General features: G+C 39.3%; 1 protein-coding gene and 1 pseudogene across 1 annotated transcript; both read right to left on the bottom strand.

Annotated features, from left to right (window-relative positions):
* Window positions 1–6,626: 6,626 nt before the first annotated feature.
* LOC139718356 (uncharacterized) lies at window positions 6,627–10,275 on the bottom strand (annotated as a pseudogene).
* A 10,744-nt stretch (window positions 10,276–21,019) lies between these two features.
* Window positions 21,020–66,733, bottom strand: LOC139718385 (melanotransferrin-like). The gene is made up of 13 exons (XM_071629854.1): window positions 66,486–66,733; window positions 62,290–62,426; window positions 46,942–47,062; window positions 43,499–43,714; window positions 43,029–43,152; window positions 33,422–33,602; window positions 33,106–33,189; window positions 30,464–30,623; window positions 29,959–30,123; window positions 28,891–29,178; window positions 26,722–26,884; window positions 22,367–22,634; window positions 21,020–21,782 (listed from the first exon to the last, which is right to left on the bottom strand). The coding sequence occupies exons 1-13, from the start codon at window positions 66,550–66,552 to the stop codon at window positions 21,504–21,506; spliced, it is 2,253 nt and encodes a 750-aa protein (XP_071485955.1). The 5' UTR covers window positions 66,553–66,733; the 3' UTR covers window positions 21,020–21,503.
* Between the last annotated feature and the right edge of the window lie 5,356 nt (window positions 66,734–72,089).

The raw sequence follows: 72,089 nt of genomic DNA, 5'->3' as shown, positions 1-72,089 counted from the left end.
ATCATTCATAACATTCAAGTATACTTTCACATCACCTCTAATATCATCAAATCTGCAAAACCTATGACGTAAATAATGAAGGCATTACACACTTTTTGAAGTCATCCAAGGCTTGTTTTCTTGATAAAAGAAATGTAACTGAGCTGTTCACACAAATTTGTAGTTATGGTAAAACCCATTCATGCATATCAAAAAGCAGAGATGTACAAATGCATGTTCAGGCAGCAAATTCACATGTACAATAACAAAACAAAACAAAAAATCCAGCGGTCTCTTTTTTCATCACAAATGTAACTCTTGTGAATACTCCAATCAACAGTTATGTGTTACACTCAACTCGTTTGCATTCATGTATTTTAGTAAATGTGTAAAAAAAAAACCAATACTGAAAGAAAGGAAAAAGTAGGTACATGAGCCCTTGAAGATTGCCATAGACTGCAACATAAAACCCTGTTCAATTTTGGAGATTTATTCAGTGGGATGTAAGAAGTAGCCCCCAAAGATAACAATTTACTTTTTTGCCTGTTTATTTGAAGCTCTCCATGTTTTGCTTTTGCAATTCTGACAAATGGTGTGCTCAGGTACATTGTAAAAGCATGTGCAAGAAAAAGTTACACAGTAATAAGACATTTTGAACTTTTCCTTTTCACTCTTCATCACAAATGTTTTCTGTCACATATAGGATCCTTATCCCTCAAAAAATCTTTTGACGCTTCTAAAAATAAGTAAATAAAAATCTAGGTTAGAAAACAGGTGACGAGTCTCACAGTAACAGTTCACGTATACATAGGTATGATGCAGAAAAAGAAAAGATCTGATACTGTATACGCCATATATTTTGTGCACAGATATTTTCATGATTTTGGACTAAGTGGGCAAATTTGTGAGAGCCTAATTTTGACATTTTATGATGTTTTCTTTACTATAAATAGACATATGTTGAAGAGAAATTGGTTGCACATCTCATGAATACTACAGCAATAGAAAAAGTATAACCTTGTGCTTTTTACTCTTTATCCCAAATGTTTTCTGTCAAACATCAAACCTGCACAAATTACCACGTATACAGTAGTTGAATGGGTGAAACAAAATTAATTATAAAACAATGTTTCTTGCAGAAATATGTTACAACTCAATTCTAGTCTGAGAAGGGAGGTGAAGCTTTAGTGTCCACTAATTGTTATAAATGGCATGTCTCATGCAGTTCTAGAATGGGTGAATCAATCATTATCTTCCTTCTGATAACATTCCAGACAGATTGTGATCGAGTGTTCTCTGCAGGTCGTGCTACCACACTGTTGGCACTGGGTACGCATCTTCGCCATGTTTTTCTTCCTTTGTGCCCTTCACCATGGGATTCGTTCAGACACATTCTGCAGCGATGGTGCTCTCCTACTGCTGGATGTGGAACTTCAACCTCTGGTCGCTGTTCTGGCTCCCCCAGCATGGTGCGGATTTTCTTAGTGATAGGGATGGCTAGACCTCTTCTTGGACGTTGAGTGATGTAGGGGAGTGTGAGGGCTTCTGCCAGACTCCGGCCAAACTCGAACGAGTCTGTTTTCCTCGGATCAGTGCCTTCGTTCATGGCCATGATGGTAGCAGCGTTGATCCTGCATATGTCGAGGCAGTAGTAGAAAGCTAACATTGTCCATCGATTGGATTTCACTTTGCACACGAAGGACTCTGCTCGTTGATCAACGATGTCGGTCCCGCCCTTGGTGACATCGTACAACTTGTAGATAGTAGGCTTTCGCTTCCCATCATCCTTGGTGATGGCGAGGATTGGTTTCATTGTGGTGAGGAGGAGAACGTTCCTCGCTCCTGAACTCTTCGTCTTCACAATATACGAGTGGAGACTCACATGTTTGTTCCTATCACTCCAGTACACGTGGTACGAGAGTTCTGGACGTCCGTCTGTCTTCTTGATGTCTGCAGGGATTCCCCTCCGATTTGCTTGAAGAGTTCCAACGACTGTCACTCCTTTCTCAAACAGCCATTCAGCCAGTGGGATTGATGTGTAGAATCGATCGATAGACAGGTTTCGTCCTCTCGGGTCTCCGTGTCTTCCTAACTGCTCCAAATTCTACTGCCGCGCAAGCCGTTTGCTCCACTGTCTGGGAGGGGAGGGGGATACGCTCATGTGGGAGTTCCCTTGCTTCACTATCGCCCACCCTAGTGGTGGATTCCCCTCCTGTACCACCCTGGGGGGTAATTCATTTCCCACCAGCTACATTTATGGAGGCATGTACTACACATACCTTGTCATCGAACACTCTCCATGCCACCTGTATACGTGGCCTCGCAGAGAGGGGGACCACATAGTCAACCTCTTCTTCGAAGTGTGACCAGTCGTCATGTGCTTTAGCACAATGACCACATCCCCTGCATGGTAGGTCTTCCAGATTAACCCCATGCCTATACCCCTCACAATATGGAGAGTCAGTAACTCTCCGTGATAACGCATCTGCGTTACCATGACGCCTACCTTGACAGTGCTCAATGTCCATGTCGTACTGGCTCAGTTCTTTAAGCCAACGAGCCAACTGGCCTTGTGGGTAGCAAAAGTTGAGCAGCCATCTCAGGCTACTGTGGTCTGTTTGGACTGCAAATTCCCTACCAAGTAGGTAATGGCGATACTGTCACGTGAATTTCACAACAGCTAGCAATTCCCACCTTGTGACACAGTACTGCCGCTGTTCCGGGGAGAGTGCGCTACTTCCATACGCGATCACCTTTTCCTCCCCATCCTGCAACTGTATGAGCTCTGCTCCCACTACATCATTTGATGCGTCCATGTCCAAAATGAACCGGTCATGTGAATTGGGCATGGATAAAACAGGTGGTTCTTTCAACCGCTGCTTCAGGAGCTCAAAAGCTTCCTGGTGTTCAGCCTCCCACTGAAATTCCCTCTGTCCAGTGATGCGGTACAATGGCACTGCAATTGCTGCCAAGTCCTTAATGAAGAAGCAGTGATAGTTCACCAGTCCCAAGAACTGTTCCACCTGTTTAGTGTTATGAGGTACTGGCCATGCCCTAACTGCCTCGATGTGTTCTTCACAAAGCTCAATTTGGTTTGCTCTTACATCCCTGCCCAGGAATTCCACTTTCTCCTGGAAGAGGATGCATTTCTTGGGTTTCAACTTTAACTCATAACTTGCGAACCGGTTCAGGACCTGTTTTGCATTCTGTAAGTGATCCTTTCAGGATGTCATCCCTTCCTTTTCCTGAAGTGTTCAGCCTGTCAGCTTTATGAAAGCGTTCCCTCAAATACTTTTTAGCTTGTTCCTGATCGCCGCCTGGACAGTCTTCTTGTTTCTCTCTGTTAATACGAGCCCTGCCTGCTTTGCTACTGCCTCGGCTATTTTTTGATAAGCCACGGTATTTCTCTTCTCTCATCCAATATACCCCGAACTAACATATCCTGCCACTGACTGATGAGAAATCTTTGGAGATTGAGGGTTCAGTTGAGATTTTCTCCAGGCTGCGACATACTAATGTAGTACTCTCGCGATTCGAGACGATATAAAATGAAATAACGTGGTGTAAAATCAAAATAAGTATGTGATGAGGCCTCAGTAGTGCAATAATAGGCTGTTAATCCCGCGAACAATAGACGATGAATGCCACAATTCACATGTAACGTAACGTATGGGGCCTGCACCTACACACGTACACAAGCGAGTTGGTACAAAGCATGATGCGAAAACGGTCACTGTGTGTACACACATATTTTGTACACATCTTCGGAGGAGTGTGTGCGATGAACCGATTGAAAAGTGCGGGGAGAAATTCTAGATGTCCGGTACACCACGAATTCCGCTACCCAGTGTGTTTCTACTGAGAATCGTCCCTCTCGTCACCATGCATCGACCACCTCAGAAGGTGGATGACGGAGCACCTCGCATCAGCGCGCATCGACCACTACCCAATCTGTTTCTACTGAGGAAAAATTCGAGGTGTCACCACGCATCGGCTGGTATCACCATGCATCGGCTGGCATCACCACGCATCGGCTGGCATCACCTCGAATTTTTGTCACTCAGTAGAAACACTCTCTTAGTAATCATGATAAAGCAAAATAATTTCGTGCTGTTTAGCGTGAATACATTGTAATAGCAGTCCGCCATATTGATTCTTTGAATGTTGATGTTGAGTACTTTCATTTAATAGCAAATTGAGTGGAGGGGATTTCATTTTCACACATCTTCATTTAGACTTACACTAGAAAGTCATCTTCTCTCTTAGATATGTTTAATTGCAATTCAATAAAAGCTCCAATTTACGTGATCAGGGCACTTAGTACATAAAGCTACAAGTATGATGGTACTAGTATACATGATATCAAGCATTATCCCAAAAAGGATAGAAAAAATTTATGATAGGAAGAGAGATTTGGAAGGCCTCATAGTGCAATCAAACACAGAGCATAATTTTCAACCAAATTCTAAATCAGATGTGTACATGTATAAAAGAAAGAAAAAAAGAAGGAAAGAAAAAATACCATTTTATTTGTCTCTGCAAATGTCTCCAGTGCTCGCTTCCTCATCTCAACACCATCCTGATTTCATTTGTCCTGTTTTGTATCTCTTGGGATTTTTTTTTTTCTGGTAATGCCTTAAGTTCTTTCACAAGCTTGAACTTATCTCTCACACCTCTTTTTGTCACATTTAAGCTGTGCTTTTGCTGATTTTTTTGAAACTGTCTCCCATGAATTGACCCTTTCTTTGGATCGTTCTCTATGTTTGAATGAATTTTCAAGTTTGACTTCTCTGCATAGCAGAAGAACCATTTCGTCTGTCCAAAACAAAGGTCTGTTGCATTGAAAAAAGAGAAAGAACATACACACATACTTTAGAAATACACATAGTCACAAATAGTTGAGTGTACATATGCATAAATACACTTGTATAATGCAATGTCTAGAATAAAAATCCATTACCTCTTACAGGAGGGCTACACATTACCAAGGCACAGTTGTTTGCACATGTTGTAACAAATTTGCCTCCTTGTTATTACGGAGTATTTCATCAACTCAATTGGGATATCAGCAAAAGTATATAGCTGGCAGGCACCTAAGCTTATGAAAGTCTGTATAAATGTACATACTTTAGTGTGAACACAAAATATAACACTGTTAAGGCAGCCATGATTTGCATTTGATCTGTTTACTTTGTAAACTTGTATACACAAATTTAATTGATCAGCAAAGCTCTTTCTTTGCGAAAGCAAAGACAAAAAGAAATCATATGAACGTACCTAACTTTTAGTAGAGTAGTATTTGACCGTGTGTCAAAACAGGCCGTAACAACTAAAGCATGACTTAACAAAGCAAAAAAATAAATTCTGTCAAATGCTTACTTCCATTATGTACAACATATCAAACTTATCCATGAATACAACCAATAACAGAAATGGTAGAGTTAGAGAGAGAGAGTGTGTAAGCAAGAGATATAGAGAGGGGGAAACTAAGGTTAGAAACAGCTACAGAAAAGAAATAAATGGTCATCATACATAGTTACATGCCTGCATAAAAACAAAAGAACACATTGTAAATGTTACTCCTTCTTTGGCAGGGCATGATTTTACTCGGCACTGTTGTCCAAGTCCACTGGTACCTTGACTGAGTACGTGATGGCTGAGTACAGCTGACAGATGACATGTCAGTTGAATAATAGTGTATGCTTTTCTTCTCGACGGCACTGGTAGGAATAGTGGTAGGCGCGGTCAGGGTCACGAGTGTAGGTTCATAGTCGGTGTCTCTGTTGCTTGCTGACTGGCTGGCCATGTTTTGTAGGAGGAAAGCCAATAGCTTTCCACTTGGGTGGGATGGAGGTGTAGTCCCAAACTCCTGGTTGGGGTGAGGGTGATGGGGTGAGGGAGATTACAGGGCTGGTGGGGGCAGTCCCTTGGGTAGATGGGATCTTCCAACTTGCTAAAAATGGCCAGAAAAGAGGAACGGCCCCTCAAACAACATCCCGTTTGTGAGCTGCGTCCTCTGCCTCGCCGGAAAAACCGAGGGCCTCGAGGGCTAGGTCCTGGCGTCAGCGGGTGGTGAAGAGTGCAGGACTGCTTCCACAGATAATCCGAAATGGACATCAGAAGGGAGTCCAAAAGCTGGTGGTCCTCAGGGGAAACCTGTAGGTCGTCCGCCTGAACTGCAAGGTTGGTCAATGCCCCGGCATAGGCAGCCAGGTGCATAGTAGACCTTGTCAGGACCGCCATGTGAGTCCACCGCGTATCCTCTTCGAGGAAGGCGTGACAGCGGAGAGGATTAACCCTGCCCACATAATCCCCTCCAGGAGCTCTCCAGGAGCTCTGGGGAAAGGGTCTCGGATGAGAGGTAGCAGGCCATGTCCCCAGGCTGGAAAGCTCGTCGCAGGCTGTGCAAACATGTTCGGTTCGTATGGAAGCGAACAGAAATGAGGAAGTGTCATGGCGGGTGACGGGTTTCGTGTGTACGACCCCGTGTGTACGACCCGGGGACACAGGCGGTGTATGGTAGGCCATTTGTGAATCTCACCTGTCTCACCACCCCCGCAACAGATACTCTCCTCTTCTTTGGACTGGCGCGAACTGTACTATGCGACATAATCTCTGGTTTTGTATACAATGAAACAACCTCCCTGTCAGGTGTAAAGGCTGCACACTTCCTTATGACCTATAAATCCCATCCAAAGGATGTTACATCCCAACAGAATGGGATGTTCAGACTGAGCAGCATGACAGACATCATCGACAAGAAAACTGCCCCCAAACTCTGACCTTCAATGCAGATTGGAACTTCTACATACCCTTCAACAGGGACTTCAACTCCGCCTACTCCTACTACATTTACAAACAATCCATCAAGCTGCTGCAAGCCAATGTCCAAATTTCGAATTTGAGAATAAAATACGGAAGAGGGTATGATGGAAGTCTCCGCCCCAGTGTCATACACACATCCAAGTTCAACATCCTTGAACCGAACCCTACCTCCAGGACTCTGAGATATCAACTTCTGAGCCAACACACTTCCCCTGGAATCATCTACATTACCTACTCTCTCACTCGGACTATTTACTTGAACATTTGAAGGACTCGGATGATTCAGATTAGGATTAACATAAGGATTCGGTGGATTTGAAGAAGATGCAACAACTGAGCAATCCCTACTAATATGCTCTCTACCCTTGCACTTGTAACACAGGACTGGTTCGGTACACCTGGGCCGAAGGTGCCCGCCCTTTGCACAATTGTAACATACCACGTCATTTGGTTGGACCTTTGGACTCTGATTGGATTGATTGGATTTCTGATTGGACTTCAAACTTTCAACAGAATCAGCCAACACTGCAACTTGTTTCATCAACTGATCAAGATGGCCCTTGACCTCTCCTAGCTCTTTATCATTAACAACGGATCCCTTGTTACAACTAACGGCTCCTACCATAGAGTCTTCCATTCTAACTTCCTTAATTCCAACCTTCCGGCCAAACTCATGATCTCTAAAAAGATCCAATGCCTCCGTGCGCATGTCCATAAGAGATTTACCTTTCGTTGCCAACTCTATTCTACGAAGCTCTCTTCTTACTCCTGCTTCCCTAGCCCCTCTTACAAAACCTTCCTTCAAAGAGGTGTCACGCAATGCGCGAAGAGCCTTCCTTTCCTCCTCAGAGGGTGCTACTTGCTCCATACGAGCATAGTATCTCGTAAGATTCCTGCTGAAATCGGCTAAAGATTCACCCTCTCTCTGCACACAAGAGTGAAAGTTTGCACTCAAAGACTGAAGAGACTCAATATATGATTCAAACTCCTTTAACCACTCCTTCAATGAAAGATCTCCAGGCAATTTAGGTAGACCACTGAATTTTTGCAATTTGACCTTAGGTAATTGTGGGGTCTGCTGTACAGTCAAACCTTCCAGGACACTAGTCAATGACTCCAACATCTGTGTCATCTCCGTCATCTTAATTATTATTATAAAACCTTAATCACACAATCTAATTTCAACAAACTCCAATTAATCAAGCCGCTCAAAGCAAATATTCAGTCTATACCAAACTAGAAATCCATAACCAAACAGAATTACTAATAAAACCTGCCTCAATTGTAAAGACACTCACCTGATCGCAATCTGATTACAAAAAACCTCAATTAATCGAACCGCTGAAGCAGATATCCAGTCTATACCAAACTAGAAGTCCATAACCTAACAGAATTACTAATAAAACTCGTAAAAATGCCACTTGCATTTGTCCAAGGATCTTCAAACACAATACACAGTCTTATCATTGCTGGATGCCACCGGATCTGTCTCACACTTTTTGAGACTGCAGCCCTTTTTTGCTCCTCCCAAAAAAAGTCTGGCAGGTGATCAGTCGGGAAAACATGATCCAATATCTGAATTCTTGCTGACAATTCTTTTGAAAGCTTTATATTAGCTCTTGGAAAGCTCCTGTCCATCCTGCTGAATCAGGTGTTTCAAGTGCTTTTTGGCTTTTGAAAGCTCTTTTTCCACTTTTCTTTTCTTTTGCGTGAAAGACTGTAACCTCTTTTTCAGCTCTGGCTTTGTCATGTACTTCTGGGGCTTGTTAAGAGAAGGTTGTGCGATGTCTTGTTTCTTGACTTTTCTTGCACCGCAGCCAAATCACTTCTGTAAATTCTACATACAGGGCACCTTCCCCCTTCTAACACTAACACAGGACAATCATTGTGGCGGATTGTTAGGGTGAAATCTTGCAGAGAAGGGTGATAATACACTGGCTGAGGTGACATTTCCTCTTCAGTGAGGTCTGAAAAGTCCTCATTTCCAGTAGACACATAGAATGTTGCAAACTTTCCCAAGAAACTGGGCAGTGTATCACAAGTCAAAACTGATGGATGGTGACACAACAGTTGACAACTCAATACATCTTTCCTGTACATTTTAACCCTCCATGTCCCATCCTGATTTATGATGGCAACCTTCCAAGAATCACCCTCTCCATCTCGTTCAACTGTGTGGACCTTCTCTTTTTCTGACCTCAATGCAAACCTTGTACTTCTGTGCAAGTTTGTTTGCCACTGTGTATAGTACGTGTGAAGTCTTCAGAGTTCTAGAAGTGTTTAGTGTAGAGTATTTATTCTGGTCACGCTGTGTTAATCTCGTGTTATGTTCATGGGTTCATTCAGCCACATGAGAACAACTCAAGTCATGATTATTGAAGCCAAATGCAAGAGTATGTCTTTACTCCTCATTAGTTCAGTTGCAGTTCACTGTTATGTGTACAACACATGTATCAGTGTACATGTGCAAAAATGATGAAAATCAGATAAGAAATAAGGGAGATATGACATTTTGAAATACACTAATTATTCATAATTGCTTCATTAGCATACAAAACAGATGTCACATGACTTTCCAGACAGGAACTGACCTGGGCATCCAGGGTATATCTAGCTTGCAAATAGATTTTGGTGGTTACACACAGCCATCTACAGTCAGTAGATGTTGAAAAGCTACAACTTGTGCTTAAACCTACAGCCATGTGTAAGCACATTGCATTTCATGAGTGGTACAAAAAAAGAATAATGCACTGCATATATCTCTTTATGCATAGTATAAACAAATGTTGATCAGCTACAATAGAATAGATGTCTGCATGAACACCACTGTCAACAAGTTACATACAAATGTTTACAAACGTAGTCTACAAACGTCTTAAAAATAAAAACACTTATGAATTTCCTGCAACTCCATTGAGACCCCACGACAATGTAGGTCTCTTAGGCCCATGGCAAAGACAGTGTGCAGACGTATGGTTGCTTGCTGTTAGAGTTTTCAAGCATCAATGGGCATTCATGCTTAGGATCATGCCTCATTTTTTTGGAATGGCCTTTAAGTATTGCTGGTCCAGCATTTAGATCCCCAGCCCTTCTTGGTTTTCTCATTTCAATGAAAAGCCTTTTATCTCTTAGGTAGACATTGTACCTCTGCTCAACAATGGAAGTTCACATACTTCCTAAGTCCCAGCCGACTCTATCATACCCATTTAAGTACCATATTTCCTCTGTCTTTCCAAAAACTGATGGTAACGATAAGTCTAAACATCTTTGGGCTTAGAACCCCAGAATTTTCTTTAACCCCTCTTCTGCGATTTGTACCTGTAGGTTGTCAGAGTCCTCATTGGAGGCAGACCTGTGTATACTGCAAGGGTTTTCCCCGGCTAGAGGGTACTGACTATAGAGTGACCACTCCTCCTTGTCCAAATCCAAGCTCTTGGCACAGTGCTCAAGCTGACACGATGATGAGTCCATGTTGTCCTGTTGCTCATGAAACAAAGCTACTTTTCCCCTTTTGTTGAGCTGGACCTGCCTGGTCATGTCATCTTTAATTTAAGCTCCATTTTAATAGAGTCTTCTGGTGCTCCTTTTCTTTCTCTCATCTTTTTATCTCTTGTGTTGACTTCATTCTGATCATCTCAGGCAAATTTGAACAATTCCTATACCTGCGTATGTGTTGTTGTTGCTTTTTTGTTACTGTTTTTGTTCTTCATCATATGGGGCGATTAGAGCCACTGGATGAACCCGTTCTGTACAGGAACCTGGTGGCCGGCACATTAAGTCTATGGGCATTTCAGAATTCAGTATCGAACGGATTAAAGGAGACTGCAACACTACCTCTTTTTCATAATCATGTGATTTATACCTAGTACGTATATCACTATTTTCATGAAAACATGCAAAACTTGCACTTGGTAACTAAAATTTTCATGTGCATACAATTGTAATGAAATTGATTGTCTTTGTTGAGGTAATATAGTCACTGTCATTTTATAGATTTTCCCCTCAATACCATGTATGAAATTAACTTGTTACAGAATTAAAAAAAAAAATGTCCTTTAGATTTTGCAGGAAAATAAAGATATGATGGAGGAGTAATGGTAGAGGAAGACAAATTGATGACAAAGAAGGACTGTTGGTAACATCAGCAATGCAGAAACCCTTTCACAGAATATCATAATCCAATGGGTTGGTACATGCTAAAACTATAATTTTATCTGTTGACTGATTTACTAACACATTGTACATACATTGTACAGTGCACTCCTGTAATAACAAACACGGTTATAAGGCAATTCTGGTTACAACGAAGTTATAATTTAGGCTGCAATGTTATCCATTCTCAGTATTTTTATTATTCATTTGTTCGGTTATAACGAAATTTCTCTATTTTGAAAGAAAACTGCTGGTCCCAAGGACTGCATTATAACAGGAGTTCACAGTAGTAGTTTTTGTTTCTCATGAATTGGCTAGAACTTTATTACTAACTTTTGCAATTGAATATGACCAAAGATTTCAGGAAGAAAATTTCTGATGTAAAGTAAAATAGGATGAAAATTGCATACAATATGTTCAAAATCATATCAAATATCACTCAGCTGGCAATGAAAGGAAAGCTGCTATAACAGCTTGGCATTACTTGTGTGAAATTTGTTATTGTATCAGAATGTATATTTGATGTACTATATGTATCCATTTATTTATATAAATATGTATGTATATTACATAGTTTTTATCTCTTCAGATCCATGATGTACTGTAGTTGATCTTTCTGAAAGAGAAGGAAGGGTAAAGTGATCTTTATATAGTAGGAACAAAAATATATATTTTAGCCACTGCAGCTGAAATAGCAAAACAGGCAGTCAAGCAATTTGAAACAACAGGGAATATTGCACGAATATGTTTGTCTTGTCAAGGTAACAAGAAAGAAAGGAAATGAACAAATAACAACATAAAAAGCTAGAAACACTCTGCATTCAGCATCTTTCTTGTCCAAGCACTGAGTGTCATTCAAAGAACTCCGAGTCATTGGAAATTCATTGAAAAACACACTGGTGTAGTGCAACCAAAAATTTAAAGATCTTTCTGTCCTGTGGTAATGAGCTACATGTACTACACATGTACAATATCAATCAAATTTACCCGTTGAGGACGGTTTGATTTTGCTACAACACGCTTTTTCCATAGACACTTGCCCGAGTATACTCGGGACTCGTCCTCAACGGGTTAAGAATGGTGGTCTGTATAGGTTTAAAGATTGAATAAACACAGTTCATGAATGCAGTGAAATACAGTGGGGATGAATTACTTCCTTTTTTTCTTTCACATGTGAAACTTTATCTCAGGTCCAGTTTTAATGAAACTTGTGTATTCAGTTATTCTGTTGTTGACAGATATTACTTTATTAAAGCTGGTGTGAGCATGGTGTAGAGTTGGACTTTAATAGCAGCCTGACTTGTACTGCTTAATGTGTACACTACCCTAATATGTTTGATCAATCACAATATTATGTAAATAAAGCATTTGGTGATGTGTTGTAAAATGTTTGTATGCCAATGACATGATGGGTTAAATGGTATAAGTATTCATTTGAAATAAAATAAGCTTGCGTGAGCCAAGATATGGTGTACGTCTCCTGTCATACCTAGATTGTACTCCTTGATCCTTGAGTCTGTTGGATTGTGTGCTGTCCCCAAATGTTAAAGGGATCGTATAGTTTTGGTTGAGACCTAATGTCAGGTTTCTAACATTTTTTGGTGAGATAATGAGAAACCTCTTATGAATTATGAAAGAGCATGTAATTCCATGAGGAATTCAACATTCATTTGATGAAAATCGGTTTTGAAATGGCTGAGATATCCAAAACAGAGTGATTCTTAAAAAGTGTGGGACCCTACTTTATTACGATCGCTTTGTTTTACTTTGTTTTTTGATGTTTCAGTCATTCCAAACCCGATTTTCATCAAATAAACTTTGAATTCCTCTTAAAATGGTATGCTCTGTACTATTTCATAAGTGTTTTCTTGGTATCTCGCAAAAAGTTAAAAGCCCAATTCTCATCTCCACCAATACTGTACTCTCCCTTTAATTCTTGTTTGCTTTTCTCTGTACAAGCATGATCCATGTATAAACAAGTTTTATTTTCCTTTAAACTCATCACATTTTTCAAATTGTACATCATCCCTACAAATATATTTTTGTTATTTTAATTAGCAGGAATTCTGAAAATTTTGATCATGTTACTAATGATTCAGTCATATTTCAGAATAATCCATTTTAACAAAGTCAGTAGGCATACTTCAATAACTGCAATTTCAATTATTCTGTAACTTTTGTGGATAACAGAATAAATATTTGTTTTCAATTTACTTTCATTGAAATGAAAGTGCACCCTTAAATCAATGGAGCTTTGCATGAGAAGTAAAATCAAGGCAATAAACAGGAATTTTTAGAGGAAAATTACACACCTCCCCAAATTATGAGCAGTTAAAAAGTTTCAAGAAGCTATGCAAATCAGAAACTCTGTGATTTCTACTTGTTGCCTTGTAGATGTATTAGTGTAGTACAGTGTATCCTGCAGGCTCTTATGGGAAATGATTCTATCTACCCAATGACTTGGAATTCTTTTCAGAGCATACTCTTGTAGGAAAAGGACAGCCGTGCCTGATGGACGGGCCATCACTACTCATAATGTGACCCTGCATCACAAAACCAACGATAAGTCGCCAATTGTTTAAGATTCTCAAAGAGCAGACTCTAAGCTTTAAAATGATGTATAACAATTTAAATGGACTCTCCTTACCTATCTGAATATTGGAAAGAAAGCACTCGCTCTGGAAAAGTGTGAACTAAGAAACGGGGCTCTGAAGTACAGGGTCTATTCAAACGCTTAATCTTTACTAAACCATGCCGGCTATGCTATGAATGGGGGAAAAAGGGATGTAAGCCACGGTAGCAACATCAATATAAGGATTAAGCCGAAGCATTAAGCCGAAATTGACAGCATGCTCTATCAACTCATTATCTCCATGATTAATGCGAACTTCCAAGGCTCTAGCACTAGCCTTTCAAAAGTCATGAGAGTTGAAAGTGAAGGGCGTGCAAAGGATTTTCAAGAAATGAAAAATAACCTCTCAGACATACCTGATCACAGTACTCTACAAAAGGTTATAGAAGAAAAAACTGCTGAAAACACACTTTTCCATTCATTTTTAGACATAAACTTAAGAATAAGGCAGAAAAAGAATAGCTCTTTTAGAAAATATGAAAAACTCAAGATCGACTAGGTTGACCTGTTTCACCTTTTTTTTAGTCGTGTAAAATCATGGGGTGCGATTTTTTGTTGGTTTTGTGATGCACGGTCACAAATGACACATACATAACAAGTACATTGTAGTTGTTCAAGTACTACACATACCATTCTTTTTACAACACACACACACACACACACACAATTAATGTACAACATACACATTACAACGTCTCCTCAAAATCTAAGATGAATGACTAAAACGTTTATTGATGTTCATCCCAGCAGATGATTACAATCCAGTATTACAGTTCACATGATTTTGCAGAGAAGAAAGCAAGAGAAAGACTACTAGTATTCACTGAAGAAGAAAAAAAATATCTTTAGCAAAATAATGAAAATGGACTTTGCATGACAGAAGCTAATAGTGTCAATATAGCAATCACATAGGGAGAATGAGACTAAAAAGAGGAGTAAAGAAATATGAAATAAAGAAAAGAAGAAATGAAGTCACTTGTATACCATCGGTATAACAACCTCACTTGCGTCTGCACTGGTATATTTCTGCCGCTGGTATATTTCTGCCGCAGGCATAATCAGGAAAAATTCCACAGAATTTACATTGTATATCCACATGAGGGTTGGGTCACTGAGGTTTGGCTAATTTCCATGTTCCATGAGTGGATATTTTGTCTGAAGAGATGTTCGTACACTTGTACTGTAGTGACTGATTAACATGATGGAAACTTGCATAGTTCATTGACCAGAATGAAAATACTTCAATGAATGTTTTATTCTTAATTCTGCCAAAATCTATGGATTGTATTGTGAAGATCACAAACATTAAAAATTCTTCACTTTTCCCAAATCTCCTTGGTGAGTGGCCTGCCACTGCATCCACGAGAGAGGGAGAGCGAGATTTAGAAAATAATAAACATATCAGCATTTCCAAAACAGTCAAATATGATAAAAACAAGACATGATAAAATGACCTTGATGGCCTTTAACCTCTGGTACTACATGTGTACTTGTTTAAATAAAAGCCTCAATGTCAGGGTGTCAGCCTTCTGTACATGTATCATGAATTCTGCTCTATAGGCCTATGTTCGAGCCATCAACTTTAGTTCTTTGTGTATTAAAGACACCACCGCTTTGCTGCATTAAAGCATCTTCACCAACCGGTGAATAGTCCCGCCACAGCAAGCTGGTGGTAAATTCACTTCAATGCCCTTTATTACCCACACCGATGAAAATTGACAGGGGGTTATGTAAAGGGTTCCGTATGCTTGTTTCTAATTATTACTGTTTTTTTGTTGTTTGTGTACAAGAAAACGGGTGAACGGATTTGCACTTAAATGTTCAGGGAATTTTTGGATAGTGACAGGAAAGAATCAATTAGATTTTGGTGATAATCTATTGACCTCTGCAAATTCCGTGTGACCTTCTATAAACATTTTCCCGTTTCTTACTTTGCAATTTTCCGCTACCATACAAAAACAGAACTCCCAGACGACACTTCGCTGCTCATATGTTCGTAAGAAACTCATAGAATTTTCAGGCAATGTTCGGAAAGTGACAGGGAAGAATTGATTAGATTTTGGTGATGATCAATTGACCCCTGTAAAGTCTATGTGACCTTGTAGTTTTGACCTCAAAGTATAGTATTGTAACTACTCTGTAGTGCCGCTAACGCGTGGGTCTGCCGCCTTTGATGGCCCCTGTCGATGCTCCTAAATATGGTAAAAAAACTGGCAACTTGCATGCAAAATAATCCCTGTCTAAACAACAGTTTCCAAAAATTATCTATCACAACTCATGCATGAAAACATACCATCGGCTGAGAAGCATAAGGGGTTTATGGCATTTTTTTTTCTTTTTCTTTTTCTTTGGGGGGGGGGGGGTGGTATTAAGTTATTATCATATTGTAGATCTTGATCTCCTCTAAATTATGGTTTCAATTTTATTTCTTTTATTTTCAGTAAAGTGTTGAAAATTTTTACAAGGGCCTATTCTACCCTATATTTTGAACAATGCTTATAAATCCACCCACTTTTGATTAGATCAACTTTTTACTTCATGAACAAAAACAAAAAATGTTTTGTTTTCATTTACACTTCCACCTTAATGGTGTATAACGCAATAGTGCCCTCCTGGTTGTCACCTGACAATAATCCATGAACTTGATAAGAGATAGCTCTCTGTCACAATCCAAAAATGTTCTTACAGACACAAACAAGCCATTCACATTTGAGTACCACGGGAAAACCCAATTTCGGGAAACCACAGGGAAAATGGGCTGTCGGTCTAAAGCATCCACTCTTGGCAGAGCTTTGTCAGAAATTGAGCAAAATAAATTTCATTACACCCTTTATAGAACTTGGAACTCTATGGTTGGGAAATTTGATGACATCGATGGATGGAATTTAACAACATTTAACACAAACTTTATCAACATACATTGTAGGCACTTTTTGTTGTTCATGTGAATGGACCTGCCACTGCATCATGAACTATACAAAAATACAAAACTCCTTCTGGGGGAAAAAAGAGACCACAAGTCATTATGAAAATACAGATGTACATGTAGCACATATCTTTGCAGTGTATAAAAATATAATATTCACGTCCAATAGGATATTTTAGAGTGCCCTAGTAGTGAGCATTTCTTACGCTGCACTTATACTTAGCGACACTGTACATGGAGCATTTTCTCATATTGTTTGCCATTATTATTCAATAAAACCTCATTTCTGAATGTTTTGAAGATTAAATCTCCACAACCAATGGGAATATTAAAAATGCACATAATGTTAATATTTATCTCTGAGAGGCAATATTGGAGTACAACAGTAGCGAGTACTTCTTATACTGCATCTACGTTTTAGCTACTAATACATACTGACAAAATAGAGAAATAGGAACCTACATGTGACAAGAGCAAATTCAAATAACATTTTTAAAGGGAACAGGAAAAGCTGTAGCATGTGTGTACACAAAAATTCTGGCTGCAGTGTAATAAAGGCTGAAGACCTGATTGATCCAACAGCAATAACAATATAGAAAAAACACGAAATGGTTGCACGTTAAATGCAAATCCTGTTAACATCAAATTGGCGACTGTCCCTTGAGGTTACAAGTGAACTTTGCATACGAGTACGTGCGTAGTGTTTGTCAAGTAGACATTATTTCTTTTCATTCTGATAGTTTATGCATTTCTAGACAAAATCCATCATTCATAATTCTCGAGAGATTTGAACTAAACAAAACAAAATATACACAAATACACACAAAACTGAAAGTAATAATTTCACAAGTTCAGAGAACGATTGCAACTGGACAGTGGTTATGAGGTATTCTCCGGTGATTCGAGCACTTCTAGTACTGCATAACATACACGTAGAAAAATTGGCACAATAAGATCAGCTGATTAGAGAAACAAAATATAATCTGGCAAGTTTTGAGGACTCTGCATGCTCAAGCAAGAGGTATACAATATGTTGCAACAGTCGTGAAGTGATGCTATTTATGTGTTTCTATGAAAGGAGGGGTGGGGGGCATTGGTTGAAGAGGGTTGCTTTAAATTCTTTTCTTTTTTTTTGCTCACAGTGTGTACAATCTGCCTCACCTCAAACAAAGACCAAACAAACTAATGGTGAAGTACACAACTGTTGGTAGTATATTGGTTCAAAGAGTTCCTACCAATTTACGTACGAGGAGCATTAAGGGTAGACACGGAGGTTTAACAACAATCTCGGTGTCAAGATCTCGTCTCCCCGTTGTCTCTGGGCAGATCCCTCTTTCTGTGTCACTACTTTGGAGAGCAATTTCTGACGAGCAAGATGGCAGAATAATGCAAATAATGTGTAGCTGTGTGCACAAAAAGTAGCACACATTGAATTGTGCTATGTGCGCATACTGTAAAGTAGGATAAATGTATACACTGTAATGGGCAAGTTCTCTTGCCTAATGCAAAGTTGGAAGAGGCGTCAAAACAGTGTAATGCATTGGAACTAAAACAGCAATCACATAGGCAAAACAGGAAAAAAGCAAAACAAAACAAAAAAACTAAAAACAACAACAAAACAAAGTGAAATGGCAACTTATCATGAGGTTCGGGCAAAATCTGACAATGATTTACAAAATCTGACAATGATTTACAGTAGCATTATTTTGCTACCTTAACAGTAAATGAACATGATTAATACCTGATCTGTTCACACCACAAGAAATCTCTGTTGTAATAGTAAAGGCACAAACATTGTGCTCTAACACAGGTCAACGATGGTGAGATCAGATCAATTCAATTCACACCTTCTCTCTACATGTACATGATGAAAAAATAGTCCAACATGATGCACATGAGGGTAAAAAGTCAGGTCCAGCGATTATCATTTCACATTGTTTGCTTAATTATTTCAATATGAGTTTGGCTTTACAAGTTCACATTTTAGGCTGAGGTTATTCCATTTTCTCAGGAGGAAACTTGCAGACCCTCTCGAATGGTACTTGTTGGCAGAAATCTCCTTCAAAAATAGTAGGTAATTTATATTTACATCACATGAAAGCATTCAGATCACGCGCTTCAGTAAAATTTGTGTTCCCGACAACAAAAAAAAAGAAAAAGAAAAAAGAGCAATGTTAAATGTTCACCACAAGTGAATGCAGAACATGAAAGGCTACACAATCATTTTGTTGGTATTACCAAATAGGGTGCCACATTTAAGAACATTGGCAGGTGCTTTGTCCTCTACAGATACGCACACTATGCTTCTTACCTACATGTACGTAAGTTGGAGGCAGACTTATGTTGTATTTATGACACTTTCATCAGACCATTTTTTGATAGACATCAGTAAATTCATATGAAAAGAAGGAAGGAAGGAAGGAAGAAATTCATCCCTATGGAAAGAAAACATTATACCATTTACATGAACAGACAGCAGCATGCTTCATTTTATACATTTTTAGTAGGGGGAAAAAAAATTGTAGCAAACCAATGAATACTTGGTTAGTTTTTACATGAATACCACTTTGGAGAAATAGAAGACAAAATAAACATAGCATGCTTTTAATAGACAGCTTCTACAAATAAGAAGAGGAACAAAATAAAACTTTCCTGAAAAATGTTGAAGACAAAAAGGTAATCATCAAAAAACTGCAGATTGGGTAATGAGGGACTTTGCTCAAGAGTGTTTGTACCCTGTCAGTTTAGCAACAGAGCATCTTTTACCTGCTGAGAAGTCTTATCCCAGGCATAATACAAGTAACAATACTGTAAAAGTGGAAAATTTCTAGGTGTTGAAATTTTCTCGCATTTCTCGCAACCAGAAACTAGCGCGAAAATAAAAGCCCGCAAATATTTTTGCTTGCTATATGTTCCTGTGCGTGACGTCTAGATTCCGCGGAATTAAAAACACGCGAAACTCTTGTGACCCGGCCAAGTACGAAAAATTAGTCACGTGAAAATGTTGATTCCACTTTTACAGTAACTTGAACAAGTGTCAATGGAGAAGCGTGTTGTCGCAAAATCAGCTTGTCCTCTATAGGGTAAGAAATCACTTACAATGCAAATATGGACCTACTTCTGATGTCTGATCTTCATTCTTTCCATTGTGGAATCCACATTGCAATTCTAATACATGTATTTTCTTGTATTTTAATGTTTTCCATTATTTGTTGAAGAACAAATTACACACTGTAAAAGTTGGATATACGTGTATTCTCACTAGTGGTTTTTTGCACTCTAAAGTAGGATCAATTTTTGCATATTTTCAAATCTGCGGAATCAGGCGGTATATATGACGAGCAAAAATATTCATCTGCTTTTATTTTTGCTGTAGTTTCCGGTCGGGGGAAATGAGTAAAAATTTACACACCGCAAAAACTTCCACATTTACAGTGTACCTTTGCTACTTAGTATTACACCATACAATGTACTTCAATTGCATGTGACAATTTATCGTGGTTTTCAATATGATGAAATAATAACTGAAAATTCTTGAAATCTTCTGTGGTTAAAACATTATAATTCATTTAAAAATTCCTCAAGAAAGATGTAAAAAAAATTAAGGGAACAAAAAAAAAAACAAGTCATAGTGCATCATCTATGGATTCAATGAACAACAAACAAAAAGATGACATTTTGCTGTTAAAGCTACAATACACGAAAGGAAATCCATCACGAGAAAATATACAGCATGAACTGCAAAATGAAAAGTACTATACTTGTACATCTCTGTGGCCGGGAGATCACTGTCCCTGCTTTTTCTGTGTATCATGCTTACAGCCCAAAGCTGTCGTTTTCAATTCTTTTGTTTCTTCGATCTTTTCATCTTCCTTCGCATGGCATTAAAGGGAGAGATGGTGAGATCCCAACATGAAACAGTGACAGTGATGATGGCTCGGCCGCAGGTGTACATCTTGGTATGAAGATTTTTAATAGACAAACTCAAAAACAAATCCCAAGCCTATTTATCATAACATTGTTTAAGGTCTGTTGAAAGTGACATAGACTCATGCCGACTATCGTTCTATAGGTCGTATATAGTGTGACGCATCTGACGCCGACAACCACCAAAAAGTTATATATCCATCATACAGGACTGGCTGGGAATGAGCTTTCATATGTGGGTGAGATAGAGGGGCTGCATAGAGAATGCTTACATCATGATAAAGTTTGAGCCTAACACAGTAAGTCTGAAATCTATTAAAACATTTGAAGAGTTTGTTTGCAAAAACCGATAAGTCCATATTTGCCAAATGGAGATATATGCGATTAAAGGTCAAGAAAAATAAAGAGAATAATAAGAAGATTTTTGCTTCTTTTGACCATAACTTAAAAAATATACCTTTATATGAAGTGACTGATATATCACTTAAAAGGTATTATTTTGTACTTTATGACAGAAATCGTACTTCAAAATCTTCAAAAATGGACTTATCGGTTTTTGCAATCAAACCCTTCATTTGCTCATAAAATACATTCCTGGGTCCTGTTTTATAAAACTTGTTATCCATGGCAACTGCCACATTTCTATGACAAATTTGCTCTCAGCCAATCAGATACAACGATTTCAGTAGCATATAACAACTATCATAACTTGCTATTGATAACGTTTCTACAAAACAGGACCCTGATTAAAAATCTTTCTTTTTTTTCGGGGAGTGTTTGTTTGTTTGTGTGTTTTCTTAATTGTCATAAGAGGAGAGACAGGAGGATGTGGCAAATTGATCTGGGGCTTTGTCAATGGTGTGCACAGGACCTTTCCCCTGACCCATAAATTCTTATTTTGGATACAAAAACACATCCTCTGTTTGCTCAAATTTATTTCCATCAAATGTTGACCTATGAATTATTGAATGGACAAGAATAGAATCGAATTCCAGTTGCCCACAAGCAACCCCTCAACATTCCAGCGTATTCCCAGCCAGAGAATTTGCGAGAGACACTCTTCTACTCTTGACGGAAAACGCCCAGCCACAGGGCCTGGAGGAGCATGGCCGCAATCATCACGGTGATAGAAAACTGTGCCGTCATCCCAGCTCCACCTGTTGCGCAGTAGAGGGCCTCGAGGTCAGTGAGGTACTCCTCACTCAGCCACGTGTCGTATGTGTCGCGGTTGCCCACCTCCACAAGCCGTTCGGTCGAGTCCTTGAAGAGCAGGTTGCTACCGCCGAAGTCTGCCGAATCGAACATCTTGAACTGGTTTCCAGTGTCACTGCCAAATTGCTCCTTAATGGCCATTTCAGAGGCAAAGAGGGGGATCACAAAAGTACGATAAAAACCATTAATGATCACAAATACCAAAGATTTTAGCAGCATAATGTACATGTACATATTTACAATAGAAACAAATTATCCATTTGTCTATCAAGTCCAATGCCAAAAATGTGAAATGTAAAGCTTCCATACCATTAGAGCGTAGATGCCAACACCATAAGAAAATTCAAGGTCCTGATAACAGATAATTGTACAGATGTTTTGTTTTGTAAAAAAAAAAAGGATATGTGAGTTTAAATTAATGACTAAACTGGCAAGTACGTGTACATATGAAAAGTAAATAAAAGAATAGAAAAATCAAGGGCAAGAAACAAAACACTACAACCATGTCTACTGGTTACAAGCATTCTGGCTCAATACTTGAAAGTACTTTGTAAGTACTTACTAATTATGCTAATTCATGTATCATATTTGTGTGCATCAGATTTTAAGCCCTAAATCCCTAAATAAGAAAGAGAAGAAAGAAATACGATATGAATATCATTGCACCTTTCTGGAAACAGGTGCAGATCAAATGAAAAAAAAAAAATCTTTACCTGAGCCTGGTTGAGCAGGTTCCAAATCTCCATTTTCTGACTGTCCGTCTTGCCGATGGCGGTCACCACAGTGTGGGACGGAACTTTGGCCAAGTTGCAGGACATCCACTGGTCGACTGGCGCCCTCGTTCCATCCAGGCAAAGCAGCTCGTAGTCGACGCTGCGGAGGTTGTCGTTCCAGCCGAGGCCTGGGGTCTGGAGATCGGTATTATCAGGGACGGTGGTGTGCTTCACAAAGGCAACGTCTCCTGCACTCGCAGCCAGGCATCTGTCAAATTACGGAAAGAAAATTTAAGAATAACAATTATTTTGTCACGAAACCATGAAATCACTCAAAATCAGCAACATTTCAAACATTTATTGACACAAACAGTATGTACCAGACACCACACATACTCATATTAACACACAACTATAGATGGCGCTGCTTCTTGGCCATTATAATTACGGGCAGAATTATGCCAACCACAAGTTTATTTGGTTGAGAATCGGGTTTTGAGTGTTTCGGGCAAGTTTGTTCATGAGAAATGCTATCCTAAAACACTTATTGAGAAAAAGAAAAGTAGTAAGGCAAAATGTACAGTGCAATGTTGCAGTACATCATCCAAATTCAGAGTGAGTATTGAATCAATTTTTATTGTGGAGTTTAATCTTTGTAAGGTAAATTTTTGTTAAGGTTTCTAGGTCGAGAAGAACTCTGTACAGGAGCACCCAATCCATTGTACAACTATACTTCTCATCAATGTGAGGTAAAGATTGATCATTCAAACTTTTAATATGGATACTTAGGTTGATTAGTTCAGGTCTGCCATTATTCCCACATTCAAATCAGGGAGATTCCATACAGCAATCATGGGGATATCTGTGTGTTACATGCATTTCAATGGGCAAAATTAATTCCCAAATCAGGGAAATTTTAATATTCTCTTATTCAGACATGAACAGATTTCGACATTTTCAGGGAGACTCCTGCAGAATCAGGGAGACTTGGCAACTCTTGTAGTTTTCATTTCAACTGATTGACAATTTGTAATTCATGGATGCAAGTACGCATAAATTATTCAGTGTTTTAACCCATATCGGGCCATCTACAAGATATTCCGTAGTTCGTCCAAACGCCGCAGGGGCCATATACGGGATATCCCGTAGTGAAAGAAATGACATATAAACGACGTCATTCCAAAGTTCTTTCACCTTCTAACCTTTGACAACATATCCCAGAATGCTTTGCTACACCGTCTGCAATAATTCAAGAAGGATTTGTCAGTCGAACCCCAACAAATTCGTAACAATCATTGAAAAAATGTGTGTTTAAATGGAATAACGTGAATAACGATGAAGCATCAGTGGGTGCTATCTACAGGTATACGGAATGCTCGATTTTGGATTTTCTGCCACAGTTTTTGGGGAGGTTTGGACACTTGCTGGGCGATGATTCAACTGTGAAAATAGTCCCACATGTACATCCACATGTATGTACAACAATTGTATGATTCAGTCGAAACTGAAAAACTGTAGAAGTGTATCTATAATCATGACGAGTTTCGCTTCAACAAACACTATAGGATGCACACATTATACTATCAATTTCCCGTGCACTCGCAATGGCTTCATCGTCATAAACATAAACATAAATCTGTAATTATTGTATCAATGGTCATGATATTTATATGTCTAGAAACCTGACACTCCGATCATTTCATTTCGGGTACTGCATGTGTAAAATTACAACATTTGTTATTTTTAATCCATGAATGAAAGCAAGCAAACAAATTGATTTCGTAATTTTGGGATGACTACTTCACTTCTACTGAGTACTATGACTGCACTGTGTATCAAATGGCAGCATGTCATTTTAACCCTAAAGGGGTCAGGGGGTGGAGTCCGCCCCCCTTGACGTTTCGTGCTACAATTCTGTAACGGCAGAAGGCCTCGTAGCGATCCGGGCTTCTTGACTATGTTTGTTCAAGTCTCGCGAAACTTTTGAGACCAAATTTGCAACGTTCGTGCATACTTTTGCAAAGCCACGCCCATTTTTGTAACGGAATGTCGCCCCAAAATGGGCACAATTTTGTGATTTTGTGTACATTTCCTATGGAAAACAGTGCTCTGTCATGAAAGTCATATAAACCTGATCATTTTTTTTTAATATTAATCACGTACATTGATTAATTTTATGCTAGTTACGGTAGAAAAGTGGTCAGTGACAATTTTCAATAAAAAAACAAAGAAAAAACAAAAGTTGAAAAACAAAGAAATACATACGAAATTCTGAAAACAATAAAATATATAAGAATTGAAATGAGTTTTGGAAGTTTTTGTGATGTGCAATTGTTGAATATGCTAAAACAGATTTACAGATCAAAAATTAGACTCTCAATGCTCTTAATTAGACTAAAATATGATCTTGAGCTTAATTTGCATAATAAATTAATTAAAATTAGAAATTGATTGTTTCAAAAAATCTGATGACACAATCTTGTAGATTATGATGTAGGTCTCATGCATCAACTACAGTGTACCTAAATAGCCCAGCCTAGTTAGGGTTAAGAAATGCTGAATAATTGTTGCTTTTGTCGATGAAGGGCCATTTTTCAGTCGGTTGCAACAGATCGGTCATGCTGTGCAATCTAATGCAATGCAAGATAACCCTGTAGATACAAATGTGTACCAGTATGTTTGCCTAACACAAGCCAAGAAAGATGGCCATCATAAAGTTTCTCTTGCAACATCATACCTTTGACTGAGATGTGGCAAGACTTTTGACAGAATTATATTTCATGGGTTACAGGTATATATACCGGTACTGCAATCCCTGTTAGCATTCTTCATTCCTTGCAACAAACAACAACCAAAATAATATGTTGATTTTGATTTTTTATTTCGACATGATGAAGTAGTGAAAAATACGGCCCTTTTGATAACACAGGTAAAGAAAAGAAACAAGAGACCCGGGGGTCACGCGCTCACCTGAGTATCGCAACTTCACCTTCCATGCATTCTTGAACACTCTTACCTGAGAACATTGGAAACTTATGGTGGAGGTAGCTTTGAGAGTGGGAGCATGGTATCCATTTACATATTCCATCACACTGGTAAAAAATACCTACCAAGTACACTGTACTTTATAGAATGTTGGATTATGCAGCTTGGGTAAAAAAAAGACTTAAAGCCCTATCACTTTTGATTAGAACTAGAGAAAAATATTATTGAATATTCAATGATTTAGGAGGTTTGGACCCATTGGGGCCCCCAAGGAAAGCATGATGCCCATTCAAATACTTTGAAATCTTATCCCCATGGGACTACCTGCCAAGTTTGGTGAAAATTAGTGAAAGGGTTTTCAAGAAAAAGATGAAAATGTACAATTTTGGTCCAAATCTAGGCCCCCTGGGGCCCCCAGGTGGAGCATGGTGCCCATTTGATGGAATTGAGATTCTATTCCCCTAGGGATGCTACCTGCCAAGTTTGGTAAAAATTTGTGATAGGGTTTTCAAGAAAAAGATGAAAATTTAAAATTTCGGTCCAAATTTAGGCCCCCTGGGTCCCCCAGGTGAGGGTTGGTGCCCATTTGATGGAATTGAGATTCTATCCCCCTAGGAATGCTAACTGCCAAGTTTGGTAAAAACTTGTGATAGGGTTTTCAAGAAAGAGATGAAAATTTACAATTTCGGTCCAAATTTAGGTCCCCTGGGGCCCCCCAGGTGGGGCATGGTGCCCATTTGATGGGAATGAGATTCTTTCCCCCTAGGGATGCTACCTGCCAACTTGGTGAAAATTCATAATGGCATTTTCAAGAAAAAGATGAAAATGTACAATTTGGGCCCCATTAGGACCCCTTCCCACCCCTTTCCCCTGGGTCCCAAGGGGGGCACCCCTGATTCCGCCATGAACAAACTTGAAACTACAATCATCAATGTACTAATTCATAGTATTAGCTTAGCTCTATCCCTTCTGGTTCTAGAGAAGAAGATTTTTTAAGATTCCTTAATTTTGGGGGGTTTTGGCCCCTCTGGGGGCCCCCCAGGTGGGGTATGGTGCCCACTTGAACAATTGAGATCCAATCCCCCTAGGGATGCTACTTGCCAAGTTTGGTGAAAATCGGTCAAGGGGTTCTCAAGAAGAAGATGAAAATGTAAAAAGTTTAAGCACGACGGATGACGCACAACGCACGCCGTACGCCGGACGAAGAGCGATCGCAATAGCGCACTTGAGCCTTCAGCTCAGGTGAGCTAAAAAAAAGGAGTGAAATACGAATGGGGAGAAAGAGAGTTATTTCAGATTTATAGGCCACTTTGCATTGGATATGACTTGGGAATAAGGGAGAGGCACACAGGGCCTTGCGCCACACCCACCTGAAAGCACCGGAGTAATCATAGTAGGGCTCCGCAGCACTCCTCGCACAGTTGTCCGCACCCTCTCCTATGCATAGATCGCAGAGGCTAGATGGATTGTCACCGTTCGGGTCATACTTGGAGGATTTGGAACCGGGCGCACAACTCTGTGAAAAGAAATTCCCTGGACAGAACAAAAAGATGGTGTATGTGTTGAGATGCGATGGCAGAAAGACAATATTTCCAGACACAAACTCAGCTTTCAAGGCAGTGATGGGTTATTGGTAGGTTTTGCTCATGATGCAAAAACTCGCAAAAACCAATTGATACTGTAAATCACCAAATGCCAGGACGGTACGATGAAATTTTCACTCACAATTCTGTTCCTTTCACATACATGTACAATGTAATTTGCATTGTTTGGTGATTGAATATCAAGCATGGTTTCTTCTTGGATTTTCGTGTACAGTTTGACCTCGATTATTCGGCCTCCTTTTGTCCGGAAATCTCTATTTTCCGGACGCGTTCACGCAGTGAAGGCCTTTTTTTTTTCATCAAAAAATCGAGAAAAAACAGTGACTTTAAACTCAATTAAAATTTCTACAAAACTCACACGATTTACTTACAATATTCCCGACAGAACTAACATAAATTCACACCACATTATCATCGTAAAAGTAAGGGACCTCAAAAAAAATTTGCGCAGGCTAGCATAAATTACACCACCGTTGCGGGGTACGCTACCTGCCTAGCTGCCAGTGCACTGGGACGGCAGCTTGGACAGCAGCTATATACATTAACATTGTGTCTCCCATATCCGGCCAATTCGCTTATCCGGATGAGCGCCGGTCCCAACATGGCCGGATAATCGAGGTCGAACTGTATATTCAAGGCTTCATTGACTGTTCTGTGTTCAAAATTCATGAATGTACAATAACATAGCTACTGGTCAATAACATATATAGCTACTGGTTATTTGAAAAGAAAATAATCAAAAATCTACTGTCGACTCCAGATGAGATTCCTTGGCTGTGTGTGTACGAACAGAGGATAGTGATAAAGCCGTACACAATGCGTTGCAGGGATTCTTGAATATTGACCGATTCCGGTTTGTTGAGAGCAGCAGACAATTTGTGGCACTGGGCGCAGCCATTAGCTCATTTTGCGGTGTCCTAGCCGACCCCCCTCCTCTCCCCCATCCCCCGGGCAACATGTTTATCGCACACTTGTAACAAAGATTCACGCACTAAGCAAGTGTTCGCTCACTCAGTACGAGACGCCTATTGGCTAAAGCAACCATGCATCAGTTTTTCATTCCGTGCGCGTGCTAATGTAGGGAGAGGGGTGGGAGAATGGGGGGGGGGGTGGTCAGCTGAGACACCGCAGTAATGGCGCTGCCCATGCCAAAAATACACATAGCGCGTCACAGAATCGGTCAATATCCGAGTCTTGTTAACCTTCCCACTCAATGTACACAGTGTATCCTCACAAATTAAATGACAATGGGACCTTCCACAAAAATAACTTTAAAAAAAACAGTGAATCAATTCTAGTACTATTTCAGGATATGAAACTATCATTACACACACTGTACATGTATCTTACAGAAAACCCCATCCGATTCACAAGAGGATCTTTGTGAACATGTCAAGAATCCCTTCTCTCAAAGTTCTGTCCACTGTAATCAGGCATTAACATGCAGTTCCAAGAGCATCCTTGTGCTAAACTTAGAAGAAACAGACCCACGGCACACTTTACAGAAATCTACATTTATCTGTGACCACTCACTTTTTTTTTCTGTACAAGTGTCATGATCTTTGTATTGTCTTATTTTGCGATGTATCTTTGTATGTTTTATGCCAAGTGTTGAATAAAAGAACTGGACTGAAAAAAAAAAAAACTGACTCAACCAAAAAGTGTTGTTGTTGTTTATCTAAATAATTGGTAAGATGTTATGTTTTAGACCCTGAAATAGCATTCAGACAGATTTATCAAATTGAAAGTTATCAATGCGGAAATCCAATTGTATTTTTTTTTTGGGGGGGGGGAGGAGGGGGGACATTCTGTACACTGTAAATGGTCTTTAAAGGGTAGAATTCCCCTCTCTTCAGACAAGCAAATCAGGGCTTTTGGTTTTGACTCTTGACATGTGCTGCATTTTGGAATTTATGACATGGCACCTACACATACCTACAGCTTTAGGGACATTGCAGCCGGTGTCAACCACAATGTCGCCTTGTTTGATTAGCTGACCGACTGGCACGTTCCACCCCGACGTCTTGCCGATGCCCGTGTGGCAGGAGAGTCGCTGCTCGAGATCGTTGATGCCGAACTCCGTGCCGACACGAGCAACTGCCACGGCCCAGTAGCTGGCAGCGCCTTCTCCGTAATCCTCACCAGCAACCGGCACAATTTTCTTCTCACGCCCACCAGTATAGAGATCTCCACCATCGACAGTTAGGACATCAGCATCATCAGCTGGAGATGAGAAAATTGAAAAGTGGGGTTTAAACAGCCTCATCTAAAAGCGCAGAAAAATAAAAACAGCAAAAAAATAAAAAATAAAAAATAAAAAATCTGTCTGACGAATGTTCATGTTACTGCCTGACATTTTAAAGTTGAGAAGAGGTAATCTCTTTTTGAATTTTCCCACCTTCACCACAGGAAAGGGCTTAATGTATGACTTGTTAATTTAGTACGTAAAACACATCTTTCAAATACACTGAATGTCAAGTAAGGAAGTTTCTTTGCATACAACTGTGCCAGATATCTTTCCATTTATACCAGATGAACAGCATGAAAAAAAACAACAACAACAATACGAAGCAAAGTCAGTTTGGCTGAAAAACACAAAAAAGTGAGGTATATATTAAATGCAAACAGACTCAATAATCAAACTATCCTGTCAATGGGTTTTCAAGAGACACATTACTATGATCTGTTGTCGACAGTTGGATTTGTCATCCTAGATCTTCTGTCTTCTGGCACGCTTGACAGCATCTGAATTTTGAAGCCAATTTACGCAAACGTGTGTTTGTCTCTTGACTGGAACATGTCTTGCTGTTTCTCTATATTTTATAAACTACAGTGTAAACGTGTACCGGTATATTCCACAAGTTTCATATCACTGAAAAATACTTCGCAGTCTGAAAATTGAACAATCAGAAAGTCATCATTCCTCAACAAAATCATGATGATTTAATTTTCTTGAGGTATGGCGGCTGATGTGCATCATTTATTGAGATGGATTTGACGTACAAGCAAGCCTGTCAATGCAGAGCTCCGCGCCGCCTTCTTCGTAGCAGGACAGCTCCGGGGTGAGGCCAGCCGCGCTGAAGGCCGCCTTCATGCTACGACATTTTCGGGTTTCGTCGATGGACGTGGTGCACCATCTCAGTGTGTTTGGCGGACACCTTTTCAGTCCTGCAATCCAATGTAGGCAGTCGGAAGAAAGATGGTGGAAAAAATGCATTAAAATGATAACGAGACAATGGAGAAGGGATGAAAATTCAAAAGCCAAAAATTGCTCTATGCTCTATGCCTGTAGAACTGTCGATTATTGCTCTGAAATGTACACGTATGCGTAAGAACCAGGTGAAATACCACTGTAAGAACAAAATTTCAGTTGTGTATTCCAACAAAGAAAATGTAAAATATTGGCCAAAAAGGTTTGCTGGGTTGAGACTAATGGCTAAATAAGGTGAAGTGGGAGTAGACCAAAAGATAGATCACCCCAATCAGACTGGGGTCCACAACAACTTACCATCAATAGTGTTGGCATAGTCGCCAAGGAAGGTGCGGTATGTCTGGGGAATACTGAGGCTCTGGAGCGACTGGGTGGAATCCTTAAAAAGCAGGTCGTTGTGATCTCCAGAGTCAAACATTTTGAAGCCATTCGTGTTGTCATCAGCGCCAAATAGAGCCTGGGATATAAAGAGATTTACAAGAGGGCATTTAAAGATTGACATGCAAGGACGGCATTTCCCAACAGCTGAGTCTTCTGGTTCATTAAACTTTTATGTGTCACGTTCGCACGTCCGACTTGGTCGACAGCGCGCCAACTTTGCATATTCTGCTCAAACGCGGCCTAACCAATCCATAAATTGCCAAATGCCACAGTACAAGGTACAGTGTAAGCATGTCTCCCGATTCAATTCCTATCACATGTAACTTGCATTTATGTGTTGATTTACTATCAAGCAGTGTTACCTTCTGAATTTGTGAGTAATTTATAAGTTTCTGTCACTGTTTTGTGTGCAAAAGTCATGCCTCTTCAATAATGCAGCTACTGGTCATTTGAAATAATCACAATTACAGATTTGTCATACACTTTATATCACAGTAAAACTTCGCATTTGCTCATTGCATGTCCAGGGTAACCAAAATGTATAAAAGTTATATCGATTTGAATAACAGAATGTTTTCTGAAATCATGATGATGTTGCAGTCTCAGAATAAAATGGCACACAGGGGATTTACACCATGGCACATAAAGAGTGAACCTTTAATATGTTCCTGGGCACTTTTGATACTTCAGTGTGCAAAGCTGTTTCATCAGCACTCAGTAATCCATCCAAACTTGTCATACATTCAGAGTTGGACCAGGAAGGTGGTACAGAAGGAGAGACAACTCCTACTCTCCTATGAAGTCATGCACTTAACTCCAGGTGGAAACCAGGTGCTTTGACAAAAGAGAGCATCACTAATCGGGACTAGCGCTCTCACATCTATAAATACCTGGCTGCCCCTACTGCAATTCGCTCTCTCTTTTAATGCAATGGCAACAATGGATTTGTGTAGCTTGAATTGGAGCAGCGAATCAAAATGCAGTGCAAAACTGACAATTTTAACAGCAAAAAGTTCAAAAGCACACTGGAACACGCTTTAGTGGAGTACCAAGTACTTTATTTGAAAGATCAAAATATCCCAGATTGAAAGATAGAAAACTTACATGTGGAAATGTGTGCATTATAGAAAAATATCAGGTTTTTAAGAGGACCCAATTTTCATTTCATTTCGATTTGCGCATTACGAAGAAACTAGAAATACAAGTTTATAATATTGAATTCTTTCCTAAACTTTCTAAATCAATTTGAGTATTTCATTTAAAATTTTACGGTGAAATAAAGCTTGTAATTCAACGTAAGGTGAAATGCGTTCTTCGTCTCCGAACTTCGTCTTGCAACTAGAGCGGTGCCAAGCATGACTTCAAAGCGTAGTGGAATGCTAGACATCCCATTGTAACGCCTTCATCCCAAACATGTGTTTGCATGAATTACGAAGAGTTGCCACTCCATCTCTGTAACAACTCCCTGGTTGGACCAACCTTTGCAATCCACACTGTGATACAGTCACATTAAACAGAGAAAGTACAGAAACAGCAATATGATAGGCATATCACAACATCTCCTGTTGTGTCTATTGCAAATTCAACTTTGATTCAACCTCCTTCACCTCTCAGGAGCTTTGGAACTACAACTGACATATGATACCTTAAAGGGAGTGTTTACCATTGAGAGAAGTGATTAAAAAAAATGTTTGAGTTACCACACTTGACGCATATGTCTAGGTCAGTTCAACCACAAAACATTCTACCATCAATAGTAATATTTCACAATAAAGCTTGAAATAAATACACTGTACGGAAATATCAGCATTTTTCTCAAAACCATAACTGTACAAGATTTACTCTAGAAGCAATTCCATTATATCTGTTGTTCACATTTTGTATTTTTAACAATACTTAACATTGCCAATACTAATTAACATTTTTACATCAGTTGTTTCTATCCCTAACTCACATTTTAGAAAATATTTTGAAGCACTAACCACCGGTTTTTGTTTCATCTGCAAATGGTAAATAATGCCTTTCACAAAAAAGAAAAGATTGAAAACAAAATATTACTTTGTTTAGGTTTTCTTTCTCCCGTCTTTTTTGCACAAGGAGAAAAGCAGGCATGCTACGAGTTACCTACTTCGCAGTGTCAAGAGTAAAGACGATGTAAATATCTTTTTAAATAGACCTGTAACCTCGTGTCTTTTTATGCTATGTGACACCATCACCTTTTCTCGTGATACTGTAAAAGAGGATATTTTTGAGCGACAAATTTTTCGCGCTCGGCCGGGTAAGAAGAGTTTCGCATTGCTTTTGTACCTCGCCAAGGAAGGAATTTGCTCTTGCGACTTTTGCCTGAAACCGTTGTCGTGGGTCACATATGGCAAGCAAAAATATTTGTGTGCTTTTATTTTCGCGCTAGTCTCTGGTTGCACGAAATATGAAAAAATTTCAACACCGCGAAAATTTCCACTCTTACAGTAGATGACAAAGATGCACCCTGTCTGCAGCCTCGCAGAATTTTCCTCGCCCAGGACAACCTGAGACCAGGGATTGCCCTGCACACTCACCACCGCATCCAGGAGCACATCTTGGAAGGCCATGATATCTTCGTTGGGCTTGGTGCTGGAGGTAACCACGGCATGGGCAGGAGCCTGGCAAAAATGAAACAAACAAAAAAAAAAGATCAAATAAATACTAAAGTTGATAACTTTCTTGAAAAAATCTCAGGATTTATCTATTAGCAATATATTTCAAAAAACCTAGATACACGTGTATTTAATATCCATTCATTTTGACCACTCTATAATCAGTTTTATTCAATTATGTTCATGTTAGCTTGTCACACTAATGACTTGATTTTCAAGGACACAGTAGCTATGACACCTTGGCAAGGCTGCAGGTCTCCGCTTGGTCGATCGTCCCGCGAGTTCCATCTGGGCAGAGGAGGCGGTAGTCGCTAATGTTAAGACCACTGTTCCAGTCATTTCCGGCAGGGAGGCCAGTGTTTTCCTGAAGGGTCTCAGGCTTGATGAAGGCTACATCCCCGGCTTCTTCAACCAGGCACCTGTGGCAAAATCAGGGATAAAGTTCACTCACTCAGGATCAAAGATCTGGGCCCTGTTACATTAAAGTTTAGATCAAACGTAAGTCTGAAAAATCAAATGTAAGTCTGTGAATACTAAATTTTGATTGGGTGATACCTGACTTATGTTTAATTTTCTGACTTACGCATCCATGTTTGATTGCATTTTTTATGCAACAGGGCCCTGGTAGCGTGGGGAATCAAGGGTGGTCCAATTCATTCAGTGCCCACCAGGGTACATTCAAAACCACAAATAACACCTGTCGATCATATCAGTCAGCAAACACCGAGGTACCGGTATGTGCATTGAAGCACCTGCTCATCAGTAAAAGTCAACTCCAGCTAAGATTCTTCAGCTGTGTATGGGGATGTGCCGGTACTATAGGCACCTGATGTACTGTAATCACTGATATTTTCGCATGACTAATTTTTTGCAGAGAGCGGCTCAAAACATATACCAGGGTTCTTGAATTCGCGGTGCTTAATTGTCAACCCATTCAAAATGTACAGAGAGAATTGTGGAGATATTTTCACAGGTTTTAGAATTTGCGCTAGCCAGAAGTAGCACGAAATACGCGAAAATTAATGTACCGCAACAATTTTGGCATTTACAGTATGGCCTTGACTGAAAGCTTGGTCTGTATCTGATCACCGGGGATATGTTCGGCGGAGAATGTGTCTGGCTTCATGGAATTCCCTCCGACACGGAAGAAAGACGCAAAAGTCAAAAAATGATACAAGACTCCTCCGGACAGATGGATTTTTCGGTCTATGTATAGTTTCCAGATCAGTGACAAATAAGCTGTACCACATAATTTGTTACAGGGATTCTCGATTATATACCTGAACTGGGCACACCGTCCCACTCCTCAAATCCCCACACTATATACAATGTATACAAGACCTTTAATCCTCACAAAACAAACACCACAAAATGCACATGAAATTGTGTACACACATGATGTTGATGGTTAAAACAGGATTATAGAGGAAATGACACATGATACTTTAATATCTCAAGTGGAATTGATTGAACTGTGTATTTTTCCTATGGGTATACATACTGTATATTTATGTACATGTAGTTCTGATTTCATCCATAGAGACAGTAAAACCCTTTATGCACTCAGTTGCCACAGTTTTTTTCGAGGTCGAACTGTACATTTGGGGTAAATATTACTTTCAGCATTGTACAATCACTTTAGGGGCGACTCTCTCACATTAAACAGGTACATGTGCAACAGCAATGCTAAATGTAGCATCAACTCTTAATGTAATATACCAACTTGATTATTGCATTTAGGGTTGCAATGTATAAAATTTAGGGTTGTCTTCAGTTATTACACTTAGGATTAAAATTTACATTCAGGGTTGACTTGATGAGTACATTTGGGGTTATATGTTTATTTAGCATTGTTATTACAAGTAGGGGGTGTTAAACACATTCCCACCATAATGACAAAAGGTAACAGTAACAGTACCAAAGTACTCAGGCCTGTGAACTTTAGCTGATAATGGAAGCCATCAAGTTTTGAAACAAAAGAAACAATATTAAGGAAGGTACTTATCAAAGAAGGCATGTGAACTCACGACAGTAATGAACGTCATCATATTTTCAAACAAAATATGATAAGCGGTGAAATACTCATATTTCACAAGGAAAGCGTGAGTCTGGGTATTTACAATGTACACAATCGAACACTTTTCAGCACTGAAGATGGTAACTTTAGACAATTGTTGACTATGGGAGAGATACATGTATAGGGCTTCCATGAGCTCTAGAGCTGCCTTTAGTTCTCAGAAGAAAGTGGCTATAAAAAGAAAAATAATAATAATCATTTGAAGGGTAACTCCAAGGAAAGAACCAGATTGGAGTGTTGGACAAGCTATACACTCTTTGGATATGCTTTGACTCTCCAAGCAGGAATTGAGACTTGTGCCAAACAGGAAAGATGTTAAATGAGGCATATTAATATGGCAATCATGATTATGTTACACTGTACATACACTATTTTTGTAGCATAAAAAAGCATACCAATCAAAACATAAAGTGCAGCTCTCTTTGCCAGCACCATTTTTGACAGGCTGTTGATCACCACTTTTTAACAGTTTAGATTATATCTACAAATGTATGTAACCATTGTCTACAATCATTTTGTAATCTTGTCATTATGTGTAACTATTGTCAGACCTACTTGATGTCATATGTACGTGACCCTGCACCTCAAAACAAACAAAAAGTCGCCAGACATGAATTTTTAGTTAAGACCATATTCTGAAAGAGCAGACTTTAAGCTTTAAAATGATGTATAACTCAAATCAAATGGACTCTCCTAACCTATCTAAATATTGGAAAGAAGGCACAAACTCAGGAAAAGTGTGAACTGAGAAAAGAGGCTCTGAAGTACAGTGTCTATTCAAGCGCTTAATCTTTACCAAACCGTGCTGGCTGTGCCATGAATGGGACAAAAAACAGGAAGTAAACCACCAGAGTAACAACAATGAAAGGATTATCAGATTAAACTGAAATTAAGCATGCCTCATTAACACATTCTGTCCATAATTAATGCCAACTTTCAAAGCAGTAGCACTATCCTTTCAAAAGCTATTAGAGTTGAAAGTGAAGAGTGTGGACAAGTTTTTTTCAGAAATGAAAAAGGAATTCTAAAGACACACCTAATCACACTATTCTACCAAAAATGTTCGAGATGAACTGCTAAAAAAAAAAAACACTTTCCTGCCCGTTTTATTATACCAAATTTTAGCATAATGTAAAAGAAGACCCACTCTTTCAGAAAATATGAAAAAGTCAAGTTCGGCTAGGTTGAACCATTTCACTTATTTTCAGTCCTCACGCAAAATCAGTGTGTGCGACTTTATGTTCGTTTTGAGGTGCACGGTCACATATGCACGCACCCTGGCATTACTATAGATTGCGTGATGCGATTACCTAGCAACACCTTGATGCGCTTTGCTCTTGATGACAGTTCAACTTTGGCAAACTTCGTATCAATGCTAATGCGTGATGCGATTACCTAGCAACACCTTGATGCGCTTTGCTCTTGATGACAGTTCAACTTTGGCAAACTTTGTATCAATGCTAATGGTGATTGGCAGTATCATCAACAGCGCCCACCGGGACTATGCACCTTTAAGAAGTTACATTGCATTGTGAGCTTTTCCTCAAGTACATATTGTACACTCAGTGATGGACTTCCAATAAGAAAACCAGAAAGGCCAGCAATACCAGTGGTAGTTTGATGTTACTTTTCTGGTACACTGAATCAATGTACATGGATTTTCTTTCTTCTTTTTTTTTCTCAGATTCAGATTTAGATTCAACTTTATTGTCATGTACAAACTAAAATATAACGGCATAAAATTTACATTCTAGCAGTTTCAGATACAACTTTAAAAAAAAAACGAAAAAATATAAACCAAAACAATCTGTAACATAAATTTTTTTTGAAAACTCTTTGTTTTTAATAGAGGATTGATGAGAGAACATCCCTATCATAACATTTCATGACTGAAACCTTTACAGCCACCATAAAGAGGCAAACATACGTGTACATTGCAAGCCCAAAAGTTCCTCATCCAAAGTCAATGGCATACCAATAATATGATCTGCATACGTGTCCCTTTTATGTCTGCATTTAATGTGGCAATAACGGTGGAGTCTTCATCCTCTATTCAGGTCTTTCTATTATGGAGCAAACACTGCAGCTCTGCCGCTTCAATGCCATCCATGTTATTTGGGAGAAGATTTTGGAACATTGCAATCACACAAGGACTGAAATTCACAACTTTGACACTAACCCCTGAAATGCTCTTTCACCAATTTCCATGGCCCAACTTGTGATTTTCTCATGATATACTGAAATTGTTCCCAAACTATCAAATTCAAAATGACTTTGTGTAGCCAGCAGTGAAGCAGGCTTTAGGGAAGACAAAAACCACACCAACAACAGCAAATATTAGGAGTCAGTAAGACAGGGGAAAAAATACACAAAACAAAAGAATCTCACAAAATATAATTAGCTATCCAATAGGAAAAGCTATGTCGTCAGATTGGATTAGTTAATAACATCCACGTGTTAACTAACCCATCAATCATTTGCATCTTGTTAAAGTTCCTTAAAAATGCTGTTCTGCAGAAAAACAAAAAACAAAACACATGCTAGTTTCAAAGTACTTTATGGCAAATACAATCATGTATGTTATCAGGATTCAACATCTTGCTCTTTATGGCGCGAATTCCTTCCTCTCGCTCCTCGTACTGCCTGGCACGGGGCAAGGGGAGTTACGGTACGAACTTCTTGCAAAAATCCCAACATGTTTGGCACGCATTGTACAAGAGGAAGAACAGGCCATTAGGAAGTCTGCTCAAATTGTTATGGAAATAATATGCTAATAAATGTCTGCATGAGGAGGTCATGATTAACAGCTGTTTGCTTGTACCAATAACAAGGTCTCATATAATTCAAGTTTTACTTCTTGTCTTTTGCAAGTTTCATCTTTGAAATGCAATTAACCCATTGAGGACAAGCTGATTCTGCTATGTGTATTAAACATATTTCCTATTGACACCTGCCCTAGTATACTCAGGACTATACATAGTCTTTAAATTCAATAGACAGATACAAGAAGTCTTGAGGCTACATTATGAAACTGAACAGTACAAACAACATTCTCTCCTTGATTTGAGGAACTATTTCTTCAGCAACAGCACTGTGAAGTTGAGAAGTCTCTCTGATTAAAATGTTTGTCACCTCAGCAACATCTGTAAACTGTTTTAAGAATAGGTTAGATAAATATTGGTCTTAAAATCCACAATCTTGTCTATGAGCCAGTATGCTGTGTTGACTCCTACCCACATGTTTGTCCTTTTCCACGATGAAAATGTTGAGTTACAGAAAATGTATAAACATCCGGGATCGTGAGCTTCCATCAATGAACCCGCAAAATACTATACACTGTACGCGAATCATAGTGGAATTAAAATTTAAAGTAATTAGTTAATAAACAGGAATTACAGGGTCACTTTTAGATACAGAGTGACAAAAAACAAAACAAAACAAAACACCTTTTTGTCCCGTGTGTGTGTTTGTTTGTGGGACATGCAATATTTGTGTCCATGTCTGGCACTTGAATTCATTCACCTTGGACTGTGGGTGGCCTTGTGTGTATCTCACAGTACAATCGATACACCAGAAGTTGGCACAAATAGCCACAAACTTAAAGCTCTTGTTGCTACGACTGTAGGGTGGGAAACGAGAAACACGACTTGCACAATACCCTTTCATGACTAAACGGTTCAACTGCAGTATTCTTGCGACACAGCTGAACAAATGAAATGCATTCATGCCACAACTGTGCCCCAATCGAAATGCCATCAATCTTGGTACGACAAAGCGTAGAACAAAGTGCACACGCAATATGATATATCAGAGAGTGCCCCATTCATTCACTCTGTAATCTAAAATCTGACACTTGAAAATGGAGAATAGCATCCGAACACGATATCAAAACTATGGAAAAGTAATCTACGAAGGGAAAAAAAAACACAGCCTGCTGCACACTTTGCACAAGGAACTAGAAAAACAATTGAGAAGTGTTGACACAACAGAATAAAAAAATAAAATAAAAACAAGGACATGATGAAAATCACAGGCAAGCTGCAGAAGGCTGACCATGCCTCGCAAATTTTAATCATAGCATGTCCATATTAAAGACAACAATCAAAACACAGCAGATTTCCTTCCTGTGCAACAGATCTTTAGAATAGATGAAAAAGTGGTATACATCACATCAAACACTGTACAAGTTGTATATCACTATCTGATTATGCATCATTATAGAGAACAGTTTGTATGCTGCAAACTGCATGGAAGTACATTTTTCCTATTTTAAGATGCTGCTCAATATTTGGTTTTGTTTATGTACTGCAGTGCAACAAAAAGTCTACACAGTGCATTTCTTCCTTGAAATCTATACACAAACATCTGGCCATTTTTAGTCTGTTTTGGTTTCTCTATTATTACCTCTTCATGAATCACTTGTTGAAAAGCAATGGACAATGAATCATACAACTTGTAAGCTTATACTGAACATAAACAGGACAGTTCTCACGGTCTCCTGCAGAGAAATTATATGTGTGTTGTAATCAATGACATCATTAATTTTAATGATGTGGGAGCCCTCGTTTTAACTCTTTATGTGCCACGATCACACGTCCGACTCAGTTGACGGCATGCAACCTTCGCATATTCTGCTCAAATGCAGAAACCTGCTCAAACCAATTGATAAATAGCCAAATGCCACAGTGTAATGAAAGTGTTTCTTGCGATTCTGTTCCTCTCATATTTAGCTTGCATTGTATGTGGTGATTAACTGACAATTGGTGTTTCCTACTGGATTTGCGTGTAAAGTCTAAGTTTCTACCACTGTTTTGTGTGCAAATGTTATGCTTTACAGTAATGTAGCTACTGATTATTTGAAAGAAAAAAAAAACATAGATTTGACCAACAATTTACATCAAAGCAAGGCTTGATGTTTTCTCTACAACTTTGCTCACTACATGTCCAGCTTTAACACAAATCTATGAAAAGCTACATAGATTAAAAAATACAGAATGTTTTCTTTGACCATGTTGGTGTCTCCGAATAACATGGCACACAGGGGGTTTCCATAATGGCACATAAAGAGTTAAATACTGAACACAAACAGGACAGTTCCCACAGTCTCCTGCAGATGAACTATCTGTGTGATGCAATCAATGATACCATTGATTTTCATGATGCGGGAGCCCTCGTCTAGTAACAACCTTGAAGGTTAGAAGCACAACATAACTCCACTGAATTAGATGCTTCTATTGGTAGTGGCTCAAAGGTGAAATATATGTTTGTATTCAAAGGCAATGTATGATGATGCCATTTCATCACTTCACAGCATTTAACCCATTGAGGATGAGTCCTGAGCATACTCAGGCAGGTGTCTACGGGAAATGCGTGTTGTAGCAAAATCAGTCCGTCCTCAATGGGTTAAAGCCAGGAAATACGAGCAGTGTACAGTTTGAATGAGATTCAGATATTGAATTTACATCTGACCGTGTTTCACAAAACCAAGAAGAAGTCACACAACCTGCTTTTCGGTGAGAATTCAAAACAGGTATAAAGGGAAAGCCTAGTCAATTTTTTAGTTATTTTTTTGATATTTTTGGAAGAGCAACTATTCTTGAATATATTTCGAAAGGTTGGGATCATAAAACGATTGAAAAATTGTCTCTATTAAAGGGTGTTGTTGTTTTTTTCAAGAAAAATTTGTTTTGGTCTGACATAGGCATTCTCAGATCTACAGATGTGGAGTGCTAGTAATATAACTCTTCATATATGACTTACTTTTTACTCTAAAGAATATATATATATATATATATAACACAGTGTTTATATAGCGCATATCACTACCGTGGTGTCTCTATGCGCTTTAAGGAGAGGGATGAAGTAGAAAGAAGAAATGCAGTGTACAATATGTGTACCATATGGTACACATGGATGATGGAATTGGGTGAGAAATTATTGATTATGAATAGAACATATTAATCAGTGATGTACAAACTTTCAGTTTATTTTAAGAATCCCTTCATAGTGGTTTCCATGGAGTTCATATCTAGTACTTTGTCCCATTTATTAACAGAAGGTATAGCTGGGTGAAATTTAATACGTACTTGACTAAACTCTAAATGAACTTCAAGCCTCTTTTCATCAGTACACACTTTTCCTGAGTGTGTACTTTATTTCTATATTTGGAATAGATGGGTTTCGGAAGTGAATGCATATCTCTCAATTAAAATGAATTTTAAAAAGATAGAGAAAGCTTAAGACTGGCTCTTCTAGAATCTGCAAATCTGCAAAGAAACACCAATCAAACCAATGTTGGTTAATGTCAAACCATAACAGGTATTGGGCTTGATGCCTCAAACTGGTCTTGATGCTTCCTTCAAAAATAAGAGAGCCAAGAAGGCTCAAACTAACCATGACCCGGATCAGGGAGATATTCGAGGCCTGAGAAACTCTTTGACCTGTGAATATTTTCCCCTGTAAGTCTTCTCTCCCCTTCCCTTTATCTTCAACATCCTCCTCCAACTTTCCTCCCACTAAACATCTTCCCTTCTTTCATTCCTCCTACAGATTTCCTCCATTACCCCCATACCCATCTTTATTCCCATCATTTGTTTTCTCCCCATCCTTCCTCCACCTCCTCTCCTATCCTCTCTTCTCCTGATATCCATTTTTAAATCCATTCCTCAAACACTCCTAAATCTTCAGTATTCTTATTTTTGTCATTACCCGAGAGTTCCAGTACAGGTAGCCATTGTAAAGTTCATACTCTATCTCTCTTTTCTTACTCCATCTTCTTAATCTTTTCTCCCTTTCATATCTTCAAACCTTTGCTCTAAACCTCCAATTTCTCACGCCACATTTACACCATGTTTCCAGCAGGCAATAGCAATCACAATTCAGGCCACTGCAGACAAAACAGGGTGGACATGAGACAACCAGGAAAGGGGGGGGGGGGGGATGGGATGGGCAAACGAGACAGGCCATGACTGCTGTGAATGCCACATCAGATTGTTTTTAAGTGTCAACAAATTTGCCAAGGCAGTGATGATGCTGATGAAAAACCTAGCAGGCCTGTGATAAAAGGGGCTGAACGAAAAACATGCCAGCAATAGGTCGTAACGAAACTTGAGAGGTCTGTAGTGGGATGTGACTGAAAATATGTGAAGTGTAAACCTATCCAGACACTGTGACAACGGCTACTGATAGCTACAGCCTATGTCCAGTGGAGCATGGATGGGAATGAACAAGACAAAGGGTGCGTTCGAGCGTTCTAAAGCAAACCAAAGCGTACCGTACCAAACTGTGCCAGTTTTGTAGCGTTCCAGCGCTCTGTGGAGAAAGCGTACCTCACAAGTTATTTTTAGAAAAGGTTACGATTGTTTGCAGCAAGAATGTCATTCCCCTGGCGCTTGAACTACTTACAGCTGTCCCGAACAAAGAGAATGATTTCTTTGCATTGTGACGTATGCGCATGATACGCGCATGCTTTACAGCAAACTTTTGGTACGCTTTGGTATGCTTTTGGAGCACATCGGGAAGTGGTCCACTTTTGGCTCGTACAGTACGGTACGGTACACTTTAGGAGCGTTCGAGCGCTCCTCTGGCGCGGGTACGGAACGGTACAGTTCACTTTAGGAGAGCGCTCGAACGCACCTTAATATACGAAGGGGGGCAGGGAAAAGGAGTATATCACACATGCACATAGTGCACTATGTTTCGGGCTAATGCGGGTGCCACGGCCACCTGGAACATGGTGTAAGCATAGCATACATCTGCTCGACATTACCTGAAGGCCCCGGCGTAGCTGCTGTAGAGTTCGCTGGAATCTGGCGGGCACTGTGGATCGGTGCAGATACCACACAGGTTCTGTGGGTTGGTTCCGTATGGGTTCCTTGAAGCCTCAAAGGCACCTGCCATACAAAGTACAGAGATACACATTGTACACTGTAAGGCTCATTATCCCTGTGACTGCAGGCCTGCATCTTTGTTAACCCTTTCTCTGTCATGGACTTTGGACAGTTACTTGTGTAAAACACTATGGTCTTTTTTGTGCCACCTGTCTCTCAAAGCAGATGAAGGTTTAAGTTTGACAGATTTTATTTCTTCTTTCTATTAGTCAAATTTCAATGCATTACACTTCAGAGATGCTTATCTGTATTATATCTTAGGAGCACATGTATTCCCCTGTTCATTTGTTTGTGTGTACTACTTCAGTAAGGAGCAAAAAATTTGTGAACATCCTCCCATCTGCAGTACCTGGGGCACAGCTCTCGTTGAAGAACTGGGCCACAGCATTGATGTCATCACCGCAGTCGACGGGATCCATGTAGCCCCTGTCGAGCAGGAACCCTACAGGGATGTTCCAGCCGGCTGTCCTGCGGATGCCCGTGTGGCAGGACTTCCTACCCTTCAGGTTGGTGATGTTGATGTCCGTGTCACTCGCACGAACCACGGCGATACCATGGTATGTGTCTATACATGGAGAAAGGATATAGATCCTAAAGAAAAAGAACTCCACAATTTTCTTTTCAAAGTAAAAATTTCCACTATTTCTTACTGATGTACATATTTTATGCACATGTCAAGGGTAATGTCATTACTCCTGCCTTCTGAAAGAGGCAAGACAAGTCCTCTTTTATTAAAGGGATGGTACAGTATTGGTGGAGATGAGAATTGGGCTTTTAACTTTTTGCGAGATACCAAGCAAACACTTATGATATAGTACAGAGCATACCATTTTAAGAGGAATTCAAAGTTTATTTGATGAAAATCGGGTTTGGAATGACTGAAACATCCAAAAACAAAGTAAAACAAAGCGATAGTAATAAAGTGTGGGTCCCACACTTTAGTAGAATCACGCTTTTTTTTAATATCTCAGCCATTTCAAAACCAATTTTCATCAAATAAATGTTGAATTCCTCATAGAATTACATGCTCTTTCATATTTCATAAGAGGTTTCTCATTATCTCACCAAAAAATGTTAGAAACCTGAAATTAGGCCTCAACCAAAACTGTGCAATCCCTTTAAGCTAGAAAGGTGAAAATATGATGAATTTTCTTTTGTATTTTCTTTATATTATTCTATACATGTGACCTCAGAAATTGTAGTGGGCTTCTCATCCAGCAATGGCAGCACTGAAACTTTAAAAGTTCATAACTTTCGAACAGATTGTCTGATTTTCCTCAAACTTTCACTGATGTGTGTATGTTCTGCATTCACTCAGTCTACCCAAATGTTATTGTGGGCTTGTTCTTTAAAGAGGATTGCATTTTCTCACATGAAGGTTTTTCTCTGCTATGTACTAGGTTGCCATGACATTGGGCAGTTTCGAAAGCTCATGGCATTATCTTCCAAGGAAGACTGGGAAAAACCCCGTGATCAAACATTCCCAGGGGTGGATTCAACCTCACATCCTATCCACTTCCTGTGAGAGCTGTATGACGACCTCTTATACTTGACAGCAAAAACATTAAAGAGTCATTAAAGAGTCTTTTAAAACATAAGGGGGATATTGTCGCCTGACAGGCAGAAGGGCCTCAACATAAAAGATTTCAACCCCAAATTTGAATTTTGTCTTGTGACATAGTTCAGCAAAGTTTTGAAAGGTTTTTCAGATGATATAAACTATAGTTTGTGTGTGTGTGTGTGTGTGTGTGTGTGTGTATGTGTGTATGTGTGATTTTTCAAGCATGAAAGCATTAAAGGGATGGTTGTATGTACAGTATTTGTGGAGTACAATTTGTACAGGATTGAGCTTTTAACTTTTTGCAAAATAACTAAAAAGAATCCACTTATGAAATGTTACAGAGCATACTATTTACAGTTTATTTGATGAAAAATCAGTTTTGGAATGGCGGACAAAATAAAAAACAAGGTAAAACAAGGTGATCCTCATAAAAACTGGGTCCAACCTTTTGTAACTGCTTTGCTTTGGATATCTCAAGTCAATTTAAAAGCAATTTTCATCAAATAAACATTGAACTCCTCTTGGAATTACATGCTCTCTTATATTTCATAAGAGATTTCTCATTATCTCACGAAAAAATTCAGAAACCTGAAGCCAGGTCTCAACCAATACTATACCATCCCTTAAATAGGACCCTTCTGGTGAGCAGGTGGCGATACGATCTACGGAAACAGGCCTGTCCTGATCCAGTGCAACAACTGAGTAAGGTTGCCAAAAAATCCTGTACTCTTCAAAACAACATAATGGTGAGGTTGCTATGGTAACAGGCATATTCACTGAAATATTTGGTAATCAGCCACCTCTCTGAAAGAGAGCCAACATTTACCCCTCCTTTCCATCTGAAGTCTATATGCATCTACACATACATGTACATAATATGCAATGCTATCCCCAGGCCAGGCATATGAACAGTTGCCAAACATTAATTGAGCTTTTGATGCATAAAGGCCTGGTCACACAGCCCAAAAGTTAAACGTATGAATCACGCATGAAATTTGGTTGTGCGTGCTTGTTCAGCAAAATTTTTTGGTGATATATGCGATGAAAATCACCGATGAATTGCGCAAGAACTACGGAAAGATCACGCAAAAATCACTAACAAACCACGCACTTTCAGCACATACACTGTAGGCATGCAAAGGCCTCAAACAGGGCGAATATGTGGTTGTGCATGACGAAAGGTCCACGGAAAACCACGCATAATCTGCACATTATTACTGATGAACTGAGTATGAATCGATAGCAGCAACATTTTCACAATATTTTTCACGATATTCCACGCATATTTCGAAACACTGTCTGCGTAAGAACTACGCAAAAATTATGTAAAACAGTGTAATACTGCGTAAACTCTTACGCGAAGCCGAGTTTTGAGCTGCTCAAAACCTGGAATCGCGTGAAGCGCCGATCCAGCGAACATTGGCGGACAACTACAATAAGGTTCCATGTCAGACAAACTGATGAAACGCGCAAATCGCGCATGTATCGCGTAAGGCTCGAAGTTCGTGCGTGATTCATGCGTTTACGTGACTTTTGGGCTGTGTGACCGAGCCTTGAATGTTTACATGATTCCTCTTCTCTCATGAGTCACGCCCTTCAATGGGCAGACAAACTATTTGTCTTCCATTAATTCTAAAAAGCTATACGTGTAGTAAGAGGGTGGAATACCAAATTATGTTCAGTTCTGATAAAATTGGGTTTTCAATATGTATGCAGTCTCATAGCATTGATAAGGCAACCAAGTGCAATAGGTCAATGTGTGAGATATGTCCTTAATGGGATGGTATAGTTTTGGTTGAGCTGGGGCCCTCGCCTCCAACTTTTTGTGAGATATTGTAATGAGAAACCTCTCAGAAGTCTCATAAGATATAATAGAGCATACAATTCTAAGAGCAATTAATAAAGTTTATTTGATAAAAAAATGATTTAGACATGGCTGAGATATCTAAAAACAAAGAGGTCCTAATATTAAGACCCTTTTTGGAACTTTGTTTTTGGACACCTCAGCCATTTGAAAACAGATTTTCATCAAATAATCTTTGAAATGTATGCTTGTTGATATTTCATGAGAGGTTTCTCATCATCTCACAAAAAACAGTTGGAGGGCCCCATCTCAACCAAAACTATACCACATACCATCCCTTTAAGGAGTTATGTGGGTGGAGGGAGATCTACAAGGGAAAAGCTTCGTATTCAAAGTGTGGGTTCCTTGTGGATTCTATTCTTCTCACCTTTAGTGTAGACTTCTTGGACGATGGGTACTAGGTCGTACTCCTTTCCAGCCTCATATATGTCGCCCCCGTCCAGGGTAATCAGATCAGCACGGTCGTCTTGGATCGCCTCGTAGCAGTCCTGTTACAGAACAAACATTTAAAATACATCATTAGATTCCTACAGAAATATGCCTTTAAAAGAAGCTGCCCATAATTTGACCATAGCACCATCCCAAATTCAACCACTTGCTACATGTAGAAACCTATTCTTCGTGAGCAGTCAAATTTTGGCAGGAGAGTTTGAACCTTGGTACAGGTTTTTTACAGTACATGCATTAAAGTCACAGATATTTTTCACTGTTTTGACATTATTCCATATAACCTGTTACTTGTCAAACAAGCTTTGGTATTATGCAACGGACTTTAATAGTTCAAGTATTTTTGGTAAGTATGAATGCTTTATGCTATAGACAGGGCATACAAACAGGTCAGAACACTCACTGTAGGAATATAAAATTTTGTGGCTATGAGAATTTTTCCTCACTCTAAACATTAATCTTTACCATATCAATGCCTTAAAAGATAAGACAGAGTTTGCACATGTTTGCAGTCTGTAGTGTCACAGGAGATTTTACTCACATAACATCTTTTTAAAAAATATGCTACGATCTGATTTTGCTGCTTTAATGCTTCTTACAAGTTTGCAAAAGTCTTCAGTTTGCCAACATTGATATCCCCTGAAAAGGTATGTAGGCCTACATCAAAATCATAATCATTATGTCCCATCCAAATGAAGAAGACTGAACACGTTTAACAATACAACGCTGTATATCATCTTTAATCCTCAGAAACAGACTTGTCTGCCATTGACGGGATGGTAGAGTTCAGGTTGAGATGAGGGATTCAGATTTTAACTTTTTTGTGTGTGAGATAATTACAAAACTACTTATGAAATACTAAAGAGCACACAATTCTAGTAATGAGGAACTGAGAGTCTACTTGATGAAATTGGTTTGAAAGGGCGCAGATACAATTGTATATAAAGTAAAACACAGTGGATCTAATAAAAGGTGGGTCTCACCTTTTACTAGGACAGGTTCTTTATTTTGGATATATATCAGTCATTTCAAAATGAACTGTAATCAGATGAACTTTGGATTCTTCATAGGATTGTATATTTCATTAGAGGTTTCTCATTATGATTATTTCACAAAAAGTTTGAAGCCTGAAGCCCCATCTCGTCCAAATCTATGCCATGCACATTATACATTATGCATGAATTAGCAATAAATTATCATAAATGATGATATTTTTCTTTTTGAAGTAATCAAGTCTACAGTTCTGCAGATCACATCACAGATAATAGTTACGTTCAGACGGGAGCCCTAAACCTCGAAGTTAGGAAACTTCGAGGTTAGAGCTTGTAGTTAGGGACCGTGAAGATGCACTCGTAGTTAGCAAACCTCGAGGTTTGCTTGATGTTTCGAGCCACGAGAAATCTTATGGTTAGCGCTCTAACCGCGAGCCGTGGGGGGTCCCCACTCGTAGTTAAGCACCGTGTGGACACAAAACACAACGAACTCGAAGTTAAGAGTGACCTCGCCGTAAACTCCAGCCCCCAAAATTTCCCTCTGCTTCCGGGTCAACCTCCCAAACGTACACCACAAATACACTACACGTGAAAAACCTATGACGCACGACACAACAACATCATCTTTTCTTCCCATGCGCTTGATCTCTGAAACTGAACACGTCAAACTCGCTACTGTATTCTATATTCTTCTCCGACACTAAAAAAACGTTTTCGACGAATATCTTCATAAAGGCATAAAGTCATCAGTGCAGTGCTATCTCTGCATACCATGACAGAGAAAAAGAGTACCTGTAAGCGAGTCCAACAGGGTTCGACTAAAGAATAAATAGACGCCTTGTTAGCAGTGTGGGCTGAAACTTCCGGTTTTGTGGTTTTAACATCGAGTGGGACCCACTCGTAGTTACGGGGGGGGGGGCAGAAGCTTAACCTCGAGGTTAAGATTCAGATCTGCCGAATTTTGTTCTTGCGATGGATGAACAAGGACATAAAGCAGTAGGTTCAGCACCAGCTGTAGTAAGATGTTGCCAGGGGCCATTTTTTTCCGGCTAAGTGGCAAACTCCCACAAGGGATCCATTACTGTTTTAAGAAGTTCAATGTCACAATTGAATTCAACCCAAAAGTACACGTGTATAAATCCTGCTCCCCTAGTTGAGAAAAACTGTGGCATTTTTTAAAAAGAGGAATATCAATAGTGATGAAACTGCCAAGCATGACCATGAGATGAGATTCATGGTTGGAGGAGAATGAAGCAGGTCACTGAAAAATGCAGTCATGGAAAAAGGCTTCCACACAAAGGGGGGAATATATTTAAACCCATTGTCTACGGAACCGGGTGCCCCATGTTTTGAAACGATAGGAAATCAAGTAATCTTGGAAGCAATGGGCTATAAAGCCCAAAGAAGAATACCAGGAGCTGACTAATCCTTGACCTGTCTGAGCTGAACAAAAGTATTCAGAATTAACCCTTCAATCTGGCTCTTTAGTCCTTTCAAATGATGATACAGCTCGAGTTGACCTCTAGGACGCATAGGACGCATCTCGAAAATACCGCAATTTCAAATGGCAAAAACCAATTGTGTCAATTCAAACCCTTGCCAAATGGCTTTAATATCATCTGTTCAAACACTATTCACTAAAGGAGAGAAACCTGAGATTGCTTTCCCCAGACAACAAGGACCCAATGTCCTTTCCTTGGATGGCACATCGATAGTTGGGAGCAATAATGAACTAGATACTCACTCGGCTCTGAAGGCTACTACTGCTTTCTCAATCAGTCTCAGGTTTACATTCACTCTGAAAAATCAGTGCTCCAACCATTTCGCTAAATTGCCATTTTGGGTCCATTTCAAGTAAGGTATATCAGAATGAAAAGCACTCTTCCAAATCTTGAGTAAAAGCGACATTCACAACATGGCCAGAGACTCCAACCCCAAGCACCTTCTGATCTGGAGATTCTGGAGATCTGGAGAAATTAAATCTCAAGCGGGAGAACGTGAGATTTTGCAAAAATGGGCTTTCGGCGGGAGATCTCCCATTGAAAGCAGGAGAGTTGGAGTCTCTGCATGGCACACCTTGTACATGTAGTCCTCCATGGTAGCAGCAAACCTAGCATCCATGAAACCTCCAGCAGATGGAATGCTCAAGAGTTAGAAAGAGCAGCTAATAATGAAAAAATTATTGTGGGGGATTGGAGATATGTTGGCAGCAGGTCTACGACTCAAATGCTTCTGTTCAGACACCAGGGATGCACACATAATGTGTACTTTCGAGACTAGGTCTACAGCACCACTGCAGTAACATTCATCAAATGTTGTTAAAGGACAAGTTCACCTTCATAAGCATAAGGATTGAGAGAATGTAGCAATACTAGTAGAATACATCATTGAAAGTTTGAGGAAAATCAGACAATCTGTTCAAAAAATATGAATTTTTGAAGTTTTTGTGCAGTCACTGCTGGATGAGAAGACTACTGCAGCATATGATGTCACATGAGTACAACAATATAATGAAAATATAAAGAGAATATCCCAAATTTTTATCTTTGGAAAAAAGTACAAATTCCCTTGACTTGTTACTGACATATGTTATGGGTGATATTATTCCCCCTGCCTTTAGAAAGAGGCAAGTCAAGTGCTCTTTTATTATGCAAAAAAGTGAAAATATATTGAATTTTTTTTTACATTTTCTTTATTTGTACGCATATGACATCACAAGCTGTAGTAGTCTCCTCATCCAGCATTTCCAACACAAAAATTTTAAAAATTCATAACTTTTGCATCAATCGTCTAATTTTCCTCAAACTTTCACAGATGTGTTCTACTAATATTGCTGCATTCTCTCAATCCTTACGATTGGGGCCCTCTGAAGTTCTTCGCCTTTTCATCCTTAAAGGGGAAATCCAGTCCAAAGATTAGTTAGTCTGCTAAGAAAGAGTGAAATATTACGAGTTCACCATTTGGGCGAAATCGGAAGAAAAATAAGGAAGTTTTGACATTTTGAAGTTTCGCTATTTGCAGGGGAAACAGTTCTTGAACAGTCAAAATGAATAAAATGCAAATGGCAAAGTGAGCATGTCATTCCCTCACACCTTACCATGATAGTTTGTACACAAAATTTTGAAACTTCCAGGTTTTCATTCAAACGCAATTATGCCATCTGAGGCTCAAATCCTTGTAGAGTTGTATTCAACTGATCGCTATTCTGAAGTTATTCAAGTTATCTAGGAATAACGTCATGTTTCAGACTTCAATGACAGAAACATTAAATTTTCGCCTTTTTTTTGTACACGATCAATGGAAAACTGTGAGGGTATGACATGTTAACTCACTCATTTGCATATTCATATCCACTGACTGTACAAGAACTGTTTTGCAGAAATTAGCAAAACTTCAAAATGTCATAACTTCCCAATTTTTCATGCGATTTCAGTCAAATTTTTACAATTGAACTCATAAGATTTTACCTTTTTTTTTCTCAGACTAACTTATATTTGGACTGGATTTCCTCTTTACACCTTGTCACAAAGTGTCTCCACGAAAATCAAAGAAGATAATAAAACACATTGTTTTACAATGAGCTAGGGCCCAATTGGCCAATGCAATACATCCTTGGTAAACTGTGCAATGCAATCTGCTACTGCTTTGGCAAGGGCCCTGACTGGGAATTGTGAAAGCACAACTCATTAACCCAGTCCATCTCAGGTGGACCGCTATCCACTTCCCTATCTTTCCCTTTTGTGTTGCATACATGTAGCTTGAGCAGCCACTTTGTAGAGCACTCAAGGTCTGCCAGAACAGACTGCCAGCAGATTCTTGGAAAAAAACAAAAACAAAAAAGGTAAAAAGGATTCAGCACACATAGAGCCTAGCATATCAGGAAGGAACAAATTAGGATTTGCAGTGAATGTCATTTCAGTTGGACACATACCAAGGTGGGAAAATTGTCTGCCTTCATCAGTTTACAAAATTGTACTTTGCCAGAGCTAAATAAATTCTAAAACACATGTGTTTACAAGTCCACACATGATGCCATAACCTCTAGCAGTCTCCTCATCCAGCAGTTCAAACACAAGAACTTTAACAAGAGACCCGGGGGTCACATGCTCACCCGAGTATCGCAATTTCACCTTCCATGCATTCTTGCACACTCTTACCTGAGAACATTGGAAACTTAGGTCTGCATACGTATGGATCCCCCCCCCCCCCCCCCCCCAACTCCAGGGTTGGGGGGGGGGGGGGGTCAAAATTCATCATGAGGTTTTCAAAAAGAAGATGAACATGTACAATTCAAGCCCCATTAGGACCCATCCCCATCCCCTCTCCTGGGTCCCGAGGGGGGGGGGGGGGGGGGGTGGGGCACCCCTGATTCTGCCAATCCCATGAACAAACTTGAAACTACAGTCATCAATGTACTAACTCATAGTATTATCTAAGCCCTATCACTGCTGGTTCGACAGAAGATTTTTCAAAGATTCCTTTAGGGGGGTTTGGGCACCCCTGGGGGCCCCACAGGACTGGTGGGCCATGGTGCCCATTTGAACAAACTGAGATCCTATCCCCCTATGGATGCTACAATGTACCTACCAAGTTTGGTGAAAATCAGACATGGGGATCTCAAAGTGAAGATGAAAATGTACAATTTAGGCCCCATTAGGACCCCTTCCAACTCCCCCCCCCCCCCCCCCCCCCCCCGTCCCAAAGGGGGCACCCCTGATTCCCCCATGAACAAACTGGAAACTACAGTCATCAATGTACTAACTCATAGTACTGGTATTAAAGGACAAGTTCACCTTCATAAACATAAGGATTGAGAGAATGTAGCAATACTAGTAGAACATATCAGAATTGAAAGTTTGAGGAAAATCGGACAATCCGTACAAAAGTATAATTATGAATTTTTGAAGTTTTTGTGCGGTAACCGCTGGATGAGAAGACTACAGCAGTGTATGAATAACTTCGATGTCACATGCATACAACAATATAAGGAAAATGTAAAGAGATTTTCACAAAATTTCATCTTTTGAAAAAAGTACACATTCCCTTGACTCGTTACCGACATATGTTATGGGTAATATTATTCTCCCTGCCCTTAGAAAGAGGCAAGTCAAGTGCTCTTTTATTATGCGAAAAAGTGAAAATATGTTAAATTTTCTTTACATTTTCTTTATACTGTTGTACGCATTTAATGACTCATACGCTATAGTAGTCTCCTCATCCAGCGGTTCCAACACAAAAATTTGAAAAATTCATAACTTTTGCATCGATTGTCCAATTTTCCTCAAACTTTCACTGATGTGTTCTACTAATATTGCTGCATTCTCTCAATCCTTATGTTTATGAAGGTGAACTTGTCCTTTAAGTAAGCCCTATCACTTCTCGTTCTAGAGAAGAACATTTTTAAAGATTCCTTAATTTTAGGGGGTTTAGGTGGACCATGGTGCCCATTTGAACAAATTGAGATCCTATCCCCCTAGGGATGCTACCTGCCAAGTTTGGTGAAAATCGGTCATGGGGTTGTCAAGAAGTAGGTGAAAATATAAAAAGTTTACGCACGACGGACGACGCACGATGCACGACGCACGACGGATGCCTGACGAAGAGCAATCACAATAGCTCACTTGAGCCTTCGGCTCAGGTGAGCTAAAAATTCATAACTTTTGCATAGATTGTCCAATTTTCCTCAAATTGTCACTGGTATGTGTGTTCCATTAATGTTGCTGCTTTCACTTATAGGACAAGTCCACCTTCATATACATAAGGATTGAGAGAATGCAGCAATATTAGTAGAACACATCAGTGACAGTTTGAGGAAAATTGGACAATCCGTTCAAAAGTTATGAATATTTTAAGTATCTGCGCAGTCACTGCTGGAAGAGAAGACTACTACAGTGTATGATGTCACATGCATACAACTATATGAGGAAAGTAAAAAGAAAATTTCACAAAACTTTACTTTTTGAATAAAGTGCACAGTTCTTCGACTTGCTACTGACGTATGTTAAGGGTAATATTATTCTCCCTGCCTTCTGAAAGAGAGAAGTCGGGTGTTCTTTTGTTATGTGAGAAAAATGGAAATATGTTGAAATTTCTTTATTCTTTCTTTATATCGTTGTACTCATGTGACATCACAAGCTATAATAGTCTTTTCATCCAGCCGTGACTGAGCAGAAACTTCACAAATTCATAACTCTTAAACAGATTGTCCGATTTTGCTCAAACTCTCACTGATGTGTTCTACTAATATTTCTGCATTCACTCAACCCACATGTCTACGAAGGTGAACTTGTCCTTTAATAATCAACTAATTTCTCTTTGGGTTTAGGTTGCCTTTAATTCCATAGGACATTTGATTTGGCATTGACTTTTTTCTCTCTGTTTGCAGTCGAGAATATTCATAAAAGCAGTGAAAAAAAATATATTTGCCAAGAGGAGACTGGTTGACAGGAACAGAGTAGTTTTAAACAAGAAACGATAAACATTCGTGAGCACAGAGCAGAGAATTGTGGTTTGGCATCACCAGCTAAGCCTATGGTGGGTTTTGCCAGTCGCCTTGGGTGAAAATCAAGATAAATCTTTTGTTCATAACAGGATTCAAAGGCTGCAGTGTGTTGATCTTCTCAAGACCACAAAGCCATATAGGCTACAATGTGCATGCTCAAAAACATGCTGGCTACAGCTAGACAAAAAATACAGAACAATTGAAATTAGGCCATCCAGAACACCAAACTCAAGGAACATAGACCTTGATGTCAGTTCATGAGGAAAACACAATTGAGGGGATTTTCCCTTTAAGGGCTTTTTACACTTGTAAAATTTTGCTTAGCCCCGGACCAACGGTGGGGCTAAGGGGGGGCCTTAGCCCCACCGTTGGTACGGGACTATCCTTAGCCCACTTTCTGTTTACACTCGTTTTTGCCAAAGTGGGCTAGCCCCACCGATAGTACGGTACTATCTGGCCCTGCAAAATAGCAGGGGTTAGCACCGCAATTGCGGTGCTAGCACCGCAATTGCGGTGCCAAGCAAGAGAGTGTAAACAGAACGAAAAAATAATCCTGGGCTAAGCGACGGAGACGAAGTCCAACCCTCACTGACCAATCAGAAACGAGGTAATCAAGTGCTGCCAGTGAGTGCGTGTACGTGTACAGTACACAGCGTAATTATGAATATTCATGTGGTTTGGAAAGTCCGGGGCTAAGAAATACGAGTGTAAAAAGGTCAGTTTTCTCCTTAGCCCCGGACAAGAGATAGTACGGGACTAATTGGCGAGTGTAAAAAGCTGAAAAAATTGGTACGGGACTAACGATAGTCCTGGGTCAGAGAAAGTCCGGGGTTAAGAAACACAAGTGTAACTAGACTTGGAATTTGTCAAGACTGACAAATTAGGTGATCCGATTTTTTTTAATCAATGATTCGAGTCCTGATCGCAATAGGCATGACCATATAGGTTTCATCTGTGTTTAGAGACATTGGACGTGTGATATTTGGATTCTCATTTAGAAAAGAGAGTTAGGTCTGCTATCTCTGTTACCAAATTCGGTATACACTATAAAGAAGATACAGAATGAAGTATATTTGACCATTGACCCAACTTTGCACAGCCAAGATGGCATCTGACCAAAAAGTGGTTATTTTGTGAAATGATTCTTGTAACATGGCCTTTGCGTGTGTAAAATATGGGAAAGATAGGACATGTATTCACCAAGATACAGGTTAAAACATTTATGACCTTTGACCCTAATTTACATACCCAAGATGGTGTCTGATCAAGTAGTTGTTATTTTATGAAATAATGTACGTGACATAAACTAAACATGTGCCAAATATGGGGATGATAGGGGCTGTTTTTCTTGAGTTATTGCAAAGAAAGTTGCAGAGAGAAAGAAATATCTCAATACATCGAATATAAGTTTGATGTCAACCAAGTTTTTACGTGATCTCGGCATCGTATGAAAAAATGAAGAATCACTGATGATAGCCCAAAGTCTCAGCTACATCATATTAAAATCTGGGAGAAATTTACAGAAGAGTAAGTGAGGTAGTGCTCGATAAAGAAAGTCATGTCAATTTTCATTTCCAGAAAAATTCCCTCCCATAGAGATAACACGTAAACTGGTTAAATTTGACAAGGTTACATTATATCCATTTTCACGTGGTGAAGACATCATCCGATTAAAACTTTGATTAACAAAACTTAAAGAGTATTACATTGGCTACAACATACTAACATCTGGAAGAAATTCACCGAAGGGTAATTGAGCTAGTCGTCGATAAAGACAATCATGTCAATTTTCACATCTAGAAAAATTCCCTCCCATAGAGATAACACGTCATAATAAAGATAAAGAAAGAAGTACATATGACCTTTGACCCTACTTTGCACAGACAAGATGGCGTCTGAGCAAAAAGTGGTTATTTTGTGAAATGATTCTTGTAACATGGTCTTTACGTATGCAAAATATGGGAAAGATAAGACATGTATTAACCAAGATACAGGATGAAACATTTTTGACCTTTGACCCTAATTTACATACCCAAGAAGGTGCCCGATCAAGTAGTTGTTATTTTATGAAATAATGTACGTGACATAAACTAAACATGTGCAAAATATTGGGCTGATAGAGCTTGTTTTTCTTGAGTTATTGCAAAGAAAGTTGCAGAAAGAAAGGAATATGAAAATACATGGAAGATAAGCTTTAATTTCAACCAAGTTTTTGGGCATGATGCCGACTCCGTATGAAAAAACGAAGGGCACATTAACGATAGCCCAAAGTCTCAGCTACAACATACTAAAATATGGGAGAAATTCACCGAAGCATAAGTGAGCTAGTGCTCGATAAAGATAGTCATGTCAGTTTTCATTTCCAGAAAAACTGCACTCCCATAGAGATAACACGTAAACTGGTCAAATTTGACAAGATTACTTTAAATCCATTTTTACGAGGTGATGCCGTCATCCAATCAAATTGTTGTTATTATATATCTGAAAGACCATTTAATAAGCTACAACATATTGAAATTTGGACGTAAATCAATTAAAGAAAAAGTGAGATATGCTTGAATGAACTTGAAATTTGATGACGTCATTTTGAAAATTTACTTTTTTAACTTTATTAAGAAATTTGATATCTTTGAATGACTTTTTCAGTATCGCCAACCCATAAACTGACATGTACAACTCATCAGCTTTCAGAATATGTAAAGAAAATGGGGGGTCACCGTCCATCCTGACGAGTAAAATCGGATTTAAAATTGGCGGTTTTGGGGCATTGTTGTACTGTATATCGCCATTGACGCGCGCGCGGAATTTCAACTTTGACAGTCCCGTATGACGTCATATTGAGTCGGATTGACTTGAAACTTGCTAGAAATATTCCTTGACTTTTCAGACATCCGATAAATGTAAAAAATCGGGAAATTTCTGTTGCATATGAGCTGTACGTGCGTATATGTGCGCGCGCGTACGCGTCCGTCCAATTTTTTCAATTTTTCAAAAAATGCTCCAAATGGTCTGAAACGTATGCAAAAAAAATTTGAGCTTGATTGGAGCATACAAATATTTCAACGCGCGCGTACGCGCACGTCTTTACGATGCGAGGAATTCTGAAAATATGGGTAGAATTCCCTTGAATTGAAATTTATGTGACGTAAATTTCATTGAGAAATTCCACTCCATTAATGAGATATGATTGAAAATGTGTTTTCATATAATGACGTCATAGTGACGTCACGGTCGACTGATCACTACGATTTTACTTGACATGTCGTCTTTGGGACATGATACACATATGGTATAAGTTTGACATTCATAGGCAATGCACTTTCTGAGCTTATCTCTACACAACTTTTGCGGAGAAATAAAGAAGAAGAAGAAGAAGAAGAAGAAGAACAAAGAATCAGTACAGATACAGAAGGTGATCCGAGAGGATTCTCGGATCACCTAAAAAGCCCTTTAGTGGCCCAGGACTGAAAGGTTTAGAATAGAAAATGTGAAAATTTGAATAGGTCATCACCACAAACTTTTTGTGAATAGCCTAGAAATATGTGGCGCACAATGGACCAAGCCCAAACCTGAAGGCTAACAATCCTCCATTATTGGGCCATTTCTAATAAAAAAAAAAATAACCACACTCCAGGGATAGACTTAACAGCAGAAAGCAATGTTCAAAACATCTGATGGTAGAAATTCTCAGTCATTTTTATCTTTCTCACCACCTTGAACTTTTAGCACTTATCATGTCACAGAAGTTATAAAGTCCTGTTGGTTGGTGGTGTTAATTGAATAACCATAATAATCTCTAGATCATTAACTGGTACTTGTAGTGTTCTACTTACTGCTATTGAAAGACTATCATATAAGCTACAGTATAATAAAGATACGGTTTTTATTTTTGTGAATTTCGTGGAGCAAGGTGCTACTGGCGAAATTAAAGACATACGAAAGTATCAACTGATCAAGCCATGAATGTGATGTACACATATTGTACATTCCTCCATTCGGTACAGGACATTATGATCGCGAATTTAGCCACTCGAGAAATTGTCGGAAAGTTCTGATTCGCAAAAATTTAGACTCGCTATGGCGTATACTGGAGTGCTTAGCCATCCTGTCTTTGTAAACTTTTTTTTCCCTATCATTTCGAGGCAGAAGCGAAAAGGAAATACTACAGTTACACAACCAAGGACAATTTGCCTATTTGCAACTTCAAAAAGTGATGAAAAATACTTTTTAGGGCATTATTGCCAGTACACGCATTACAGCATCCTTTACCCGTATCACGGCCAAGCCCAAGGTCTGTTCTATTTTTAGGTTGTTTTTCTTTTTCTTTTACACCATTGCTGACAGGGAAAGCGAAAGGTGGAATCCCTTTCAAATGTCTGTTTTGTTTTGTTTTTAACCAGCACAGGCTGGTGGCAACAGTTTTGACACGTTCAGGAAACTTTTGTGTCTTTGCCTTTCCTCTTCTTGTGCCTGTATCTTCCCTGGCAGTAAATTGTTTGACCTTACAGCACCTCTGGAGAGAAAACAGAACTTAAAAAAGAATATGTTAATTCTTCAGCACAGCAAACAACCACCTCCAAGAGCAGCTCCAAGCTCAAGAAAGTGCATAGAACTCTGCACAATGTGCTTGTGAGGTGAATGAGGCTTTAATAGGCTCACTTTTACAAGTCTTTAGAGGTACATGTACATAGACCTGCTGGTTAAGTCGAATGCATGCGCAGGCAGATGGCGCAAGTTTCCTAGACACCTATGCTATTGACTCCTCTTTAGCGCTTACACTTAGACTCATTTCCAAGTGTCCGCATTCGACTAAATCACCGGGTCTACATTCCTTTAATGTGTTCATCCAAGAGCTTTTTCTGCCATAAAATCTATACACGTAGCATTCTGCATTGACACTGGTGTGCTGCATATTAAGGATCACACTGCAAAAAGGATGATTTTTTTTTCTTGTAACTTTCTGTTTGTGTTTCTTGGAGGACATACATGTCGTTGCATGTTGTATTACAGTTTCTTTTGAATTCATTTTTGTATCGCAAAGGGTATGGTTGACACAGTTTCCTGACTTTCCTATCGTGTCACCATAGGACCATCAATTAGCTCCACGGGAGGACGAACCACAGGTGATCATACCATCATTTGACCAATATCGTGGCCATGTGAGGGATGGCCGATGACACAAACATTCGTTCCTGTGACCGTTGCTCTGGTCTTATTTTCTCTGAGGACTTCCAAAGGGTTAAAGTTGGGGTTGTGATAGGGTTTTATGCTTAGTTTGATGTAAGGATTGGGATTAGAGTCAGGTTTATAACGTTATGTTTGCAGGGAAGAATTCCTGTTTGGCTTTAATAGCGTGCAAATATTTCCAGAGACTCCAACCCCAAGCACCTTCTGATCTGGAGATTCTCCCGTCTGAAACCCCTAGCAAACGGGAGACTCCAACTTGATGTGCGCAAAGCGCGAAGTTCCTTGGGGCCGAGGTCCACCTCTAGGGTTCTAGATGTTATCTCGTGCTATCTAAGGCTTGTTTTTTCAACATACAATGACAATAAGTAAGAAATCATTTCAAGCGGGAGAACGGGAGATTTTGCAAAATGGGCTTTCGGCGGGAGACCTCCCGTCAAAAGCGGGAGAGTTGGAGTCTCTGTATTTCATGGGAGCAATTGCCGCAGGAGGAAACAGCATGGGACCACACAAGGCTTGCACATTTACAGAGCTGCCAAAACTCCAACAACAAATCACTGCCAGGTTCCAAAATGTGATAAGGAAAAAGTTGTGTGGAATATACCGGTAACTCATGTGAAGGAAAAAAAATACACTTTATGTTTTCTTGTCTGGACTTCAGTTATGATTTTTTTTTTTCCAGGGAGCTACAAGAAAAGTGTTTTGCATAAAAATTTCATTTATTGGCTCCTCAAAGGAATCACTGCTGATTGATCAGGTTTTTGCTCCCTTATGTGCTCGCAGCAGAGCACAGAAATTCAAAGCTCAAACATTTTATCGACAGATTAGGTGTCGTGCGGATACTGGCAGCATCCGTATGGACATACATGATGTCACCCTGCTGGGCTTATCAAAAATTCCCCAGATAAGAAATGTTGATCACATTCAATTTGTCTTTGAAAAAATGAGTTATCTAGTTGCATTATAGCCACACAGGGAAAGCTTTATATCAAAGTCGGACTAAACTCAGAAAGCTGTTATAATTTCCATTTCAAATAATTCCACAAAACAATGAAAGTGGTCACACGCATAGTAATTAATGCAAGTTCGCTGAATGATTGAAGATGCCATCACCTTTAGAGGCTCCAAGTAAATTCCACTAGTATTATTAAAAAAGTAGTTTTAACAGGAAAGCAAGCTCCATTTATGTGTACTTATACAACACTGGATAGCTTTTAGTGCAAAAGATTACAGATGTAATACAAATATTGTTTCACCTTCATTTGTGATTCTTTTCCAACAAATCTTTTATACAAGTGTGTACAGTGTAAATGTGGAAGAAATAAAGGATTTCTTCCTGAATTGCTTCGACTGCATCCTCAAATTTTGCATTAAATCAACTCATGGAAGTGATTTAAAACATGCAAAATAAAAAATATGTAACATTCCACACATACAGGTGCATTCCCAAGGTAATTTGAAAAGCCCTCAAAATTAAAGATGCAATATATTTTTGAAAGCTACAATTTGTGCACGTGTATATAATCCAACGTTAAAAGAAGAAGAAACAAACCTTTAGGCTTAGAAACAGGACACCTGAAACTAGATTAAGTGCATGCTAAATGAAAATTTATGTTTGGGGATTGTTGAAAACATCTAAATGTTATCTCTTCCTGTCACAGAGCTCCCCAAAAGGTCACAGAGCTCCCCAAAAGACCACAAAAATATCTGCGGTGCATTTCCATAGTTTTCACAGGAAATTGATATAATTTCAGAACAATGTCACACTTCCATTCACCAGTGCTATAAAAGTACACACAACAACAACAAAAAAAAAAGTGTATGCAGGGCTTGACATTTAATAGCGCTGGCACGATGGCCAAGGACCATTAAAAATTGATGTCTGACCACCAAATTAAAAACAAAACAAAACAAAACAAAAAACAAAGCTATCTTTTGGTGGCCTGATTGGGGAGCAAAATTCATAATGAATCTTTATATTTCCTTTTCTTTCAAGTGATGTGAGTACATCACTCAAAAGAAAATGAAATATAAAGATTTATCCTGCACTATTAAATCTACATTCAAGGCAGCAAAGGCCTACACTATGGTTATAATCTAAATATTGACTTTGTAGATAAAGGAGACATTTTAAATACCGAGTCAACAGATGCTATCAGTGCTGGCATACTGTACTTGAACAAACAGTACGTCTCTGTAGTATAACCTGTGTACATATCATTATATACAGATGTTGTACCAATAACTTGGATGAACGATACATCTTTATGGGTTTTTAATGTAATTTTTTCCCCATGAAGTTGTTCACTTTGGAGGCGATTTTTGTATTTCCTTATTCCCTTCAGTTTTTTGTTACAAACACAAATTTTTCATGCATGGTTGGCAGGTCTGAAATCATATTGTGTAGAGTTTTTGGGTACAGGTAACCTAGCTTAGTATCTTGCAAAACAAGGAAAAGACAATCAAACAAACAAACAAACAAAATAATACAAAAACAAAGCAACAACAAGAAAACAAGAAAACAACAACAACAACATCAATAACAACAAAATGAAAATTATAATTGAAAAAATAATGCCTGAAATCATACCACAAGACCTGTCCCGGCAACGCAGACCACTGCGAGATCCATGCTATGATTCTGGAAGGCGTTCCTCATCTGTACACACTTGGCCTCCTCCTCAACCGATATGGTGCACCATCTCATCTGGGTGGTAGCAGCTGCCTCTGTGGGAAAAAGATTGAGGGGAAAAGGGAAAATTTGAAAGGATGAAGTCGGACTTCAAAAAGGATAGTCTTTTATTTACTTTTAAAAAAGTAATGGATTCAAATGGTAATTATTCTAATGCTTTGTCACTCATCACACTGCTGGTGCCATGTTTTCAAAAGTGGGGGGGGGGGGGCAATTCCTGGTTTCATGAGCTACAATAAAAGCAAAAAAAAAAAGCCTTCAGTACAACTTCTGGTGCCACCTCCGGGGTTTCTTCAGAAGCACAAAAAAAAAAATAATAATAATTAAAAAAAAGAGTTTCAGTTTCAGAATTTCACGATCAGAGAAAAGAAAGCAAATCATTAACACCCTCATCCACCTGAAAGTAAAAAGGTCTTCTAGCTCTGTGCATTCTTAGCAAGGGGAAATTGAATATTGTGAAGGCCATAACTCAGGGCCGGCAGAGCGTTTTCAAAAGTGGGGGTGGGGGGGGGGGGGGGGGGGGGAGGAGAGCCCACTTCCGGGTTTGACGAGCTAACAAGTTAAAAAAAAAAACAAAGAAAAGAAACGGTCCTATGATCAGCTCGTCTCTCCCCTTCCACTTCCGGGTTTCTTTATACAGCTGACAAGCAAATTGAAAAAAAAAAAAAAAAAAAAGCTAGACCTCTATTTATTTCCTTTTAGTGCCACTTACGTACTTCCGAGTGAAAAAATAGTGTGTGTGTGTGTGTGGGGGGGGGGGGGGGGGGAGGGACCCAGTGATGACAGCTTATGTATTCCTTTGTATGGTGCACAAAAGTGGGGGGCCTGAGCCCCCACTACCCCCCCCCCCCCCCCCCCCCAAATTCACAGGCTTGAGTGGGTTGGTGGAACTGGATGAAGATATATTAGGCCAAGTAAAAAAAGAAACCAGTTTCTCGTCCTCGCGCGCATCGATTTTGGCCGCCGCATCGATTTTTTTACTATTTACTATTTTCAAAATGGCGCTGAAAATACCAAGAAATTCATAATTCTCGTCCCAGCCCGCTCCCCGCCCGCAGCGATTTTCAGTTGCCGCATCGACTTTTTTGATATTTACTATTTTTTCGGCCGCCCCAAAAAAATCGACAATTCACCTACCAATCGTGATGTCTCATTTCTAATTACGCCTTGCGTCCTCTTAGCTGTATTACAGCTGTAGCTTCTGTAGTGCGTATGTAATACTGTAACGCATGCATTTCACACTGCGAGCTCGGCAAGAAGGAATGACCCACAAAGCAGTCGAACTGTAGTTGGATGGGCACGCGCGGGCGGGCCTGGGCTGGCTGCATGCTGTGAATGTGATGTACATACAGCGCACTGGATCGGTACGTCGTGAACGCGAGAGCGGCAACATTTTTGCGATCAATCGCTGATATTCCACGCATATTTCGCGCATTATTCGTATTTTTCCCTGTTTCTCATCAAGCGGATGAATTGTACGTCCTGTACAAATGCTTGTGAGGATCGTATCGAGTTTGTATACATTTTCATGTCATTGTGACTATGTGCATGTGTGTAGTGTCAGAAGGTACGGTGCCGGTGCAGTGGCCGTCGTGCCGCACCGTATTGGCAAAGTGTGCGTGTCTGTAGCTGTCCAGGGCAAAGAGATTCCAGGGTCGGTCACCGGTACCATCCCCTGGTCTGTCAGCTGTCTGCACGCACGCATTGACACATTCGAATGTGTAGAAGCCCGTACACCCTGCTCTGTAATGTTGCATCTGACGGCGATGTATTGTTCAAGAAGAGAAAATGAATGCGCTTTTCCAGCAAATGTAGAATTATCAAATGGGTGTATCTACAAAATAAATAACTTTTCCACGGATTCTGGTTTGTCTCGTATTTCTGCGGGATACTTTTCTTTACGATGTAAATTCACGGACACGGCCGTGAGTCGTATCATCTGTAGTGAGGTATACAATCATTCATCATCCAAATGATGAGTGATTATCAAATGTCTTTTTAGAACATGAAGAAACATCTTTAAATGTTTAATGCTATAATGCCATATCAGTATCATTTTTGACATCCATCTGCAATTGTACAAGCCAGTTTCCAGTTGAATGTGCTACAATTGTACTGTGAAGAAATGAAGATACATACCAGCTGTGTGGACACAAAAAGTCACAAACACTAATGATGAATAAAGCAGTGTTTTGAATATCATGGAATTTATTTCAGTCGTACATTCTTTGTTGAAAGACATGTTTTATACCTGTTTCATTTAATAGCACAATACATCAGAATTGCAAGTACACTGGTATCAGAAATGCCATTACAACACTAAATACCAGTATTAAGATGGTCATTTTCCCTCGACATCTGTAGTGGAAAGAAAAAGCAAAAATGCATTTCTGCATGTATGAAGTTTCCTTTCAAGTATGGTACATAATTTATTTGTTTGAAAATGCACAGAGTGCAGGCAAGACATACACTTGGGACCTGGTCTCTCATAACACAGCTACCAGAGTGATATTTCATTTCATAAATTGGATATAGAAATAGTAAAGCCCTCTCTCCTTACCTTTCTCAGAAATACCGGACGAGAAACACATATTACTTTCATTTTGACAATCCTCGAAAAAATAGTACGATATCAAATAGTAAGGACCTCCCTCATCGCCTTGCTCAAAAAACCCGGACGAGAAACTACTATCTTTTTTTACTTGGCCTTATACATGTATGTGCTGCACACTTTAAAAAGGTTGAATCCCACTCAGCTGTACCTCATTAACCCGTTCCTTCCGCAATTCTCTGAGTGCCTTTAATGCCGCCAAACGAGATTCTTTTCGCCCATCGACAGAGAGGCACACAGGTTGGTAATCCAGCTGTGTGAAGGCAGTCAAGCGGTTCATTGTGTCCCCCTTTCTACGGTCAACTACATGTGCCCGTGAACAATGGAAATATCGATCGGGTGCGAGGTATGAATAGAGCGTGCGCTGATGAGCTCTCAGAATCTTTTGTTCTACACAAAACCAGGTACCTGAGTGAGGTGACTGGGGTCAGCGAACCCGCATTTCTAACTGATCTCAGCCTTGATCATTATGTACATGTTCGTACGAGTTTACAGCAGAACAAGCAAAAAACTAAATCAGGAAAAGGTACATAATACTGTAAAACCCCCTTTTTGTTTAAACAGCAGGAGAACAAATCCTGATAGAATGAACTCTGATCTTTTTATCAAACCCACTTTTCTGAGCATTTTAACACAAAGAAACATGAATTTAGGCCACTGAAGCAGGCACCCTTGTCTTCATTTTGGGAACCTGGTAAACCAGGTTCCCGTATATCAGTTGCTCCCACGGGAACCTGGTAAACCAGGTTCCCGTAAGGAACGGGTTAATTCTCGACTGTTTTCAAAAGTTACTGATGTGTCCCCCTTTCAACCAGTTTGCAGAATATATCGCATCGATGTTTGATAATTAAAATACAAAGTGATAGGGCCTACAATCGCAAGGGAAATTGCACCACCCATATGTAACACATTTCTTCAGATATTAGAATCTAATATTCACGGTTGTTTGCATTAATAAATTTGGATGAGTTTTTAGTAAGTAATAAATCAATCTAACCAGTTTCCAGAAGGCACAGAATCAGAAACAAATCGCAAGTAAAATAGTGTAGAGGTTCTAGGCCCTTTGCGTGCAGATCTCCCAAACTTTGTGAGGCAAGTCTTTTGAAAGCATTTCATTTACAATGTCATACGATTTGAAAGAATTCAGTACAAAATCATAAATTCTACATCCAATCTCGACCCAATCTCTGTCATTTTGCAGACGACTAGGGTTATAATTATCATCATTCTGACACAAAACTGTTGATTAAAAACCCCCTAGCACTGCACGGAAATGCACCTGTAACCCCGCACCGCCTGCTCGCGGGGTCCCAGTCTGGGTGGTGCGGCAACTGCACCTGATACCCCGATACACCTGACACACAAATACACCATGTACTGAACTAACCCCGTCGCGGGGCGCTGTAACACGTATTTGTCCGTATGGGGTCGCTGCTGCGGTTAGTACTGAACGAGCAAGTGAAAAGTTTAGTGGGCTCGGTACCTGAATACGAGACGCTCGCTACAGCGATAAGCAACACGGCGAAGAGTGGCTTCGTTTGGGAAAGCATCCTCTCAACTCAAAAGCTTTCCTCAAAGGTTGAAAGTGGCTGGGGTGATCTGAGCCGCTGAGCAGGAGCTTGTAGAATTTCTTGCTAAATGTTTCACAGCTTCATGTACAGCATGTAGAATCTACCACCACTACGATTCGGCGATGTTCTTCGAAGCGGTAACAAGGGCCTCTCTGCAACAACGCACGTGCGTGGAGTTTTTTATACTTTCTATACTTGGGTGGGTCACACCATGGAGCTAGTAGCTCCATGGTCACACTACCACAACGCACCATCACGAGCTTGTATCTATTCGGTAAACCATCGTGATGCGAGGCGCTCGCTGTATGCATGCACGGGGTAGCTCGACCCATGACCCAATCACAGAGATCCCACCTGGAGGTGGGAAAAGTGGGAGGGGCCAATCCAGGGCACCGCCGCCACAGTAGATAGCGAAAATAAATTATGACAGCAAAATAATGTTCGGATGAGGAATGATAGTGCGTTGAACCAAAACAAACTGAAACTGACAGAAACGATTCCACCATAAAGGTACAACACGTATATAGCTCCATAATAATTATTTCCACTAACCTGGAAGAGCCAAGAGGTACTCAGTGGTCTTTAATTTCGAGTGTCGGGTCAATTGAGATGGCCCTACACCTAATGTTCCCATATTTTTGGACATCATTTCGTAGAAAGTTAAAGGGATCGTATAGTTTTGGTTGAGACCTAATTTCAGGTTTCTAACATTTTTTGGTGAGATAATGAGAAACCTCTTATGAAATATGACAGAGCATGCAATTCTATGAGGAATTCAACGTTAATTTTTGATGAAAATTGGTTTTTAAATGGCTGAGATATCCAAAAAGAGCGATTCTAATAAAGTGTGGGACCCACACTTTATTACAATCGCTTTGTTTTACTTTGTTTTTGGATGTTTCAGTCATTCCAAACCCAATTTTCATCAAATAAACTTTGAATTCCTCTTAAAATGGTATGCTCTGTACTATATCATAAGTGTTTGGTTTTTGTTTTTTTTTTGTATCTCGCAAAAAGTTTAAAGCCCAATTCTCATCTCCACCAATACTGTACTATCCCTTTCTTCTTCTTCTTCTGATTAAGTCTGCCTCCTTCAATAGACTGAAGATTCTTGCAGACTGGTGCTATTTACATTATAATACAATTTATTTACAGATATTTACAAGCACATAGAAAATTTGACGAAAATAACTAGCCACTGTGATCAACCGTTAGACGGTTTCGAAATGATCCCACAGATGGCGCTGAAACAATTTCTGACGACAGGGAATTCCAGTTCCTTACAGTTCTTGGGAAGAACGAATGGCGATGCGATTCAGTTTTCGAATATGGTACCTGATAGGTAACTCTGGTGTTTATGTGATTTGTTTTATTATTTCACTTAGGTCAAGGAACATGGTTGATGGGTCCACTTGATAATGATAACAGGCGAATCTGTGAAGCATTCTCGTAATATAGACATTTGCATAAAATTCTGTATCAATGCATGCAAAATGGTCATTTCTCCCTATGGGGTATGTGGTGACTGGAGTCATTACTCGAATTTTCGGCGTCCCACTGAACTGGGCAAATCAAAAGAAGAACGGTTACAGCTCATTATTCCGAAGGTTCGTTATTCCGAAGGCTCTTCAGTCTGATGATTCGTTATTCCGAAGGTTCGTTATTCCGAATTTCGGGCATTTTTGGATTAACAAAATCTTCGGAATAACGCCACAAATGTTCAGACTATCGAACCCTTTTTCATTTTCGAATAAACGAACCTTCGGAATAACGAACCTTCGGAATAGCAAACCTTCGGAATAATGAACAGCACCCAGAAGAACTACCACAAAAGTTATAATAAATCAGTAGTAGGGATGAGAGCGAACTCAGAAAATTTTGGTGTAATCACCACAATGTACATGACATTGTGTACTATGTACGTAATAATGAAAATAATGCAGTCAATGAGTTTTGACATTAATGAGGTTAACGCGTTATGATTTGATAATTCTGGGATCAATCTTCATCATCCACCCACCAAGTTTCATCCCATTTTTTACTAGACAGACGGAAAAACAGATCAGGGAGCTGCATGGGAAGAGACTCTTCAAGCACCTCGATACCCAGACAGACAAAGAAACGTTTATCAAATTATAGTATGATTTACTATTTTTCATTATTTTGATGGCTGCAGTGAGTTTTGACATTAATGTGGTTGACGCATTATAGCAGTTGCAGTAAATTGGAAATTTTGACATTAGTGGTCGGCGTGTTATGACATTTGTGGTGATTTTGACATTTATTTTGTGGTTGACGTGTTATGACATTTGTGGTAATTTTGTCATAAGTGGTCGATTTTTACATTTTGTGGGCTCTACAAACCCCCATTCATAAGGTTGCATGAATAATCACGTGTGCTTATTATGTAAAAACTAGCATGTCTTATTAACAACTATTTCCTCAAATCCTATTGGATAACAAAAAGCATGGTGTACAAAAGGCCAAAATGCTGATTGGCCGCCAAGAAAGCAACCGGATTGGCTGCTAAACGCAACTTTATCAATGAAGTTTTTCCCGTTTGCGACAGTCCGAGAGATGGCGCAATCCAAAGCCCAAAGACTTCAGAATCTTCAATGACCTTCATCGGGTCGCGCGGTTTTCGCTCTCCTTGCCTGTTCCGAGCGTTCAGAGACTGCATGGACTCGCCTGATCTTGGTTCAAGCTTGCAAATTACTGCATACTGATTCTGATTATGGTAAGAGTTGGACCTTGGAGTCAAAGATCGAGATATTTAAATTCTAAACTTGCACTATTCTTTTGTTAATAATTACTACATGTATTGTCATAGAAATTGGTGTATTCTTATAACTAGATGTTGATAATTTAGAGTGATGCTGACCATGCATGTGATCAAAGTCTAGGGCTGAACTATAGGTTTAAGGAATTGACAGTGTGTGGCCTGCATACACGTTAATAACCGTTCGATACAATTGGGTTGTTCCATCAAACTTTCAAACATGTCATTTCAATTTCTGACCATTCATGTGAATCTGTCGTAGCATAAATTATAATTATTGTTCAAAATGATCAACTGTAGACCCAATGCACTGACAAAAATATGCCATACCATCAGCCGATAAAGCAATATTCTATGCTTTTACCACTCATTACGCACTTTGAGTAATACACAGTAAAGAAAAAAGATAAAAATAAAGTATAACTGTATAAGCCGTGTTTTTTTTTTTTTTTTTTTTTAGGGGGTGGGGGTTACACACATTACTTCAATTAGGCCTATACGTGCTCTACTCTTTCAATAACGCTTTGTATAGTTTGCTTGGAGAAAAGAGCGAGAAAGAGTTTGAATTTGATTTAAGGGAAAATACATTGAATTGAATTGAATTTATTTCCTCTTCATGGGGTGGAACACCCTGATCAGCAGAGCTGGTTTCCATAGGGGTCCACATAATCCTAATAATCTTTGTTGCCTTGTATGAAACCAGAAAAATAGGAAAGCAAATAAATTACTATTCTGGGAAAAATTAGAAAAAAACTGTTATGAACTGTTAAACTTAAGAAACTAGGATAAATTGGCATCCATCATGTATAATCTATAAGGTGTTGAGCGGCTCTTGATTTGGTTTGCACACAAACACACACACACACGCACAAATACACACACTCGATGTTCCTTTACGTAACCTTTCTCTTTCTCAGAATGAGCTATCTTTAGCATTCAAACTTTAAACTCAGCTTCTCTATTGGATATAAAGTAGCGTCCTCCTTCCTTACCTCATCCCAAAGTATCAATTCTCTCTCTTTCCTTCATTCTCTCTCTCTCACTCTCTCTCTGTCCCTCCCACATTTTCTTATATTATCATTGTTTCATAAACTCTAGGTATATCCCTCTCTGTTATCAAATCAAATTCACCAATTCATATAGTTTCGCATCTGACAAGCACCGTATAAAAAAAAACACGCAATAAGGAAAAGAGAAATTTGTATATTTCGAAACTGTATATTTTTGAAATATTACAGTATTCTCTTTATTGTCGTATACAAACTGTATACAAATTCGCCTTTACATCATACTTCTAATACCCTCCCCGAATTTTCTATTAACTGCAATGTTCTTATCAAGTGCCAAATGCATTCTGATAATATTTGTGTAACAAAAAGAGCTCAATAACCAGTGTTACTAGCTTCATCCAAGTTCAAGTCAAGCATCACTAAGAAACAGTGCTTCACTTCTTTTAGTCACTTAATCAGTGTTCTTGCTTTACTGTTTAGTTTTCATCCAAAGATCCCCATAAGGTGTGGGCGTGGGATGATCAAAACGGTAGAGGCTGTCTTGTTGCTGGGAAAAAGGAAAAAATTTACTTTCCTACTTTCTAGGCATTTTTTTTTTTGTATGACATGAATGCTTATGGTAACCTAAAGAGCTAAATGACTAGTTTATTCTGTTGTTGTTGTTGTTGCTGTTGTTGTTTATTTGTAGTATGCACTAATCTCCCTTAACTGTTAACTTCCAATAGATAATAAAAGAAATTCGCATTGAAAGATATTTTTCTGACGAAATTCGAAAAATTGCGGTACCAGTAGTTATTCCTATTTGATATTTTGACTATAAAAGTAGACCAGATTAACCTGTCCACAGCCAGGGTAATTACCTTCAAGCCCCCCCCCCTTTTTTTGTTATTTTTCTGTTTTCAATGTTCAAGTCACTTAATCAATGTTCTTGCTTTACTGCGTAGTTTTCATCCAACAATCCCCATAGGTGCCTGCGTGGGATGACCAAAGCCTAAATCATAGAACAAACAATGCAAGGGATCCATCTGCATGACACGCTTGTTTGGAGATGGCTCTGATTGGACAAGGAGCTCTGATGAGTGAAAGTGATTTGTGATGACTTTTGTGACGTCATCTGACGAGTGTCCCGGAATGATGTGATTGCAGGTATTATTGGAGGCGGATATATCTTATGGCGCCATCCATGCATCTTAGGTGTCCTGATATCTTGCTAACTTTAAACAGTTGGAAATACACATCTGAATTCTCTGTGAATGAATTTCAGACTCACTATGCATTTAAAAGTGCTTAATATCTTGTTGTTGTTGTTGTTGTTGTTGTTGTTGTTATAATTATTGTTTTTACGGCATGCCTTATTCATATCAATGCGGTTACCCACAAGACGGTAGTGGTTGTCTTGTTGCTGAGAAAAGAACAGAATTTCCTTTCCTACTTTTTGAGCATTTCTTTTTGTATGACATGAATGGTTATGAAAACTTATAAAAGAACTCAATTACCAGTTTATTCTTTGTTGTTGTTGTTGTTTATTGGAGTATGCACCCATCTCCCCTTGTATGTTAACTTCCATTTGATAATATAACAGGCCGGTATTTTTCTGACGCAATTCTAAATTTTGCAGTATACTCATCCGGTATTTATTCCAAATGCACTCTGAAATTTCGACTATAAAAGTAGAACCAGACTAGGCAGTCAAAAGCCAGGGTAATAACGTTCAAGCCCCGCCCCCT

This window comes from Diadema antillarum, unplaced genomic scaffold (genome assembly GCF_040938485.1).
Source record: "Diadema antillarum isolate AM-2024a unplaced genomic scaffold, OU_Dant_1.0 scf00000093, whole genome shotgun sequence".
Taxonomy (NCBI): domain Eukaryota; kingdom Metazoa; phylum Echinodermata; class Echinoidea; order Diadematoida; family Diadematidae; genus Diadema; species Diadema antillarum.
The sequence above is the reverse complement of the archived record's forward strand: the minus strand, read 5'-3'. Positions and strand labels throughout refer to the sequence as shown.

Bases quoted from the DNA above. Each gene is read 5' to 3' on its own strand.
- LOC139718385 (XM_071629854.1), bottom strand. From the start codon at position 66,552: ATGCTTTCCCAAACGAAGCCACTCTTCGCCGTGTTGCTTATCGCTGTA. The intron at 33,603-43,028 runs GTAATGTCGAGC...ATTTTGCCACAG, and splicing joins AGCTACGCCGGGGCCTTCAG to GTGCCTGGTTGAAGAAGCCG. The intron at 30,624-33,105 runs GTGAGTGTGCAG...TTTATATCCCAG, and splicing joins ATGTGCTCCTGGATGCGGTG to GCTCTATTTGGCGCTGATGA.